We start from the raw sequence: 72,089 nt of genomic DNA, 5'->3' as shown, positions 1-72,089 counted from the left end.
ATTGTCTTTGAGACACCTTGAATAGCAAGCTCCTCATCCAGTACATCTCAACCTTTGAAGAGAACATCCTACTGTCTTTGATACACCTTGAATAGCTAGCTCCTCATCCAGCATATCTCACCCTTTGAAGAGAACATCCTACTGTCTTTGAGACACCTTGAATAGCTAGCTCCTCATCCAGCATATCTCACCTTTTGAAGAGAACATCCTACTGTCTTTGAGACACCTTGAATAGCTAGCTCCTCATCCAGTACATCTCACCCTTTGAAGAGAACATCCTACTGTCTTTGAGACACCTTGAATAGCTAGCTCCTCATCCAGCATATCTCAGCCTTTGAAGAGAACAACCTATTGTCATTGATACACCTTGAATAGCTAGCTCCTTATCAAGTACACCTCACCCTTTGAAGAGAACATCCTACTGTCTTTGATACACCGAATAGCAAGCTCCTCATCCAGTACATCTCACCCTTTGAAGAGGACATCCTACTGTCTTTGAGACACCTTGAATAGCTAGCTCCTCATCCAGTACATCTCACCTTTTGAAGAGAACATCCTACTGTCTTTGAGACACCTTGAATAGCTAGCTCCTCATCCAGTACATCTCACCCTTTGAAGAGAACAACCTACTGTCTTTGAGACACCTTGAATAGCTAGCTCCTCATCCAGTACATCTCGCCCTTTGAAGAGAACATCCTACTGTCTTTGAGACACCTTGAATAGCTAGCTCCTCATCCAGTACATCTCACCTTTTGAAGAGAACATCCTACTGTCTTTGAGACACCTTGAATAGCTAGCTCCTCATCCAGTACATCTCACCCTTTGAAGAGAACAACCTACTGTCTTTGAGACACCATGAATAGCTAGCTCCTCATCCAGTACATCTCGCCCTTTGAAGAGAACATCCTACTGTCTTTGTGACACCTTGAATAGCTAGCTCCTCATCCAGCATATCTCACCCTTTGAAGAGAACATCCTACTGTCTTTGAGACACCTTGAATAGCTAGCTCCTCATCCAGCATATCTCACCCTTTGAAGAGAACAACCTATTGTCTTTGAGACACCATGAATAGCTAGCTCCTCATCCAGTACATCTCACCCTTTGAAGAGAACATCCTACTGTCTTTGAGACACCTTGAATAGCTAGCTCCTCATCCAGCATATCTCAGCCTTTGAAGAGAACAACCTATTGTCTTTGAGACACCATGAATAGCTAGCTCCTCATCCAGTACATCTCACCCTTTGAAGAGAACATCCTACTGTCTTTGAGACACCTTGAATAGCTAGCTCCTCATCCAGCATATCTCACCCTTTGAAGAGAACAACCTATTGTCTTTGATACACCTTGAATAGCTAGCTCCTCATCCAGCACATCTCACCCTTTGAAGAGAACAACCTACTGTCTTTGAGACACCTTGAATAGCAAGCTCCTCATCCAGTACATCTCACCCTTTGAAGAGGACACCCTACTGTCTTTGAGACACCTTGAATAGCTAGCTCCTCATCCAGTACATCTCACCTTTTGAAGAGAACATCCTACTGTCTTTGAGACACCTTGAATAGCTAGCTCCTCATCCAGTACATCTCACCCTTTGAAGAGAACATCCTACTGTCTTTGAGACACCTTGAATAGCTAGCTCCTCATCCAGCATATCTCAGCCTTTGAAGAGAACAACCTATTGTCTTTGAGACACCATGAATAGCTAGCTCCTCATCCAGTACATCTCACCCTTTGAAGAGAACATCCTACTGTCTTTGAGACACCTTGAATAGCTAGCTCCTCATCCAGCATATCTCTGCCTTTGAAGAGAACAACCTATTGTCTTTGAGACACCATGAATAGCTAGCTCCTCATCCAGTACATCTCACCCTTTGAAGAGAACATCCTACTGTCTTTGAGACACCTTGAATAGCTAGCTCCTCATCCAGCATATCTCAGCCTTTGAAGAGAACAACTTATTGTCTTTGATACACCTTGAATAGCTAGCTCCTCATCCAGCATATCTCAGCCTTTGAAGAGAACATCCTACTGTCTTTGAGACACCTTGAATAGCAAGATCCTCATCCAGTACATCTCACCCTTTGAAGAGAACATCCTACTGTCTTTGAGACACCTTGAATAGCTAGCTCCTCATCCAGTATATCTCACCCTTTGAAGAGAACAACCTACTGTCTTTGAGACACCTTGAATAGCAAGCTCCTCATCCAGTACATCTCACCCTTTGAAGAGAACATCCTACTGTCTTTGAGACACCTTGAATAGCTAACTCCTCATCCAGCATATCTCACCCTTTGAAGAGAACAACCTATTGTCTTTGAGACACCTTGAATAGCAATCTCCTCATCAAGTACATCTCACCCTTTGAAGAGAACAACCTACTGTCTTTGAGACACCTTGAATAGCAAGATCCTCATCCAGTACATCTCACCCTTTGAAGAGAACAACCTATTGTCTTTGATACACCTTGAATAGCTAGCTCCTCATCCAGCATATCTCACCCTTTGAAGAGAACATCCTACTCTCTTTGAGACACCTTGAATAGCTAGCTCCTCATCCAACATATCTCACCCTTTGAAGAGAACAACCTATTGTCTTTGAGACACCTTGAATAGCAAGCTCCTCATCCAGTACATCTCACCCTTTGAAGAGAACATCCTACTGTCTTTGAGACACCTTGAATAGCTAGCTCCTCATCCAGCATATCTCACCCTTTGAAGAGGACAACCTATTGTCTTTGAGACACCTTGAATAGCAAGCTCCTCATCCAGTACATCTCACCCTTTGAAGAGAACATCCTACTGTCTTTGATACACCTTGAATAGCTAGCTCCTCATCCAGCATATCTCACCCTTTGAAGAGAACATCCTACTGTCTTTGAGACACCTTGAATAGCTAGCTCCTCATCCAGCATATCTCACCTTTTGAAGAGAACATCCTACTGTCTTTGAGACACCTTGAATAGCTAGCTCCTCATCCAGTACATCTCACCCTTTGAAGAGAACATCCTACTGTCTTTGAGACACCATGAATAGCAAGCTCCTCATCCAGCATATCTCAGCCTTTGAAGAGAACATCCTACTCTCTTTGAGACACCATGAATAGCTAGCTCCTCATCCAGCATATCTCACCCTTTGAAGAGAACAACCTATTGTCTTTGAGACACCTTGAATAGCAAGATCCTCATCCAGCACATCTCACCCTTTGAAGAGAACAACCTACTGTCTTTGAGACACCTTGAATAGCTAGCTCCTCATCCAGCATATCTCAGCCTTTGAAGAGAACAACCTATTGTCTTTGAGACACCATGAATAGCTAGCTCCTCATCCAGTATATCTCACCCTTTGAAGAGAACATCCTACTGTCTTAGAGACACCTTGAATAGCTAGCTCCTCATCCAGCATATCTCAGCCTTTGAAGAGAACAACCTATTGTCTTTGAGACACCATGAATAGCTAGCTCCTCATCCAGTACATCTCACCCTTTGAAGAGAACATCCTACTGTCTTTGAGACACCTTGAATAGCTAGCTCCTCATCCAGCATATCTCACCCTTTGAAGAGAACAACCTATTGTCTTTGATACACCTTGAATAGCTAGCTCCTCATCCAGCATATCTCACCCTTTGAAGAGAACAACCTACTGTCTTTGAGACACCTTGAATAGCAAGCTCCTCATCCAGTACATCTCACCCTTTGAAGAGAACATCCTACTGTCTTTGAGACACCTTGAATAGCTAGCTCCTCATCCAGCATATCTCAGCCTTTGAAGAGAACAACCTATTGTCTTTGAGACACCTTGAATAGCAAGATCCTCATCCAGTACATCTCACCCTTTGAAGAGAACATCCTACTGTCTTTGAGACACCTTGAATAGCTAGCTCCTCATCCAGTTGATCTCACCCTTTGAAGAGAACATCCTACTGTCTTTGAGACACCTTGAATGGCAAGATCCTCATCCAGCATATCTCACCCTTTGAAGAGAACAACCTATTGTCTTTGAGACACCTTGAACAGCAAGATCCTCATCAAGTACATCTCACCCTTTGAAGAGAACATCCTACTGTCTTTGAGACACCTTGAATAGCTAGCTCCTCATCCAGCATATCTCACCCTTTGAAGAGAACAACCTACTATCTTTGAGACACCTTTAATAGCTAGCTCCTCATCCAGCATATCTCACCCTTTGAAGAGAATATCCTACTGTCTTTGAGACACCTTGAATAGCTAGCTCCTCATCCAGTACATCTCACCCTTTGAAGAGAACAACCTACTGTCTTTGAGACACCATGAATAGCTAGCTCCTCATCCAGCATATCTCACCCTTTGAAGAGAACAACCTACTGTCTTTGAGACACCTTGAATAGCAAGCTCCTCATCCAGTACATCTCACCCTTTGAAGAGAACATCCTACTGTCTTTGAGACACCTTGAATAGCTAGCTCCTCATCCAGCATATCTCACCCTTTGAAGAGAACAACCTATTGTCTTTGAGACACCTTGAATAGCAATCTCCTCATCAAGTACATCTCACCCTTTGAAGAGAACAACCTACTGTCTTTGAGACACCTTGAATAGCAAGATCCTCATCCAGTACATCTCACCCTTTGAAGAGAACAACCTATTGTCTTTGATACACCTTGAATAGCTAGCTCCTCATCCAACATATCTCACCCTTTGAAGAGAACAACCTATTGTCTTTGAGACACCTTGAATAGCAAGCTCCTCATCCAGTACATCTCACCCTTTGAAGAGAACATCCTACTGTCTTTGATACACCTTGAATAGCAAGCTCCTCATCCAGCATATCTCACCCTTTGAAGAGAACATCCTACTGTCTTTGAGACACCTTGAATAGCTAGCTCCTCATCCAGCATATCTCACCTTTTGAAGAGAACATCCTACTGTCTTTGAAACACCTTGAATAGCTAGATCCTCATCCAGTACATCTCACCCTTTGAACAGAACATCCTACTGTCTTTGAGACACCTTGAATAGCTAGCTCCTCATCAAGCATATCTCTGCCTTTGAAGAGAACAACCTATTGTCTTTGAGACACCATGAATAGCTAGCTCCTCATCCAGTACATCTCACCCTTTGAAGAGAACATCCTACTGTCTTTGAGACACCTTGAATAGCTAGCTCCTCATCCAGCATATCTCACCCTTTGAAGAGAACAACCTATTGTCTTTGATACACCATGAATAGCTAGCTCCTCATCCAGCATATCTCAGCCTTTGAAGAGAATATCCTACTGTCTTTGAGTCACCTTGAATAGCAAGATCCTCATCCAGTACATCTCACCCTTTGAAGAGAACATCCTACTGTCTTTGAGACACCTTGAATAGCTAGCTCCTCATCCAGTTTATCTCACCCTTTGAAGAGAACATCCTACTGTCTTTGAGACACCTTGAATGGCAAGATCCTCATCCAGCATATCTTACCCTTTGAAGAGAACAACCTATTGTCTTTGAGACACCTTGAACAGCAAGATCCTCATCAAGTACATCTCACCCTTTGAAGAGAACATCCTACTGTCTTTGAGACACCTTGAATAGCTAGCTCCTCATCCAGCATATCTCACCCTTTGAAGAGAACAACCTACTATCTTTGAGACACCTTTAATAGCTAGCTCCTCATCCAGCATATCTCACCCTTTGAAGAGAATATCCTACTGTCTTTGAGACACCTTGAATAGCTAGCTCCTCATCCAGTACATCTCACCCTTTGAAGAGAACAACCTACTGTCTTTAAGACACCATGAATAGCTAGCTCCTCATCCAGCATATCTCACCCTTTGAAGAGAACAACCTACTGTCTTTGAGACACCTTGAATAGCTAGCTCCTCATCCAGCATATCTCACCCTTTGAAGAGAACATCCTACTGTCTTTGAGACACCTTGAATAGCTAGCTCCTCATCCAGCATATCTCACCCTTTGAAGAGAACAACCTACTATCTTTGAGACACCTTTAATAGCTAGCTCCTCATCCAGCATATCTCACCCTTTGAAGAGAATATCCTACTGTCTTTGAGACACCTTGAATAGCTAGCTCCTCATCCAGTACATCTCACCCTTTGAAGAGAACAACCTACTGTCTTTAAGACACCATGAATAGCTAGCTCCTCATCCAGCATATCTCACCCTTTGAAGAGAATATCCTACTGTCTTTGAGACACCTTGAATGGCAAGATCCTCATCCAGCATATCTTACCCTTTGAAGAGAACAACCTATTGTCTTTGAGACACCTTGAACAGCAAGATCCTCATCAAGTACATCTCACCCTTTGAAGAGAACATCCTACTGTCTTTGAGACACCTTGAATAGCTAGCTCCTCATCCAGCATATCTCACCCTTTGAAGAGAACAACCTACTATCTTTGAGACACCTTTAATAGCTAGCTCCTCATCCAGCATATCTCACCCTTTGAAGAGAATATCCTACTGTCTTTGAGACACCTTGAATAGCTAGCTCCTCATCCAGTACATCTCACCCTTTGAAGAGAACAACCTACTGTCTTTAAGACACCATGAATAGCTAGCTCCTCATCCAGCATATCTCACCCTTTGAAGAGAACAACCTACTGTCTTTGAGACACCTTGAATAGCAAGCTCCTCATCCAGTACATCTCACTCTTTGAAGAGAACATCCTACTGTCTTTGAGACACCATGAATAGCTAGCTCCTCATCCAGCATATCTCACCCTTTGAAGAGAACAACCTACTGTCTTTGAGACACCTTGAATAGCTAGCTCCTCATCCAGCATATCTCACCCTTTGAAGAGAACAACCTACTGTCTTTGAGACACCTTGAATAGCTAGCTCCTCATCCAGCATATCTCACCCTTTGAAGAGAACAACCTATTGTCTTTGATACACCTTGAATAGCTAGCTCCTCATCCAGCATATCTCACCCTTTGAAGAGAACATCCTACTGTCTTTGAGACACCTTGAATAGCTAGCTCCTCATCCAGTTTATCTCACCCTTTGAAGAGAACATCCTACTGTCTTTGAGACACCTTGAATGGCAAGATCCTCATCCAGCATATCTTACCCTTTGAAGAGAACAACCTATTGTCTTTGAGACACCTTGAACAGCAAGATCCTCATCAAGTACATCTCACCCTTTGAAGAGAACATCCTACTGTCTTTGAGACACCTTGAATAGCTAGCTCCTCATCCAGCATATCTCACCCTTTGAAGAGAACAACCTACTATCTTTGAGACACCTTTAATAGCTAGCTCCTCATCCAGCATATCTCACCCTTTGAAGAGAATATCCTACTGTCTTTGAGACACCTTGAATAGCTAGCTCCTCATCCAGTACATCTCACCCTTTGAAGAGAACAACCTACTGTCTTTAAGACACCATGAATAGCTAGCTCCTCATCCAGCATATCTCACCCTTTGAAGAGAACAACTTACTGTCTTTGAGACACCTTGAATAGCAAGCTCCTCATCCAGTACATCTCACCCTTTGAAGAGAACATCCTACTGTCTTTGAGACACCTTGAATAGCTAGCTCCTCATCCAGCATATCTCACCCTTTGAAGAGAACAACCTATTGTCTTTGAGACACCTTGAATAGCAATCTCCTCATCAAGTACATCTCACCCTTTGAAGAGAACAACCTACTGTCTTTGAGACACCTTGAATAGCAAGATCCTCATCCAGTACATCTCACCCTTTGAAGAGAACAACCTATTGTCTTTGATACACCTTGAATAGCTAGCTCCTCATCCAACATATCTCACCCTTTGAAGAGAACAACCTATTGTCTTTGAGACACCTTGAATAGCAAGCTCCTCATCCAGTACATCTCAACCTTTGAAGAGAACATCCTACTGTCTTTGATACACCTTGAATAGCTAGCTCCTCATCCAGCATATCTCACCCTTTGAAGAGAACATCCTACTGTCTTTGAGACACCTTGAATAGCTAGCTCCTCATCCAGCATATCTCACCTTTTGAAGAGAACATCCTACTGTCTTTGAGACACCTTGAATAGCTAGCTCCTCATCCAGTACATCTCACCCTTTGAAGAGAACATCCTACTGTCTTTGAGACACCTTGAATAGCTAGCTCCTCATCCAGCATATCTCAGCCTTTGAAGAGAACAACCTATTGTCTTTGATACACCTTGAATAGCTAGCTCCTTATCCAGTACACCTCACCCTTTGAAGAGAACATCCTACTGTCTTTGATACACCGAATAGCAAGCTCCTCATCCAGTACATCTCACCCTTTGAAGAGGACATCCTACTGTCTTTGAGACACCTTGAATAGCTAGCTCCTCATCCAGTACATCTCACCTTTTGAAGAGAACATCCTACTGTCTTTGAGACACCTTGAATAGCTAGCTCCTCATCCAGTACATCTCACCCTTTGAAGAGAACAACCTACTGTCTTTGAGACACCTTGAATAGCTAGCTCCTCATCCAGTACATCTCGCCCTTTGAAGAGAACATCCTACTGTCTTTGATACACCTTGAATAGCAAGCTCCTCATCCAGTACATCTCACCTTTTGAAGAGAACATCCTACTGTCTTTGAGACACCTTCAATAGCTAGCTCCTCATCGAGTACATCTCACCCTTTGAAGAGAACAACCTACTGTCTTTGAGACACCTTGAATAGCTAGCTCCTCATCCAGTACATCTCGCCCTTTGAAGAGAACATCCTACTGTCTTTGTGACACCTTGAATAGCTAGCTCCTCATCCAGCATATCTCACCCTTTGAAGAGAACATCCTACTGTCTTTGAGACACCTTGAATAGCTAGCTCCTCATCCAGCATATCTCACCCTTTGAAGAGAACAACCTATTGTCTTTGAGACACCATGAATAGCTAGCTCCTCATCCAGTACATCTCACCCTTTGAAGAGAACATCCTACTGTCTTTGAGACACCTTGAATAGCTAGCTCCTCATCCAGCATATCTCAGCCTTTGAAGAGAACAACCTATTGTCTTTGAGACACCATGAATAGCTAGCTCCTCATCCAGTACATCTCACCCTTTGAAGAGAACATCCTACTGTCTTTGAGACACCTTGAATAGCTAGCTCCTCATCCAGCATATCTCACCCTTTGAAGAGAACAACCTATTGTCTTTGATACACCTTGAATAGCTAGCTCCTCATCCAGCACATCTCACCCTTTGAAGAGAACAACCTACTGTCTTTGAGACACATTGAATAGCAAGCTCCTCATCCAGTACATCTCACCCTTTGAAGAGGACACCCTACTGTCTTTGAGACACCTTGAATAGCTAGCTCCTCATCCAGTACATCTCACCTTTTGAAGAGAACATCCTACTGTCTTTGAGACACCTTGAATAGCTAGCTCCTCATCCAGTACATCTCACCCTTTGAAGAGAACATCCTACTGTCTTTGAGACACCTTGAATAGCTAGCTCCTCATCCAGCATATCTCAGCCTTTGAAGAGAACAACCTATTGTCTTTGAGACACCATGAATAGCTAGCTCCTCATCCAGTACATCTCACCCTTTGAAGAGAACATCCTACTGTCTTTGAGACACCTTGAATAGCTAGCTCCTCATCCAGCATATCTCTGCCTTTGAAGAGAACAACCTATTGTCTTTGAGACACCATGAATAGCTAGCTCCTCATCCAGTACATCTCACCCTTTGAAGAGAACATCCTACTGTCTTTGAGACACCTTGAATAGCTAGCTCCTCATCCAGCATATCTCAGCCTTTGAAGAGAACAACTTATTGTCTTTGATACACCTTGAATAGCTAGCTCCTCATCCAGCATATCTCAGCCTTTGAAGAGAACATCCTACTGTCTTTGAGACACCTTGAATAGCAAGATCCTCATCCAGTACATCTCACCCTTTGAAGAGAACATCCTACTGTCTTTGAGACACCTTGAATAGCTAGCTCCTCATCCAGTATATCTCACCCTTTGAAGAGAACATCCTACTGTCTTTGAGACACCTTGAATAGCAAGATCCTCATCCAGCATATCTCACCCTTTGAAGAGAACAACTTATTGTCTTTGAGACACCTTGAACAGCAAGATCCTCATCAAGTACATCTCACCCTTTGAAGAGAACATCCTACTGTCTTTGAGACACCTTGAATAGCTATCTCCTCATCCAGCATATCTCACCCTTTGAAGAGAACAACCTACTATCTTTGAGACACCTTTAATAGCTAGCTCCTCATCCAGCATATCTCACCCTTTGAAGAGAACATCCTACTGTCTTTGAGACACCTTGAATAGCTAGCTCCTCATCCAGTACATCTCACCCTTTGAAGAGAACAACCTACTGTCTTTAAGACACCATGAATAGCTAGCTCCTCATCCAGCATATCTCACCCTTTGAAGAGAACAACCTACTGTCTTTGAGACACCTTGAATAGCAAGCTCCTCATCCAGTACATCTCACCCTTTGAAGAGAACATCCTACTGTCTTTGAGACACCTTGAATAGCTAACTCCTCATCCAGCATATCTCACCCTTTGAAGAGAACAACCTATTGTCTTTGAGACACCTTGAATAGCAATCTCCTCATCAAGTACATCTCACCCTTTGAAGAGAACAACCTACTGTCTTTGAGACACCTTGAATAGCAAGATCCTCATCCAGTACATCTCACCCTTTGAAGAGAACAACCTATTGTCTTTGATACACCTTGAATAGCTAGCTCCTCATCCAGCATATCTCACCCTTTGAAGAGAACATCCTACTCTCTTTGAGACACCTTGAATAGCTAGCTCCTCATCCAACATATCTCACCCTTTGAAGAGAACAACCTATTGTCTTTGAGACACCTTGAATAGCAAGCTCCTCATCCAGTACATCTCACCCTTTGAAGAGAACATCCTACTGTCTTTGAGACACCTTGAATAGCTAGCTCCTCATCCAGCATATCTCACCCTTTGAAGAGGACAACCTATTGTCTTTTAGACACCTTGAATAGCAAGCTCCTCATCCAGTACATCTCACCCTTTGAAGAGAACATCCTACTGTCTTTGATACACCTTGAATAGCTAGCTCCTCATCCAGCATATCTCACCCTTTGAAGAGAACATCCTACTGTCTTTGAGACACCTTGAATAGCTAGCTCCTCATCCAGCATATCTCACCCTTTGAAGAGAACATCCTACTGTCTTTGAGACACCTTGAATAGCTAGCTCCTCATCCAGTACATCTCACCCTTTGAAGAGAACATCCTACTGTCTTTGAGACACCATGAATAGCAAGCTCCTCATCCAGCATATCTCAGCCTTTGAAGAGAACATCCTACTCTCTTTGAGACACCATGAATAGCTAGCTCCTCATCCAGCATATCTCACCCTTTGAAGAGAACAACCTATTGTCTTTGAGACACCTTGAATAGCAAGATCCTCATCCAGCACATCTCACCCTTTGAAGAGAACAACCTACTGTCTTTGAGACACCTTGAATAGCTAGCTCCTCATCCAGCATATCTCAGCCTTTGAAGAGAACAACCTATTGTCTTTGAGACACCATGAATAGCTAGCTCCTCATCCAGTATATCTCACCCTTTGAAGAGAACATCCTACTGTCTTTGAGACACCTTGAATAGCTAGCTCCTCATCCAGCATATCTCAGCCTTTGAAGAGAACAACCTATTGTCTTTGAGACACCATGAATAGCTAGCTCCTCATCCAGTACATCTCACCCTTTGAAGAGAACATCCTACTGTCTTTGAGACACCTTGAATAGCTAGCTCCTCATCCAGCATATCTCACCCTTTGAAGAGAACAACCTATTGTCTTTGATACACCTTGAATAGCTAGCTCCTCATCCAGCATATCTCACCCTTTGAAGAGAACAACCTACTGTCTTTGAGACACCTTGAATAGCAAGCTCCTCATCCAGTACATCTCACCCTTTGAAGAGAACATCCTACTGTCTTTGAGACACCTTGAATAGCTAGCTCCTCATCCAGCATATCTCAGCCTTTGAAGAGAACAACCTATTGTCTTTGAGACACCTTGAATAGCAAGATCCTCATCCAGTACATCTCACCCTTTGAAGAGAACATCCTACTGTCTTTGAGACACCATGAATAGCTAGCTCCTCATCCAGCATATCTCACCCTTTGAAGAGAACATCCTACTGTCTTTGAGACACCTTGAATAGCTAGCTCCTCATCCAGCATATCTCACCCTTTGAAGAGAACATCCTACTGTCTTTGAGACACCTTGAATAGCTAGCTCCTCATCCAGCATATCTCACCCTTTGAAGAGAACAACCTACTATCTTTGAGACACCTTTAATAGCTAGCTCCTCATCCAGTACATCTCACCCTTTGAAGAGAACATCCTACTGTCTTTGAGACACCATGAATAGCTAGCTCCTCATCCAGCATATCTCACCCTTTGAAGAGAACATCCTACTGTCTTTGAGACACCATGAATAGCTAGCTCCTCATCCAGCATATCTCACCCTTTGAAGAGAACAACCTACTGTCTTTGAGACACCTTGAATAGCTAGCTCCTCATCCAGCATATCTCACCCTTTGAAGAGAACATCCTACTGTCTTTGAGACACCTTGAATAGCTAGCTCCTCATCCAGCATATCTCACCCTTTGAAGAGAACAACCTACTATCTTTGAGACACCTTTAATAGCTAGCTCCTCATCCAGCATATCTCACCCTTTGAAGAGAATATCCTACTGTCTTTGAGACACCTTGAATAGCTAGCTCCTCATCCAGTACATCTCACCCTTTGAAGAGAACAACCTACTGTCTTTAAGACACCATGAATAGCTAGCTCCTCATCCAGCATATCTCACCCTTTGAAGAGAATATCCTACTGTCTTTGAGACACCTTGAATGGCAAGATCCTCATCCAGCATATCTTACCCTTTGAAGAGAACAACCTATTGTCTTTGAGACACCTTGAACAGCAAGATCCTCATCAAGTACATCTCACCCTTTGAAGAGAACATCCTACTGTCTTTGAGACACCTTGAATAGCTAGCTCCTCATCCAGCATATCTCACCCTTTGAAGAGAACAACCTACTATCTTTGAGACACCTTTAATAGCTAGCTCCTCATCCAGCATATCTCACCCTTTGAAGAGAATATCCTACTGTCTTTGAGACACCTTGAATAGCTAGCTCCTCATCCAGTACATCTCACCCTTTGAAGAGAACAACCTACTGTCTTTAAGACACCATGAATAGCTAGCTCCTCATCCAGCATATCTCACCCTTTGAAGAGAACAACCTACTGTCTTTGAGACACCTTGAATAGCTAGCTCCTCATCCAGCATATCTCACCCTTTGAAGAGAACATCCTACTGTCTTTGAGACACCTTGAATAGCTAGCTCCTCATCCAGTTTATCTCACCCTTTGAAGAGAACATCCTACTGTCTTTGAGACACCTTGAATGGCAAGATCCTCATCCAGCATATCTTACCCTTTGAAGAGAACAACCTATTGTCTTTGAGACACCTTGAACAGCAAGATCCTCATCAAGTACATCTCACCCTTTGAAGAGAACATCCTACTGTCTTTGAGACACCTTGAATAGCTAGCTCCTCATCCAGCATATCTCACCCTTTGAAGAGAACAACCTACTATCTTTGAGACACCTTTAATAGCTAGCTCCTCATCCAGCATATCTCACCCTTTGAAGAGAATATCCTACTGTCTTTGAGACACCTTGAATAGCTAGCTCCTCATCCAGTACATCTCACCCTTTGAAGAGAACAACCTACTGTCTTTAAGACACCATGAATAGCTAGCTCCTCATCCAGCATATCTCACCCTTTGAAGAGAACAACCTACTGTCTTTGAGACACCTTGAATAGCAAGCTCCTCATCCAGTACATCTCACCCTTTGAAGAGAACATCCTACTGTCTTTGAGACACCTTGAATAGCTAGCTCCTCATCCAGCATATCTCACCCTTTGAAGAGAACAACCTATTGTCTTTGAGACACCTTGAATAGCAATCTCCTCATCAAGTACATCTCACCCTTTGAAGAGAACAACCTACTGTCTTTGAGACACCTTGAATAGCAAGATCCTCATCCAGTACATCTCACCCTTTGAAGAGAACAACCTATTGTCTTTGATACACCTTGAATAGCTAGCTCCTCATCCAACATATCTCACCCTTTGAAGAGAACAACCTATTGTCTTTGAGACACCTTGAATAGCAAGCTCCTCATCCAGTACATCTCAACCTTTGAAGAGAACATCCTACTGTCTTTGATACACCTTGAATAGCTAGCTCCTCATCCAGCATATCTCACCCTTTGAAGAGAACATCCTACTGTCTTTGAGACACCTTGAATAGCTAGCTCCTCATCCAGCATATCTCACCTTTTGAAGAGAACATCCTACTGTCTTTGAGACACCTTGAATAGCTAGCTCCTCATCCAGTACATCTCACCCTTTGAAGAGAACATCCTACTGTCTTTGAGACACCTTGAATAGCTAGCTCCTCATCCAGCATATCTCAGCCTTTGAAGAGAACAACCTATTGTCTTTGATACACCTTGAATAGCTAGCTCCTTATCCAGTACACCTCACCCTTTGAAGAGAACATCCTACTGTCTTTGATACACCGAATAGCAAGCTCCTCATCCAGTACATCTCACCCTTTGAAGAGGACATCCTACTGTCTTTGAGACACCTTGAATAGCTAGCTCCTCATCCAGTACATCTCACCTTTTGAAGAGAACATCCTACTGTCTTTGAGACACCTTGAATAGCTAGCTCCTCATCCAGTACATCTCACCCTTTGAAGAGAACAACCTACTGTCTTTGAGACACCTTGAATAGCTAGCTCCTCATCCAGTACATCTCACCCTTTGAAGAGAACATCCTACTGTCTTTGATACACCTTGAATAGCTAGCTCCTCATCCAGTACATCTCACCTTTTGAAGAGAACATCCTACTGTCTTTGAGACACCTTGAATAGCTAGCTCCTCATCCAGTACATCTCACCCTTTGAAGAGAACAACCTACTGTCTTTGAGACACCTTGAATAGCTAGCTCCTCATCCAGTACATCTCACCCTTTGAAGAGAACATCCTACTGTCTTTGTGACACCTTGAATAGCTAGCTCCTCATCCAGCATATCTCACCCTTTGAAGAGAACATCCTACTGTCTTTGAGACACCTTGAATAGCTAGCTCCTCATCCAGCATATCTCACCCTTTGAAGAGAACAACCTATTGTCTTTGAGACACCATGAATAGCTAGCTCCTCATCCAGTACATCTCACCCTTTGAAGAGAACATCCTACTGTCTTTGAGACACCTTGAATAGCTAGCTCCTCATCCAGCATATCTCAGCCTTTGAAGAGAACAACCTATTGTCTTTGAGACACCATGAATAGCTAGCTCCTCATCCAGTACATCTCACCCTTTGAAGAGAACATCCTACTGTCTTTGAGACACCTTGAAAAGCTAGCTCCTCATCCAGCATATCTCACCCTTTGAAGAGAACAACCTATTGTCTTTGATACACCTTGAATAGCTAGCTCCTCATCCAGCACATCTCACCCTTTGAAGAGAACAACCTACTGTCTTTGAGACACATTGAATAGCAAGCTCCTCATCCAGTACATCTCACCCTTTGAAGAGGACACCCTACTGTCTTTGAGACACCTTGAATAGCTAGCTCCTCATCCAGTACATCTCACCTTTTGAAGAGAACATCCTACTGTCTTTGAGACACCTTGAATAGCTAGCTCCTCATCCAGTACATCTCACCCTTTGAAGAGAACATCCTACTGTCTTTGAGACACCTTGAATAGCTAGCTCCTCATCCAGCATATCTCAGCCTTTGAAGAGAACAACCTATTGTCTTTGAGACACCATGAATAGCTAGCTCCTCATCCAGTACATCTCACCCTTTGAAGAGAACATCCTACTGTCTTTGAGACACCTTGAATAGCTAGCTCCTCATCCAGCATATCTCTGCCTTTGAAGAGAACAACCTATTGTCTTTGAGACACCATGAATAGCTAGCTCCTCATCCAGTACATCTCACCCTTTGAAGAGAACATCCTACTGTCTTTGAGACACCTTGAATAGCTAGCTCCTCATCCAGCATATCTCAGCCTTTGAAGAGAACAACTTATTGTCTTTGATACACCTTGAATAGCTAGCTCCTCATCCAGCATATCTCAGCCTTTGAAGAGAACATCCTACTGTCTTTGAGACACCTTGAATAGCAAGATCCTCATCCAGTACATCTCACCCTTTGAAGAGAACATCCTACTGTCTTTGAGACACCTTGAATAGCTAGCTCCTCATCCAGTATATCTCACCCTTTGAAGAGAACATCCTACTGTCTTTGAGACACCTTGAATAGCAAGATCCTCATCCAGCATATCTCACCCTTTGAAGAGAACAACTTATTGTCTTTGAGACACCTTGAACAGCAAGATCCTCATCAAGTACATCTCACCCTTTGAAGAGAACATCCTACTGTCTTTGAGACACCTTGAATAGCTATCTCCTCATCCAGCATATCTCACCCTTTGAAGAGAACAACCTACTATCTTTGAGACACCTTTAATAGCTAGCTCCTCATCCAGCATATCTCACCCTTTGAAGAGAACATCCTACTGTCTTTGAGACACCTTGAATAGCTAGCTCCTCATCCAGTACATCTCACCCTTTGAAGAGAACAACCTACTGTCTTTAAGACACCATGAATAGCTAGCTCCTCATCCAGCATATCTCACCCTTTGAAGAGAACAACCTACTGTCTTTGAGACACCTTGAATAGCAAGCTCCTCATCCAGTACATCTCACCCTTTGAAGAGAACATCCTACTGTCTTTGAGACACCTTGAATAGCTAACTCCTCATCCAGCATATCTCACCCTTTGAAGAGAACAACCTATTGTCTTTGAGACACCTTGAATAGCAATCTCCTCATCAAGTACATCTCACCCTTTGAAGAGAACAACCTACTGTCTTTGAGACACCTTGAATAGCAAGATCCTCATCCAGTACATCTCACCCTTTGAAGAGAACAACCTATTGTCTTTGATACACCTTGAATAGCTAGCTCCTCATCCAGCATATCTCACCCTTTGAAGAGAACATCCTACTCTCTTTGAGACACCTTGAATAGCTAGCTCCTCATCCAGTACATCTCACCCTTTGAAGAGAACAACCTACTGTCTTTGAGACACCTTGAATAGCAAGCTCCTCATCCAGTACATCTCACCCTTTGAAGAGAACATCCTACTGTCTTTGAGACACCTTGAATAGCTAGCTCCTCATCCAGCATATCTCACCCTTTGAAGAGGACAACCTATTGTCTTTTAGACACCTTGAATAGCAAGCTCCTCATCCAGTACATCTCACCCTTTGAAGAGAACATCCTACTGTCTTTGATACACCTTGAATAGCTAGCTCCTCATCCAGCATATCTCACCCTTTGAAGAGAACATCCTACTGTCTTTGAGACACCTTGAATAGCTAGCTCCTCATCCAGCATATCTCACCTTTTGAAGAGAACATCCTACTGTCTTTGAGACACCTTGAATAGCTAGCTCCTCATCCAGTACATCTCACCCTTTGAAGAGAACATCCTACTGTCTTTGAGACACCATGAATAGCAAGCTCCTCATCCAGCATATCTCAGCCTTTGAAGAGAACATCCTACTCTCTTTGAGACACCATGAATAGCTAGCTCCTCATCCAGCATATCTCACCCTTTGAAGAGAACAACCTATTGTCTTTGAGACACCTTGAATAGCAAGATCCTCATCCAGTACATCTCACCCTTTGAAGAGAACAACCTACTGTCTTTGAGACACCTTGAATAGCTAGCTCCTCATCCAGCATATCTCAGCCTTTGAAGAGAACAACCTATTGTCTTTGAGACACCATGAATAGCTAGCTCCTCATCCAGTATATCTCACCCTTTGAAGAGAACATCCTACTGTCTTTGAGACACCTTGAATAGCTAGCTCCTCATCCAGCATATCTCAGCCTTTGAAGAGAACAACCTATTGTCTTTGAGACACCATGAATAGCTAGCTCCTCATCCAGTACATCTCACCCTTTGAAGAGAACATCCTACTGTCTTTGAGACACCTTGAATAGCTAGCTCCTCATCCAGCATATCTCACCCTTTGAAGAGAACAACCTATTGTCTTTGAGACACCTTGAATAGCTAGCTCCTCATCCAGCATATCTCACCCTTTGAAGAGAACAACCTACTGTCTTTGAGACACCTTGAATAGCAAGCTCCTCATCCAGTACATCTCACCCTTTGAAGAGAACATCCTACTGTCTTTGAGACACCTTGAATAGCTAGCTCCTCATCCAGCATATCTCAGCCTTTGAAGAGAACAACCTATTGTCTTTGAGACACCTTGAATAGCAAGATCCTCATCCAGTACATCTCACCCTTTGAAGAGAACATCCTACTGTCTTTGAGACACCATGAATAGCTAGCTCCTCATCCAGCATATCTCACCCTTTGAAGAGAACATCCTACTGTCTTTGAGACACCATGAATAGCTAGCTCCTCATCCAGCATATCTCACCCTTTGAAGAGAACAACCTATTGTCTTTGAGACACCTTGAATAGCAAGATCCTCATCCAGCACATCTCACCCTTTGAAGAGAACAACCTACTGTCTTTGATACACCGAATAGCAAGCTCCTCATCCAGTACATCTCACCCATTGAAGAGGACATCCTACTGTCTTTGAGACACCTTGAATAGCTAGCTCCTCATCCAGCATATCTCAGCCTTTGAAGAGAACAACCTATTGTCTTTGAGACACCTTGAATAGCAAGATCCTCATCCAGTACATCTCACCCTTTGAAGAGAACAACCTACTGTCTTTGAGACACCATGAATAGCTAGCTCCTCATCCAGCATATCTCAGCCTTTGAAGAGAACATCCCACTGTCTTTGAGACACCATGAATAGCTAGCTCCTCATCCTGCATATCTCACCCTTTGAAGAGAACAACCTATTGTCTTTGAGACACCTTGAATAGCAAGATCCTCATCCAGCACATCTCACCCTTTGAAGAGAACAACCTACTGTCTTTGATACACCGAATAGCAAGCTCCTCATCCAGTACATCTCACCCTTTGAAGAGGACATCCTACTGTCTTTGAGACACCTTGAATAGCTAGCTCCTCATCCAGTACATCTCACCTTTTGAAGAGAACATCCTACTGTCTTTGAGACACCTTGAATAGCTAGCTCCTCATCCAGTACATCTCACCCTTTGAAGAGAACATCCTACTGTCTTTGAGACACCTTGAATAGCTAGCTCCTCATCCAGCATATCTCAGCCTTTGAAGAGAACAACCTATTGTCTTTGAGACACCATGAATAGCTAGCTCCTCATCCAGTACATCTCACCCTTTGAAGAGAACATACTACTGTCTTTGAGACACCTTGAATAGCTAGCTCCTCATCCAGCATATCTCTGCCTTTGAAGAGAACAACCTATTGTCTTTGAGACACCATGAATAGCTAGCTCCTCATCCAGTACATCTCACCCTTTGAAGAGAACATCCTACTGTCTTTGAGACACCTTGAATAGCTAGCTCCTCATCCAGCATATCTCACCCTTTGAAGAGAACAACCTATTGTCTTTGATACACCATGAATAGCTAGCTCCTCATCCAGCATATCTCAGCCTTTGAAGAGAACATCCTACTGTCTTTGAGTCACCTTGAATAGCAAGATCCTCATCCAGTACATCTCACCCTTTGAAGAGAACATCCTAATGTCTTTGAGACACCTTGAATAGCTAGCTCCTCATCCAGTTTATCTCACCCTTTGAAGAGAACATCCTACTGTCTTTGAGACACCTTGAATGGCAAGATCCTCATTCAGCATATCTCACCCTTTGAAGAGAACAACCTATTGTCTTTGAGACACCTTGAACAGCAAGATCCTCATCAAGTACATCTCACCCTTTGAAGAGAACATCCTACTGTCTTTGAGACACCTTGAATAGCTAGCTCCTCATCCAGCATATCTCACCCTTTGAAGAGAACAACCTACTATCTTTGAGACACCTTTAATAGCTAGCTCCTCATCCAGCATATCTCACCCTTTGAAGAGAATATCCTACTGTCTTTGAGACACCTTGAATAGCTAGCTCCTCATCCAGTACATCTCACCCTTTGAAGAGAACATCCTACTGTCTTTGAGACACCTTGAATAGCTAGCTCCTCATCCAGTACATCTCACCTTTTGAAGAGAACATCCTACTGTCTTTGATACACCGAATAGCAAGCTCCTCATCCAGTACATCTCACCCTTTGAAGAGGACATCCTACTGTCTTTGAGACACCTTGAATAGCTAGCTCCTCATCCAGTACATCTCACCTTTTGAAGAGAACATCCTACTGTCTTTGAGACACCTTGAATAGCTAGCTCCTCATCCAGTACATCTCACCCTTTGAAGAGAACATCCTACTGTCTTTGAGACACCTTGAATAGCTAGCTCCTCATCCAGCATATCTCAGCCTTTGAAGAGAACAACCTATTGTCTTTGAGACACCATGAATAGCTAGCTCCTCATCCAGTACATCTCACCCTTTGAAGAGAACATCCTACTCTCTTTGAGACACCTTGAATAGCTAGCTCCTCATCCAGCATATCTCACCCTTTGAAGAGAACAACCTATTGTCTTTGATACACCATGAATAGCTAGCTCCTCATCCAGCATATCTCACCCTTTGAAGAGAACAACCTACTGTCTTTGAGACACCTTTAATAGCAAGCTCCTCATCCAGTACATCTCACCCTTTGAAGAGAACATCCTACTGTCTTTGAGACACCTTGAATAGCTAGCTCCTCATCCAGCATATCTCATCCTTTGAAGAGAACATCCTACTGTCTTTGAGACACCTTGAATAGCTAGCTCCTCATCCAGCATATCTCACCCTTTGAAGAGAACAACCTATTGTCTTTGAGACACCTTGAATAGCAATCTCCTCATCAAGTACATCTCACCCTTTGAAGAGAACAACCTACTGTCTTTGAGGCACCTTGAATAGCAAGATCCTCATCCAGTACATCTCACCCTTTGAAGAGAACAACCTATTGTCTTTGATACACCTTGAATAGCTAGCTCCTCATCCAACATATCTCACCCTTTGAAGAGAACAACCTATTGTCTTTGAGACACCTTGAATAGCAAGCTCCTCATCCAGTACATCTCACCCTTTGAAGAGAACATCCTACTGTCTTTGATACACCTTGAATAGCTAGCTCCTCATCCAGCATATCTCACCCTTTGAAGAGAACATCCTACTGTCTTTGAGACACCTTGAATAGCTAGCTCCTCATCCAGCATATCTCACCTTTTGAAGAGAACATCCTACTGTCTTTGAAACACCTTGAATAGCTAGCTCCTCATCCAGTACATCTCACCCTTTGAAGAGAACATCCTACTGTCTTTGAGACACCTTGAATAGCTAGCTCCTCATCCAGCATATCTCTGCCTTTGAAGAGAACAACCTATTGTCTTTGAGACACCATGAATAGCTAGCTCCTCATCCAGTACATCTCACCCTTTGAAGAGAACATCCTACTGTCTTTGAGACACCTTGAATAGCTAGCTCCTCATCCAGCATATCTCACCCTTTGAAGAGAACAACCTATTGTCTTTGATACACCATGAATAGCTAGCTCCTCATCCAGCATATCTCAGCCTTTGAAGAGAATATCCTACTGTCTTTGAGTCACCTTGAATAGCAAGATCCTCATCCAGTACATCTCACCCTTTGAAGAGAACATCCTACTGTCTTTGAGACTCCTTGAATAGCTAGCTCCTCATCCAGTTTATCTCACCCTTTGAAGAGAACATCCTACTGTCTTTGAGACACCTTGAATGGCAAGATCCTCATCCAGCATATCTCACCCTTTGAAGAGAACAACCTATTGTCTTTGAGACACCTTGAACAGCAAGATCCTCATCAAGTACATCTCACCCTTTGAAGAGAACATCCTACTGTCTTTGAGACACCTTGAATAGCTAGCTCCTCATCCAGCATATCTCACCCTTTGAAGAGAACAACCTACTATCTTTGAGACACCTTTAATAGCTAGCTCCTCATCCAGCATATCTCACCCTTTGAAGAGAATATCCTACTGTCTTTGAGACACCTTGAATAGCTAGCTCCTCATCCAGTACATCTCACCCTTTGAAGAGAACAACCTACTGTCTTTAAGACACCATGAATAGCTAGCTCCTCATCCAGCATATCTCACCCTTTGAAGAGAACATCCTACTGTCTTTGAGACACCTTGAATAGCTAGCTCCTCATCCAGCATATCTCACCCTTTGAAGAGAACAACCTATTGTCTTTGAGACACCTTGAATAGCAATCTCCTCATCAAGTACATCTCACCCTTTGAAGAGAACAACCTACTGTCTTTGAGACACCTTGAATAGCAAGATCCTCATCCAGTACATCTCACCCTTTGAAGAGAACAACCTATTGTCTTTGATACACCTTGAATAGCTAGCTCCTCATCCAACATATCTCACCCTTTGAAGAGAACAACCTATTGTCTTTGAGACACCTTGAATAGCAAGCTCCTCATCCAGTACATCTCAACCTTTGAAGAGAACATCCTACTGTCTTTGATACACCTTGAATAGCTAGCTCCTCATCCAGCATATCTCACCCTTTGAAGAGAACATCCTACTGTCTTTGAGACACCTTGAATAGCTAGCTCCTCATCCAGCATATCTCACCTTTTGAAGAGAACATCCTACTGTCTTTGAGACACCTTGAATAGCTAGCTCCTCATCCAGTACATCTCACCCTTTGAAGAGAACATCCTACTGTCTTTGAGACACCATGAATAGCAAGCTCCTCATCCAGCATATCTCAGCCTTTGAAGAGAACATCCTACTCTCTTTGAGACACCATGAATAGCTAGCTCCTCATCCAGCATATCTCACCCTTTGAAGAGAACAACCTATTGTCTTTGAGACACCTTGAATAGCAAGATCCTCATCCAGCACATCTCACCCTTTGAAGAGAACAACCTACTGTCTTTGAGACACCTTGAATAGCAAGATCCTCATCCAGTACATCTCACCCTTTGAAGAGAACAACCTATTGTCTTTGAGACACCTTGAATAGCAAGCTCCTCATCCAGTACATCTCACCCTTTGAAGAGAACATCCTACTGTCTTTGATACACCTTGAATAGCTAGCTCCTCATCCAGCATATCTCACCCTTTGAAGAGAACATCCTACTGTCTTTGAGACACCTTGAATAGCTAGCTCCTCATCCAGCATATCTCACCTTTTGAAGAGAACATCCTACTGTCTTTGAGACACCTTGAATAGCTAGCTCCTCATCCAGTACATCTCACCCTTTGAAGAGAACATCCTACTGTCTTTGAGACACCATGAATAGCAAGCTCCTCATCCAGCATATCTCAGCCTTTGAAGAGAACATCCTACTCTCTTTGAGACACCATGAATAGCTAGCTCCTCATCCAACATATCTCACCCTTTGAAGAGAACAACCTATTGTCTTTGAGACACCTTGAATAGCAAGATCCTCATCCAGCACATCTCACCCTTTGAAGAGAACAACCTACTGTCTTTGAGACACCTTGAATAGCTAGCTCCTCATCCAGCATATCTCAGCCTTTGAAGAGAACAACCTATTGTCTTTGAGACACCATGAATAGCTAGCTCCTCATCCAGTATATCTCACCCTTTGAAGAGAACATCCTACTGTCTTTGAGACACCTTGAATAGCTAGCTCCTCATCCAGCATATCTCAGCCTTTGAAGAGAACAACCTATTGTCTTTGAGACACCATGAATAGCTAGCTCCTCATCCAGTACATCTCACCCTTTGAAGAGAACATCCTACTGTCTTTGAGACACCTTGAATAGCTAGCTCCTCATCCAGCATATCTCACCCTTTGAAGAGAACAACCTATTGTCTTTGATACACCTTGAATAGCTAGCTCCTCATCCAGCATATCTCACCCTTTGAAGAGAACAAACTACTGTCTTTGAGACACCTTGAATAGCAAGCTCCTCATCCAGTACATCTCACCCTTTGAAGAGAACATCCTACTGTCTTTGAGACACCTTGAATAGCTAGCTCCTCATCCAGCATATCTCAGCCTTTGAAGAGAACAACCTATTGTCTTTGAGACACCTTGAATAGCAAGATCCTCATCCAGTACATCTCACCCTTTGAAGAGAACATCCTACTGTCTTTGAGACACCATGAATAGCTAGCTCCTCATCCAGCATATCTCAGCCTTTGAAGAGAACATCCTACTGTCTTTGAGACACCATGAATAGCTAGCTCCTCATCCAGCATATCTCACCCTTTGAAGAGAACAACCTATTGTCTTTGAGACACCTTGAATAGCAAGATCCTCATCCAGCACATCTCACCCTTTGAAGAGAACAACCTACTGTCTTTGATACACCGAATAGCAAGCTCCTCATCCAGTACATCTCACCCATTGAAGTGGACATCCTACTGTCTTTGAGACACCTTGAATAGCTAGCTCCTCATCCAGTACATCTCACCTTTTGAAGAGAACATCCTACTGTCTTTGAGACACCTTGAATAGCTAGCTCCTCATCCAGTACATCTCACCCTTTGAAGAGAACATCCTACTGTCTTTGAGACACCTTGAATAGCTAGCTCCTCATCCAGTACATCTCACCCTTTGAAGAGAACATCCTACTGTCTTTGAGACACCTTGAATAGCTAGCTCCTCATCGAGCATATCTCTGCCTTTGAAGAGAACAACCTATTGTCTTTGAGTCACCATGAATAGCTAGCTCCTCATTCAGTACATCTCACCCTTTGAAGAGAACATCCTACTGTCTTTGAGACAACTTGAATAGCTAGCTCCTCATCCAGCATATCTCTGCCTTTGAAGAGAACAACCTATTGTCTTTGAGACACCATGAATAGCTAGCTCCTCATCCAGTACATCTCACCCTTTGAAGAGAACATCCTACTGTCTTTGAGACACCTTGAATAGCTAGCTCCTCATCCAGCATATCTCACCCTTTGAAGAGAACAACCTATTGTCTTTGATACACCTTGAATAGCTAGCTCCTCATCCAGCATATCTCACCCTTTGAAGAGAACAACCTACTGTCTTTGAGACACCTTGAATAGCAAGCTCCTCATCCAGTACATCTCACCCTTTGAAGAGAACATCCTACTGTCTTTGAGACACCTTGAATAGCTAGCTCCTCATCCAGCATATCTCACCCTTCGAAGAGAACAACCTATTGTCTTTGAGACACCTTGAATAGCAATCTCCTCATCAAGTACATCTCACCCTTTGAAGAGAACAACCTACTGTCTTTGAGACACCTTGAATAGCAAGATCCTCATCCAGTACATCTCACCCTTTGAAGAGAACAACCTATTGTCTTTGATACACCTTGAATAGCTAGCTCCTCATCCAGCATATCTCACCCTTTGAAGAGAACATCCTACTGTCTTTGAGACACCTTGAATAGCTAGCTCCTCATCCAACATATCTCACCCTTTGAAGAGAACAACCTATTGTCTTTGAGACACTTTGAATAGCAAGCTCCTCATCCAGTACATCTCACCCTTTGAAGAGAACATCCTACTGTCTTTGATACACCTTGAATAGCTAGCTCCTCATCCAGCATATCTCACCCTTTGAAGAGAACATCCTACTGTCTTTGAGACACCTTGAATAGCTAGCTCCTCATCCAGCATATCTCACCTTTTGAAGAGAACATCCTACTGTCTTTGAGACACCTTGAATAGCTAGCTCCTCATCCAGTACATCTCACCCTTTGAAGAGAACATCCTACTGTCTTTGAGACACCATGAATAGCAAGCTCCTCATCCAGCATATCTCAGCCTTTGAAGAGAACATCCTACTCTCTTTGAGACACCATGAATAGCTAGCTCCTCATCCAGCATATCTCACCCTTTGAAGAGAAAAACCTATTGTCTTTGAGACACCTTGAATAGCAAGATCCTCATCCAGCACATCTCACCCTTTGAAGAGAACAACCTACTGTCTTTGAGACACCTTGAATAGCTAGCTCCTCATCCAGCATATCTCAGCCTTTGAAGAGAACAACCTATTGTCTTTGAGACACCATGAATAGCTAGCTCCTCATCCAGTATATCTCACCCTTTGAAGAGAACATCCTACTGTCTTTGAGACACCTTGAATAGCTAGCTCCTCATCCAGCATATCTCAGCCTTTGAAGAGAACAACCTATTGTCTTTGAGACACCATGAATAGCTAGCTCCTCATCCAGTACATCTCACCCTTTGAAGAGAACATCCTACTGTCTTTGAGACACCTTGAATAGCTAGCTCCTCATCCAGCATATCTCACCCTTTGAAGAGAACAACCTATTGTCTTTGATACACCTTGAATAGCTAGCTCCTCATCCAGCATATCTCACCCTTTGAAGAGAACAACATACTGTCTTTGAGACACCATGAATAGCTAGCTCCTCATCCAGCATATCTCACCCTTTGAAGAGAACAACCTATTGTCTTTGAGACACCTTGAATAGCAAGATCCTCATCCAGCACATCTCACCCTTTGAAGAGAACAACCTACTGTCTTTGATACACCGAATAGCAAGCTCCTCATCCAGTACATCTCACCCATTGAAGAGGACATCCTACTGTCTTTGAGACACCTTGAATAGCTAGCTCCTCATCCAGTACATCTCACCTTTTGAAGAGAACATCCTACTGTCTTTGAGACACCTTGAATAGCTAGCTCCTCATCCAGTACATCTCACCCTTTGAAGAGAACATCCTACTGTCTTTGAGACACCTTGAATAGCTAGCTCCTCATCCAGCATATCTCAGCCTTTGAAGAGAACAACCTATTGTCTTTGAGACACCATGAATAGCTAGCTCCTCATCCAGTACATCTCACCCTTTGAAGAGAACATCCTACTGTCTTTGAGACACCTTGAATAGCTAGCTCCTCATCCAGCATATCTCTGCCTTTGAAGAGAACAACCTATTGTCTTTGAGACACCATGAATAGCTAGCTCCTCATCCAGTACATCTCACCCTTTGAAGAGAACATCCTACTGTCTTTGAGACACCTTGAATAGCTAGCTCCTCATCCAGCATATCTCACCCTTTGAAGAGAACAACCTATTGTCTTTGATACACCTTGAATAGCTAGCTCCTCATCCAGCATATCTCAGCCTTTGAAGAGAACATCCTACTGTCTTTGAGACACCTTGAATAGCAAGATCCTCATCCAGTACATCTCACCCTTTGAAGAGAACATCCTACTGTCTTGAGACACCTTGAATAGCTAGCTCCTCATCCAGTATATCTCACCCTTTGAAGAGAACATCCTACTGTCTTTGAGACACCTTGAATAGCAAGATCCTTATCCAGCATATCTCACCCTTTGAAGAGAACAACCTATTGTCTTTAAGACACCTTAAATAGCAAGATCCTCATCAAGTACATCTCACCCTTTGAAGAGAACATCCTACTGTCTTTGAGACACCTTGAATAGCTAGCTCCTCATCCAGCATATCTCACCCTTTGAAGAGAACAACCTACTATCTTTGAGACACCTTTAATAGCTAGCTCCTCATCCAGCATATCTCACCCTTTGAAGAGAACATCCTACTGTCTTTGAGACACCTTGAATTGCTAGCTCCTCATCCAGTACATCTCACCCTTTGAAGAGAACAACCTACTGTCTTTAAGACACCATGAATAGCTAGCTCCTCATCCAGGATATCTCACCCTTTGAAGAGAACAACCTACTGTCTTTGAGACACCTTGAATAGCAAGCTCCTCATCCAGTACATCTCACCCTTTGAAGAGAACATCCTACTGTCTTTGAGACACCTTGAATAGCTAGCTCCTCATCCAGCATATCTCACCCTTTGAAGAGAACAACCTATTGTCTTTGAAACACCTTGAATAGCAAGCTCCTCATCAAGTACATCTCACCCTTTGAAGAGAACAACCTACTGTCTTTGAGACACCTTGAATAGCAAGCTCCTCATCCAGTACATCTCACCCTTTGAAGAGAACAACCTAGTGTCTTTGATACACCTTGAATAGCTAGCTCCTCATCCAGCATATCTCACCCTTTGAAGAGAACATCCTACTGTCTTTGAGACACCATGAATAGCTAGCTCCTCATCCAGTACATCTCACCCTTTGAAGAGAACATCCTACTGTCTTTGATACACCTTGAATAGCTAGCTCCTCATCCAGCATATCTCACCCTTTGAAGAGAACATCCTACTGTCTTTGAGACACCTTGAATAGCTAGCTCCTCATCCAGCATATCTCACCCTTTGAAGAGAACAACCTACTATCTTTGAGACACCATGAATAGCTAGCTCCTCATCCAGTACATCTCACCCTTTGAAGAGAACAACCTATTGTCTTTGATACACCTTGAATAGCTAGCTCCTCATCCAGCATATCTCACCCTTTGAAGAGAACAACCTACTATCTTTGAGACACCATGAATAGCTAGCTCCTCATCCAGTACATCTCACCCTTTGAAGAGAACAACCTATTGTCTTTGATACACCTTGAATAGCTAGCTCCTCATCCAGCATATCTCAGCCTTTGAAGAGAACATCCTACTGTCTTTAAGACACCTTGAATAGCTAGCTCCTCATTCAGCTTATCTCACCCTTTGAAGAGAACATCCTATTGTCTTTGAGACACCTTGAATAGCTAGCTCCTCATCCAGTACATCTCACCCTTTGAAGAGAACAACCTATTGTCTTTGGGACACCTTGAATAGCAAGATCCTCATCCAGTACATCTCACCCTTTGAAGAGAACATCCTACTGTCTTTGAGACACCTTGAATAGCTAGCTCCTCATCCAGCATATCTCACCCTTTGAAGAGAACAACCTATTGTCTTTGAGACACCTTGAAAAGCTGGCTCCTCATCCAGTACATCTCACCTTTTGAAGAGAACATCCTACTGTCTTTGAGACACCTTGAATAGCAAGCTCCTCATCCAGTACATCTCACCCTTTGAAGAGAACATCCTACTGTCTTTGAGACACCTTGAATAGCTAGCTCCTCATCCAGCATATCTCAGCCTTTGAAGAGAACAACCTATTGTCTTTGAGACACCATGAATAGCTAGCTCCTCATCCAGTACATCTCACCCTTTGAAGAGAACAACCTACTGTCTTTGATACACCTTGAATAGCTAGCTCCTCATCCAGCATATCTCACCCTTTGAAGAGAACAACCTATTGTCTTTGAGACACCTTGAATAGCAAGCTCCTCATCCAGTACATCTCACCCTTTGAAGAGAACATCCTACTGTCTTTGAGACACCTTGAATAGCTAGCTCCTCATCCAGCATATCTCACCCTTTGAAGAGAACAACCTATTGTCTTTGAGACACCTTGAATAGCAAGCTCCTCATCCAGTACATCTCACACTTTGAAGAGAACAACCTATTGTCTTTGAGACACCTTGAATAGCTAGCTCCTCATCCAGCACACCTCACCCTTTGAAGAGAACAACCTATTGTCTTTGAGACACCTTGAATAGCTAGCTCCTCATCCAGCACATCTCACCCTTTGAAGAGAACAACCTATTGTCTTTGAGACAACTTGAATAGCAAGATCCTCATCCAGTACATCTCACCCTTTGAAGAGAACAAGCTATTGTCTTTGAGACACCTTGAATAGCAAGCTCCTCATCCAGTACATCTCACCCTTTGAAGAGAACAACCTAGTGTCTTTGATACACCTTGAATAGCTAGCTCCTCATCCAGCATATCTCACCCTTTGAAGAGAACATCCTACTGTCTTTGAGACACCATGAATAGCTAGCTCCTCATCCAGTACATCTCACCCTTTGAAGAGAACATCCTACTGTCTTTGATACACCTTGAATAGCTAGCTCCTCATCCAGCATATCTCACCCTTTGAAGAGAACATCCTACTGTCTTTGAGACACCTTGAATAGCTAGCTCCTCATCCAGCATATCTCACCCTTTGAAGAGAACAACCTACTATCTTTGAGACACCATGAATAGCTAGCTCCTCATCCAGTACATCTCACCCTTTGAAGAGAACAACCTATTGTCTTTGATACACCTTGAATAGCTAGCTCCTCATCCAGCATATCTCACCCTTTGAAGAGAACAACCTACTATCTTTGAGACACCATGAATAGCTAGCTCCTCATCCAGTACATCTCACCCTTTGAAGAGAACAACCTATTGTCTTTGATACACCTTGAATAGCTAGCTCCTCATCCAGCATATCTCAGCCTTTGAAGAGAACATCCTACTGTCTTTAAGACACCTTGAATAGCTAGCTCCTCATTCAGCTTATCTCACCCTTTGAAGAGAACAACCTACTGTCTTTGATACACCTTGAATAGCTAGCTCCTCATCCAGCATATCTCACCCTTTGAAGAGAACAACCTATTGTCTTTGAGACACCTTGAATAGCAAGCTCCTCATCCAGTACATCTCACCCTTTGAAGAGAACATCCTACTGTCTTTGAGACACCTTGAATAGCTAGCTCCTCATCCAGTACATCTCACCCTTTGAAGAGAACATCCTACTGTCTTTGAGACACCTTGAATAGCTAGCTCCTCATCCAGCATATCTCACCCTTTGAAGAGAACAACCTATTGTCTTTGAGACACCTTGAATAGCAAGCTCCTCATCCAGTACATCTCACCCTTTGAAGAGAACAAGCTATTGTCTTTGAGACACCTTGAATAGCAAGCTCCTCATCCAGTACATCTCACCCTTTGAAGAGAACATCCTACTGTCATTGAGACACCATGAATAGCTAGCTCCTCATCCAGTACATCTCACCCTTTGAAGAGAACAACCTACTCTCTTTGATACACCTTGAATAGCAAGATCCTCATCCAGTACATCTCACCCTTTGAAGAGAACATCCTACTGTCTTTGAGACAGCTTGAATAGCAAGATCCTCATCCAGTACATCTCACCCTTTGAAGAGAACATCCTACTGTCTTTGAGACACCATGAATAGCTAGCTCCTCATCCAGCATATCTCACCCTTTGAAGAGAACATCCTATTGTCTTTGAGACACCTTGAAAAGCAAGCTCCTCATCCAGTACATCTCACCCTTTGAAGAGAACATCCTATTGTCTTTGAGACACCTTGAATAGCTAGCTCCTCATCCAGTACATCTCACCCTTTGAAGAGAACAACCTATTGTCTTTGGGACACCTTGAATAGCAAGATCCTCATCCAGTACATCTCACCCTTTGAAGAGAACATCCTACTGTCTTTGAGACACCTTGAATAGCTAGCTCCTCATCCAGCATATCTCACCCTTTGAAGAGAACAACCTATTGTCTTTGAGACACCTTGAATAGCAAGCTCCTCATCCAGTACATCTCACCCTTTGAAGAGAACATCCTACTGTCTTTGATACACCTTGAATAGCTAGCTCCTCATCCAGCATATCTCACCCTTTGAAGAGAACATCCTACTGTCTTTGAGACACCTTGAATAGCTAGCTCCTCATCCAGCATATCTCACCTTTTGAAGAGAACATCCTACTGTCTTTGAGACACCTTGAATAGCTAGCTCCTCATCCAGTACATCTCACCCTTTGAAGAGAACATCCTACTGTCTTTGAGACACCATGAATAGCAAGCTCCTCATCCAGCATATCTCAGCCTTTGAAGAGAACATCCTACTCTCTTTGAGACACCATGAATAGCTAGCTCCTCATCCAGCATATCTCACCCTTTGAAGAGAACAACCTATTGTCTTTGAGACACCTTGAATAGCAAGATCCTCATCCAGCACATATCACCCTTTGAAGAGAACAACCTACTGTCTTTGATACACCGAATAGCAAGATCCTCATCCAGTACATCTCACCCTTTGAAGAGGACATCCTACTGTCTTTGAGACACCTTGAATAGCTAGCTCCTCATCCAGTACATCTCACCTTTTGAAGAGAACATCCTACTGTCTTTGAGACACCTTGAATAGCTAGCTCCTCATCCAGTAAATCTCACCTTTTGAAGAGAACATCCTACTGTCTTTGAGACACCTTGAATAGCTAGCTCCTCATCCAGCATATCTCAGCCTTTGAAGAGAACCACCTATTGTCTTTGAGACACCATGAATAGCTAGCTCCTCATCCAGTACATCTCACCCTTTGAAGAGAACATCCTACTGTCTTTGAGACACCTTGAATAGCTAGCTCCTCATCCAGCATATCTCAGCCTTTGAAGAGAACAACCTACTGTCTTTGATACACCTTGAATAGCTAGCTCCTCATCCAGCATATCTCACCCTTTGAAGAGAACATCCTACTGTCTTTGAGACACCTTGAATAGCTAGCTCCTCATCCAGCATATCTCACCCTTTGAAGAGAACAACCTATTGTCTTTGATACACCTTGAATAGCTAGCTCCTCATCCAGCATATCTCACCCTTTGAAGAGAACATCCTACTGTCTTTGAGACACCTTGAATAGCTAGCTCCTCATCCAGCATATCTCACCCTTTGAAGAGAACAACCTATTGTCTTTGAGACACCTTGAATAGCAAGCTCCTCATCCAGTACATCTCACCCTTTGAAGAGAACATCCTACTGTCTTTGATACACCTTGAATAGCTAGCTCCTCATCCAGCATATCTCACCCATTGAAGAGAACATCCTACTGTCTTTGAGACACCTTGAATAGCTAGCTCCTCATCCAGCATATCTCACCTTTTGAAGAGAACATCCTACTGTCTTTGAGACACCTTGAATAGCTAGCTCCTCATCCAGTACATCTCACCCTTTGAAGAGAACATCCTACTGTCTTTGAGACACCATGAATAGCAAGCTCCTCATCCAGCATATCTCAGCCTTTGAAGAGAACATCCTACTCTCTTTGAGACACCATGAATAGCTAGCTCCTCATCCAGCATATCTCACCCTTTGAAGAGAACAACCTATTGTCTTTGAGACACCTTGAATAGCAAGATCCTCATCCAGCACATCTCACCCTTTGAAGAGAACAACCTACTGTCTTTGATACAACGAATAGCAAGATCCTCATCCAGTACATCTCACCCTTTTAAGAGGACATCCTACTGTCTTTGAGACACCTTGAATAGCTAGCTCCTCATCCAGTACATCTCACCTTTTGAAGAGAACATCCTACTGTCATTGAGACACCTTGAATAGCTAGCTCCTCATCCAGTACATCTCACCCTTTGAAGAGAACATCCTACTGTCTTTGAGACACCTTGAATAGCTAGCTCCTCATTGTTCTGTAGCTACTTAAGTTTGGAGTAAGTGGGAAATACAGGGCGACATTCGGCTGTGTTCTGTAGGGACTGTATATTTATTAAGGATTCTAAAATACAAATTCATCGCACGTGCTCTCATATCTCGCCATTGCTCGTTGTTGTCGTTACACATAAAACCGTCTCAACCAAATACACAACACTCCCCCCTGAAAATCGAGGAGGCAAGATTTTCAATAACACAATGAACCTAACCCGCCGTAAGGCTTAATTCTGAGAAATGTATGCTGAACACAATAGCTCCAAAATGCAAGACCTAGCATACATAAGTAAACAACTACACCTAATTCTATACCCTATAGAATATACCGTCAAATAACTCAAATACACATAATGACAAATCTAATGCTAAGAGTATTCCCCCCATTTACCAACCTGGGAAATGTAAATTACAACCTTCTGGTAAGAAACTCTGATGATGATATACCTAGTAATAGTAATAATAGTATACTAATACATGTAATCAAAATGTTAAGAATTTTGACCCCTTGATAGAGATTTGGCAATCAGTTGACATGCATGTATCTGACAACTACGACTGAGTTACCAAAACTCAACTCCAATTCTTGTATGTCACTCTGGATTAAATGTCTATTCTGCGGGTTCCAACAAACGCAACTTCTGAATAGGCCTTCTCATCAATCCTCTCTTGGTTTTCACTGTGACTGACCTAACCAACCCGTCTCTTCCTGGGTGTGTGGCCATCACACGTCCTAGTGCCCAATCTAGTTTTCTGATGTTGTCCTCCGCCACTAGAACGATGTCTCCCTCTTGCAGATTATCTCGTATCTCTGTCCATTTTGAACGGCGCTGTAATTCCACAAGGTATTCACTTGTCCACCTTTTCCAAAACTGTTTGGATATACTCTGTTGATAGGCCCATCTCCTTTCAAGTGACAACTCTGGCTTGTATACAGATGGCAGCAACTGCAGATTTCTTCCTATGATCAAGTGACCAGGGGTTAATGGAAGAGGATCCTCCTTGTCAGCCGAGATATCCGATAAGGGTCGAGAATTGATTTGAGCTTCTGCATCAGTGAGCACGGTCTGAAGCTCAGTAAATGTCAGGCTGGCCTTTCTGAGAATCTTTGAGAGAGCTCGTTTTACACTTCCAACAAGTCGTTCATAAAATCCTCCATGCCATGGAGCCCTAGGAGTTATGAACTTCCACTCGATTCCTTCCAGTCTGAGTTTATCCTTGATTCTCGCATTGTTGTGGAACAAACGGTAAAGCAATGAAGCTGCACTCTCAAATGTTTTTGCATTATCGGAGTAGATGGTACAACACTTTCCACGCCGATTCATCATGCGTCTCAATGCTTGTAGGAACTCCTCTGTTGTCAAATTTGCTGTCAGCTCTAAATGCACTGCCCTGGTGGCCATACATGTGAATATGAGGATGTAAGCCTTGTTGCTTCCAGCTCCATGTTTTCCACTGACATGTACTTCTCTAACATAGAGTGGTCCAGCATAGTCCACTCCAATGTTGGTAAATGGTGGCGATACATTAACCCTTTCCTCTGGCAACGGCGCCATTTTCTGCTCTAATTTTCTGGCACTTCTACATATCTTACATGGTAGGACTCTGCGAACTTCCTGCCGGCCACATACTAACCAGTATTTGCTTCTCAAGTTAGACAAGGTTTGAACAACTCCTGTGTGTCCAAAGATGATGTGATAGTGGATTATCAACATTTCCACAAATCTATTGTGATTAGGCAATATGATGGGGTTTCTAAGCTCATCTGGCAGTAGTGCTTTGTGTAGTCTCCCCCCAACACGGAGTAACTTCAGTTTCTCATCCCATATCGGATCAAGCTGTTTCAAGCGGCTATTTGCAGGAATCGAAAGGTTATTCTGTACTGCATGAATTTCCACTGAAAATGCTTGTTCTTGAGCCCAACGTAACCAATACAACTCCTCTTCTCTTTGATCAGTGAGATTCAAGATTGCATTTTCTTCTCGAACATGTTGCCCATCTCCTGTCCTCACTCGGTACTTTAAGCTTCGGACTCTATTCATCACTCTCAGAAACTTGTGGTAACTCTCATATTTCTCCACTAGTTTCAGCTGCTCACTTTTGGTTTGGTCAGTTGTTTTCTCTTTGACTTGCAGTGCTGAGAAAGTCTTGGGTTTTTTCTTCTGTTCAGCCAATTCCAGTTCAGCTGTGTCAATTCGCTGTTTTGGCCAACTTTCTTCTTCTTTTCTTAGGAAGTCTGGCCCTTCCCACCAGAGTTGCGAGTTAACTAAGCTTTCAGCAGAACATCCTCTCGAGCATAGATCAGCGGGGTTAATTTTCCCTGGCAAATGACTCCACTTCCTAGGTGGTACTAGATTCTGTATCTCACTCACGCGATTGGCAACGAACGTCTGCCAAGTGTAGGCAGGTTTGCTAATCCAGGCAAGTACTACTTGTGAGTCAGTCCAGCAGTGTACATCCTCTATTTCCAACTTGATTTCACGTTGAACGTAGTTTACCAAGCGTGCTGTGATTAGCGCAGCCATGAGCTCTAGCTCTGGTAAGCTTCTCTTCTTTCCAAGTGGTGACACTCTAGTTTTAGAGCACAGTACAGCTGTGTGCACTCTCCCTGTTGGCAAGTCCTCAACCCTGACGTAAACTACTCCTCCATATGCTGCTACACACGCATCACCGAAACCATGCAGTGTGAATCTAGGTTGAGTGAAGCTCTCAGGAACTATACATCGCTGGACCTTTATCTGATCCAGATCAGAAACTTGCTCCTTCCAACGTACCCAGTTCTGATGAAGTTCATCAGATAACTTCTCATCCCAGTCAGTACGATCCATCCAGGACTGTTGGAATAGCCGCTTGGCTACCAAAGTGAACGGTGCTAACAAACCCATCGGGTCGTAAATTCGATGAAGTTGTTGTAAAACAGTCCTACGAGTTTCACAGGGTACATTTTCCATCCTCTCGCAAAAGGAAAACATTAGTACGTCCTCTTTAGGAATGTACTTGATCCCCAACGTTTTTGTAGTAAATTGTTCCTCAGTGACGACTACTATACCATAGGCAAGATCTGACTCCTCTAATCCAGCCAAAGCTTCTGGTTTGTTGGACACAAATTTCCTGAGTGGGAATCCTCCAGATTTCAAGACTGTTTTCATGTCTACTGCTAAGATTGCTGCTGCTGTGGTATTGTCTTCTCCAGACAGTACATCATCCACGAAAATATTTTCTGTTATTTCCTCAGTAGCCTTTGGGTATTCCTTTGTCTGTGTGAGTGCATGGTCCACTACAGTTTTGATACTCGAAAATGGAGATGATTTCAGACCAAATGTTACTGTTTTCAGCCTGTAAACATCAGGTTTTTTACTAGTGTCCATGTCACGCCATAAGAATCTCTGTAGATCTTGATCTCCAGTTTGCATGCCGATTTGAAGAAACATTTTCTCTATATCTGCTACAAGCGCTACTTTATGTTTTCTGAAACGCAAAAGTATGGCAAGTGGGTCGGGCTGCAGTGCTGGTCCACTCAACAATGTGTCATTTAGTGACACCCCCTCTGGTCCTTTGGCGGAGCCGTCAAACACAACACGCACCTTTGTGGTTGATTTATCCATTCTAACAACAGGGTGATGAGGCAAGTACCATATTGCTTGCGCTTGTTTCTCCAATTCCTCAACTTTCTCGGCACGCCCTTTATCAACTAACTCTTGGATCTGTTCTTGGTAGGCCTTTCCCAAGTCTGGGTCCCTCTGTAATCTTCTTTCCAACCCCTCGAGACGTTTCTCTGCTAAGGTTCGATTTGATTCTAAAGACTTGTCCTTCCAGTCCGGATGGCGAATCAAACCTGTGACGTAATGACCATCTACGAGTTTGGTATTATCAAGATGCTGCTGCAATGCATCAGTCTCCAATTCTGTGGCTTGGTGCTTGACCTCATTAGGTAATATTCCCAAGTGTTCTAGGTCCCAATGTCTGGCTGCAAAATCAGTTTCATTCTCCAAGGAAACTCTATGACACGTGTTTACCATACCAATCTTTCCATGTCGTTGGTTTGGCTCCTCTACTGGGCAGATACCTGAAAGTACCCATCCAAAATGACTCTTTGTGGCAGTTGGCATTCCTGGTGGTCCAGTTTTTCTAACAGGCAGTAAGATGTTTGTGGTATCCTCTAGCCCCAACATAACATCAATTTCAGCCGATTCACGGGGGTATGTGTCTGCTATCTGCAATCCCTGTAAGTGTTGCAGCTTTGACAAATCTACTCTCACGCAGTTGAGGTCCATGCTAGGCTGATGAACTGTGTAGGCCTCTATCTCAAATTCCTCACCTTTCCAATTAGGAATAGCGCTTGATAGATGAAACTTAACTCTCTCTGTTTTCAATCTCATCTGGTTACCACCGGCTAGTGAAAATTCTGCCTCAACCTTGGGTCCTCGCAAGTCCAGTTTTCTTGCCATCTTGTTACTTATGAATGATACACCGCTGCCTGTATCAAATAAGATTCTCGCCACTGAAATTGCTCCTCGTGATTCGATTCTTGCTAGAGTGGATTGCATCAATATCTCCTTTGGACCTCTAATGGCCTTGACAAGTCCTACACTCTTGGGAACCTCCGTTTTTTGACGTAGACCTTGTACTTGCTCTTCTTCCGGTAGCTCTGGCTCACGATCATAATGGATCAAGGTATGATGTTTCTTCCCACATCTCTGACAGTGTCTTGAATTACAGTCTTTGACATAATGCGAAGCAAAGCAGTTAAAACAAAGTTTTAAACTCTTGACCTTGTCTATGCGATCACTGACACTCATGGCTTTGAAGGTCTGGCACTGATAAAGTAGATGTGCTTCTTGGCATACAGGGCACTTGGGAGTTCGACTCTGCGTCTTCTGTTTTGATTGTCCAGCTTTAGGGTTACTTGTAGCATTGACATTCAATGCATATGCACTTGGCTTGCCATAACTAGTACTAGTATGTTTTTTCTCTGGTTTCTGTGAGTGTGAAGTACTACTACTTGTGGTTGGTCGCTTTCCCCCCTCCATTTCCGTCCTTCGGGTAACTTGCAGGGTGTCGAGTAGCCTTTCCAGTAAGTCGGGAAATTTCAGAGGCAAAGTCGACTTTGTTTTTGCCTTCAGCTTTTCGCCATCCCACTTTCGCAACAGTGTTTTGGGAATTTTGGGCCTGACCAATGCCGTGAAAATCCAACTTGTTTCGTCTAGTTCACATAGAGCCTCGGTTTTCTTTAAAATATAATTCCATGCTGACACAAGCTTATGGCAGAATGGCTCCATGTCTTTTAGTGCAAGGGAGCTCGGTGCCTCCATGTTGGCTATCTCGATTACAGCCTTCTGCACACAACTCTCCACGTCACCATACTTGCTTTCTAAAACTTGGAGGATGTCTTGGTAATCAGGATCTTTCATACCCGCTACTAACTTTCTACACTCGCCCTCTAGTAATGTAATGGTAAAGTGCGTCTTTTCCACCTCCGAATAACCTGGCTTCGCCAACTCCGCTTCTAACAGCTCTCGCCATTGATCGAAGAAATGCGGGTCGCCGCTAAATTTTGGTATGGGTAGCTCTCTCTTCTTCTTGGTCAAAGTTGACAAGATGGTTGTGAGCTGCTCTCCTGATATTCCATTGTTCATGGATTTAAAAGCCTCTGCTAAACCCTTTGTTAACACTTCAATGTTGCTCTGGCTACTATGATGGGATCCTTTGCCTTCACTCTCACTCCTCTCCTTTGTCGGCCTGAACCAGTCTTTCTCCAACCTCTGGATCTTGGCATCACAGTTGAAGTACCTCTCTCTATAGTCTTGCTCATCTTTATCTTCTCTTCTCCTCTGGTCGTCAGACATAGCGTTCAGCCTCTCCTCGTTATCTCTGTGATAATCCACTTGGTCTTGAGTATCTTGCAAGTCCATGTAGGCTGACTTCAACTGTTCTCTGGCAGACATGGCTGCCCTCACTTTAATCTCATTCTCGGGTGAACGGTCATCATCGTCTAATGCTGGAAGAACATCATCATAATATCGGAACAAGGATTTCTCCAACTTGGTGTATCTCTGCCGATTGATGCGCCTCCTTTCCAATAGGAATTCAAGCGTTGCTGGCTCAGCAGCCACACTTTTACCCTTAGTAGTCGCCATTACATGTATGTCAGTGATTTTAGGACAGATGAAGCAGTATTGATAATTTTTAAAACAATTATTACGTTAACGTAACCCACTTGAGAACTTAACCCTCACTATTTGTGACCTGGTAAAACTTTGAGACTTATAATAAATTGGTATACCGAGGAATGATAAACCTTGTAGTAATTACCATAAAAAGACCATTGCATATTGCACCAAAATCACTATCTACTCATGAAAACCAGTGAGATTTGAACTGAATGGCAATCTCAAGACTCATATAAACACTTTGACTATTAAAGTACAATGTATAAACACACGATAACTCAACACTATACAAACATGGTCACCTCTTAAGTATTGTGACAGCGTCACTTTATCTTAAGGTCAATAATTAGTCACAGTATTTACTATGATTATTCTATGAAATACAAATGTAGTAAGACCAAACTGTAACTCAAACACTCTTGAGAATCACTACCGGTAACCGTTTTAAATAAAATGCAACTCTAATCTACATGTAATCCATATTAAAATTGAATACCTGTATCATGTATGCCTCAACATGGCAGATGCCAGATTCAGTAAATACCAATAAACACAACGTGGCACTTATACTCTTGACACTCACTGAAAGAAACTCTGATGGCTCACACTCAACTCAGATTAGGCTGACTAAATCCTTACTTTTAGATTTATCAAACCGTTACCTGTTAAAGATTACCAAACATACACTAACAGTAATACCTCTGTAAAATGCAAACTCAGTATTTGGCATAAATTTAACACATGGTAAGACAGGACACTTATACTGAAAGTGAAACAAGAAGTCAAAGACTTAAAACTCAGGGTAAGAAAGAATCACCTTTTTGGATTCATACGTGGTTGAACTCATACACACTGCAGTAAGTTTGACATCTTTTAGTCAAAGCATAAACTCATAATTCTAGGGGAAAGCTAGAAAACACTCAGATACGAATTTAGTCAAAGTACACGCAGATGTCCTCCACAACTCAGTCTTAACTCAGCGACAAGACGTATCTGCATAACTCGGCGATGTCTGGAACAGCGACGATTCTCACTCATGTAGTCGTCAAGATTCCTGGTCCTCATAGATGATGCATCTGTGCTGGGAGCTGCTCAGCAATGTACGACAACTAACGGATGCTCGAAAAGCACGTGCACGTGGAACTCAGGAACTCGGGTTTTCCACAAACTACACGCTAAAGACAGTCCGACTCACTCTGCTCAGGCCATGCACGAATTGTCATTGCATGGGTTGGGTGAATCCTCGAAAGACAGAAGAGAAAGTCACACCCTGCACCTCTGTCAAGGCTCAACTCAAAATTCGTTTTTTCGGATGCACAACTCTCACAATGTCAAATTACTCATTTGTATTGAGTACTGTTGATCACAGTGTCCCACCTCAGGTCCACCGTACTACTCGACTGCACACCGCACAACTCCGGAGTGCATGAAAGACAACATTTTGCAACCACGTGCATTGGATGCCTGTATATGCTTAGTGCATCAATAGTGCATCACTGCGATCACTGCCACTGCCGCGCCGGCACATCGGATCGATTGGCGACTGTCCTGATCCGGTCGGAGAGACCATAATGTTCTGTAGCTACTTAAGTTTGGAGTAAGTGGGAAATACAGGGCGACATTCGGCTGTGTTCTGTAGGGACTGTATATTTATTAAGGATTCTAAAATACAAATTCATCGCACGTGCTCTCATATCTCGCCATTGCTCGTTGTTGTCGTTACACATAAAACCGTCTCAACCAAATACACAACACTCATCCAGCATATCTCAGCCTTTGAAGAGAACCACCTATTGTCTTTGAGACACCATGAATAGCTAGCTCCTCATCCAGTACATCTCACCCTTTGAAGAGAACATCCTACTGTCTTTGAGACACCTTGAATAGCTAGCTCCTCATCCAGCATATCTCAGCCTTTGAAGAGAACAACCTACTGTCTTTGAGACACCTTGAATAGCAAGCTCCTCATCCAGCATATCTCAGCCTTTGAAGAGAACATCCTACTGTCTTTGAGACACCATGAATAGCTAGCTCCTCATCCAGCATATCTCACCCTTTGAAGAGAACAACCTATTGTCTTTGAGACACCATGAATAGCTAGCTCCTCATCCAGTACATCTCACCCTTTGAAGAGAACATCCTACTGTCTTTGAGACACCTTGAATAGCTAGCTCCTCATCCAGCATATCTCACCCTTTGAAGAGAACAACCTATTGTCTTTGAGACACCTTGAATAGCAAGATCCTCATCCAGTACATCTCACCCTTTGAAGAGAACATCCTACTGTCTTTGAGACACCTTGAATAGCTAGCTCCTCATCCAGCATATCTCACCCTTTGAAGAGAACATCCTACTGTCTTTGATACACCTTCAATAGCTAGCTCCTCATCCAGTACATCTCACCCTTTGGAGAGAACAACCTATTGTCTTTGAGACAACCTGAATAGGGAGCTCCACATCCATTGCATCTCGGCCTTCGAAGAGAACATCCTACTGTCTTTGAGACGCCTTGAATAGCTAGATCCTCATCCAGTACATTTCATTCTTTCATGAGAAAATCCTACTGTCTTTGATACACCTTGAATAGCAGGCTCTTCATTCAGTACATCTCATCCTTTGAAGAGGACAACCTATTGTTTTTGAGACGCCTTGAATAGCTAGCTCCTCATCCAGTACATTTCATTCTTTCATGAGAACATCCTACTGTCTTTGATACACCTTGAATAGCTAGCTCCTCATCCAGCACATCTCACCCTTTGAAGAGAACATCCTACTGTCGTTAAGACACCATGAATAGCTAGCTCCTCATCCAGCATATCTCATCCTTTGAAGAGAACAACCTACTGTCTTTGAGACACCATGAATAGCTAGCTCCTTATCCAGTACACCTCACCCTTTGAAGAGAGCATCCTACTGTCTTTGATACACCGAATAGCAAGCTCCTCATCCAGTACATCTCACCCTTTGAAGAGGACATCCTACTCTCTTTGAGACACCTTGAATAGCTGGCTCCTCATCCAGTACATCTCACCTTTTGAAGAGAACATCCTACTGTCTTTGAGACACCTTGAATAGCAAGCTCCTCATCCAGTACATCTCACCCTTTGAAGAGAACATCCTACTGTCTTTGAGACACCTTGAATAGCTAGCTCCTCATCCAGCATATCTCAGCCTTTGAAGAGAACAACCTATTGTCTTTGAGACACCATGAATAGCTAGCTCCTCATCCAGTACATCTCACCCTTTGAAGAGAACAACCTACTGTCTTTGATACACCTTGAATAGCTAGCTCCTCATCCAGCATATCTCACCCTTTGAAGAGAACAACCTATTGTCTTTGAGACACCTTGAATAGCAAGCTCCTCATCCAGTACATCTCACCCTTTGAAGAGAACATCCTACTGTCTTTGAGACACCTTGAATAGCTAGCTCCTCATCCAGCATATCTCACCCTTTGAAAAGAACAACCTATTGTCTTTGAGACACCTTGAATAGCAAGCTCCTCATCCAGTACATCTCACACTTTGAAGAGAACAACCTATTGTCTTTGAGACACCTTGAATAGCTAGCTCCTCATCCAGCACATCTCACCCTTTGAAGAGAACAACCTATTGTCTTTGAGACACCTTGAATAGCAAGCTCCTCATCCAGTACATCTCACCCTTTGAAGAGAACAACCTATTGTCTTTGAGACACCTTGAATAGCTAGCTCCTCATCCAGCACATCTCACCCTTTGAAGAGAACAACCTATTGTCTTTGAGACAACTTGAATAGCAAGATCCTCATCCAGTACATCTCACCCTTTGAAGAGAACAAGCTATTGTCTTTGAGACACCTTGAATAGCAAGCTCCTCATCCAGTACATCTCACCCTTTGAAGAGAACAACCTAGTGTCTTTGATACACCTTAAATAGCTAGCTCCTCATCCAGCATATCTCACCCTTTGAAGAGAACATCCTACTGTCTTTGAGACACCATGAATAGCTAGCTCCTCATCCAGTACATCTCACCCTTTGAAGAGAACATCCTACTGTCTTTGATACACCTTGAATAGCTAGCTCCTCATCCAGCATATCTCACCCTTTGAAGAGAACATCCTACTGTCTTTGAGACACCTTGAATAGCTAGCTCCTCATCCAGCATATCTCACCCTTTGAAGAGAACAACCTACTATCTTTGAGACACCATGAATAGCTAGCTCCTCATCCAGTACATCTCACCCTTTGAAGAGAACAACCTATTGTCTTTGATACACCTTGAATAGCTAGCTCCTCATCCAGCATATCTCACCCTTTGAAGAGAACAACCTACTATCTTTGAGACACCATGAATAGCTAGCTCCTCATCCAGTACATCTCACCCTTTGAAGAGAACAACCTATTGTCTTTGATACACCTTGAATAGCTAGCTCCTCATCCAGCAAATCTCAGCCTTTGAAGAGAACATCCTACTGTCTTTAAGACACCTTGAATAGCTAGCTCCTCATTCAGCTTATCTCACCCTTTGAAGAGAACAACCTACTGTCTTTGATACACCTTGAATAGCTAGCTCCTCATCCAGCATATCTCACCCTTTGAAGAGAACAACCTATTGTCTTTGAGACACCTTGAATAGCAAGCTCCTCATCCAGTACATCTCACCCTTTGAAGAGAACATCCTACTGTCTTTGAGACACCTTGAATAGCTAGCTCCTCATCCAGTACATCTCACCCTTTGAAGAGAACATCCTACTGTCTTTGAGACACCTTGAATAGCTAGCTCCTCATCCAGCATATCTCACCCTTTGAAGAGAACAACCTATTGTCTTTGAGACACCTTGAATAGCAAGCTCCTCATCCAGTACATCTCACCCTTTGAAGAGAGCAAGCTATTGTCTTTGAGACACCTTGAATAGCAAGCTCCTCATCCAGTACATCTCACCCTTTGAAGAGAACATCCTACTGTCATTGAGACACCATGAATAGCTAGCTCCTCATCCAGTACATCTCACCCTTTGAAGAGAACAACCTACTCTCTTTGATACACCTTGAATAGCAAGATCCTCATCCAGTACATCTCACCCTTTGAAGAGAACATCCTACTGTCTTTGAGACAGCTTGAATAGCAAGATCCTCATCCAGTACATCTCACCCTTTGAAGAGAACATCCTACTGTCTTTGAGACACCATGAATAGCTAGCTCCTCATCCAGCATATCTCACCCTTTGAAGAGAACATCCTATTGTCTTTGAGACACCTTGAAAAGCAAGCTCCTCATCCAGTACATCTCACCCTTTGAAGAGAACATCCTATTGTCTTTGAGACACCTTGAATAGCTAGCTCCTCATCCAGTACATCTCACCCTTTGAAGAGAACAACCTATTGTCTTTGAGACACCTTGAATAGCAAGATCCTCATCCAGTACATCTCACCCTTTGAAGAGAACATCCTACTGTCTTTGAGACACCTTGAATAGCTAGCTCCTCATCCAGCATATCTCACCCTTTGAAGAAAACAACCTATTGTCTTTGAGACACCTTGAATAGCAAGCTCCTCATCCAGTACATCTCACCCTTTGAAGAGAACATCCTACTGTCTTTGATACACCTTGAATAGCTAGCTCCTCATCCAGCATATCTCACCCTTTGAAGAGAACATCCTACTGTCTTTGAGACACCTTGAATAGCTAGCTCCTCATCCAGCATATCTCACCTTTTGAAGAGAACATCCTACTGTCTTTGAGACACCTTGAATAGCTAGCTCCTCATCCAGTACATCTCACCCTTTGAAGAGAACATCCTACTGTCTTTGAGACACCATGAATAGCAAGCTCCTCATCCAGCATATCTCAGCCTTTGAAGAGAACATCCTACTCTCTTTGAGACACCATGAATAGCTAGCTCCTCATCCAGCATATCTCACCCTTTGAAGAGAACAACCTATTGTCTTTGAGACACCTTGAATAGCAAGATCCTCATCCAGCACATATCACCCTTTGAAGAGAACAACCTACTGTCTTTGATACACCGAATAGCAAGATCCTCATCCAGTACATCTCACCCTTTGAAGAGGACATCCTACTGTCTTTGAGACACCTTGAATAGCTAGCTCCTCATCCAGTACATCTCACCTTTTGAAGAGAACATCCTACTGTCTTTGAGACACCTTGAATAGCTAGCTCCTCATCCAGTACATCTCACCTTTTGAAGAGAACATCCTACTGTCTTTGAGACACCTTGAATAGCTAGCTCCTCATCCAGCATATCTCAGCCTTTGAAGAGAACCACCTATTGTCTTTGAGACACCATGAATAGCTAGCTCCTCATCCAGTACATCTCACCCTTTGAAGAGAACATCCTACTGTCTTTGAGACACCTTGAATAGCTAGCTCCTCATCCAGCATATCTCAGCCTTTGAAGAGAACAACCTACTGTCTTTGAGACACCTTGAAATGCAAGCTCCTCATCCAGCATATCTCAGCCTTTGAAGAGAACATCCTACTGTCTTTGAGACACCATGAATAGCTAGCTCCTCATCCAGCATATCTCACCCTTTGAAGAGAACAACCTATTGTCTTTGAGACACCTTGAATAGCAAGATCCTCATCCAGTACATCTCACCCTTTGAAGAGAACATCCTACTGTCTTTGAGACACTTTGAATAGCTAGCTCCTCATCCAGCATATCTCACCCTTTGAAGAGAACATCCTACTGTCTTTGATACACCTTCAATAGCTAGCTCCTCATCCAGTACATCTCACCCTTTGGAGAGAACAACCTATTGTCTTTGAGACAACCTGAATAGGGAGCTCCACATCCATTGCATCTCGGCCTTCGAAGAGAACATCCTACTGTCTTTGAGACGCCTTGAATAGCTAGATCCTCATCCAGTACATTTCATTCTTTCATGAGAAAATCCTACTGTCTTTGATACACCTTGAATAGCAGGCTCTTCATTCAGTACATCTCATCCTTTGAAGAGGACAACCTTTTGTTTTTGAGACGCCTTGAATAGCTAGCTCCTCATCCAGTACATTTCATTCTTTCATGAGAACATCCTACTGTCTTTGATACACCTTCAATAGCTAGCTCCTCATCCAGTACATCTCACCCTTTGAAGAGAACATCCTACTGTCTTTGTGACACCTTAAATAGCTAGCTCCTCATCCAGGACATCTCACCCTTTGAAGAGAACATCCTACTGTCTTTAAGACACCATGAATAGCTAGCTCCTCATCCAGCATATCTCATCCTTTGAAGAGAACAACCTACTGTCATTGAGACACCATGAATAGCTAGCTCCTCCTCCAGTACATCTCACCTTTTGAAGAGAACAACCTATTGTCTTTGAGACACCTTGAATAGCTAGCTCCTTATCCAGTACACCTCACCCTTTGAAGAGAGCATCCTACTGTCTTTGATACACCGAATAGCAAGCTCCTCATCCAGTACATTTCACCCTTTGAAGAGGACATCCTACTGTCTTTGAGACACCTTGAATAGCTGGCTCCTCATCCAGTACATCTCACCTTTTGAAGAGAACATCCTACTGTCTTTGAGACACCTTGAATAGCAAGCTCCTCATCCAGTACATCTCACCCTTTGAAGAGAACATCCTACTGTCTTTGAGACACCTTGAATAGCTAGCTCCTCATCCAGCATATCTCAGCCTTTGAAGAGAACAACCTATTGTCTTTGAGACACCATGAATAGCTAGCTCCTCATCCAGTACATCTCACCCTTTGAAGAGAACATCCTACTGTCTTTGAGACACCTTGAATAGCTAGCTCCTCATCCAGCATATCTCAGCCTTTGAAGAGAACAACCTACTGTCTTTGATACACCTTGAATAGCTAGCTCCTCATCCAGCATATCTCACCCTTTGAAGAGAACAACCTATTGTCTTTGAGACACCTTGAATAGCAAGCTCCTCATCCAGTACATCTCACCCTTTGAAGAGAACATCCTACTCTCTTTGAGACACCTTGAATAGCTAGCTCCTCATCCTGCATATCTCACCCTTTGAAGAGAACAACCTATTGTCTTTGAGACACCTTGAATAGCTAGCTCCTCATCCAGCACATCTCACCCTTTGAAGAGAACAACCTATTGTCTTTGAGACACCTTGAATAGCAAGCTCCTCATCCAGTACATCTCACCCTTTGAAGAGAACAACCTATTGTCTTTGAGACACCTTGAATAGCAAGCTCCTCATCCGGTACATCTCACCCTTTGAAGAGAACAACCTATTGTCTTTGAGACACCTTGAATAGCTAGCTCCTCATCCAGCACATCTCACCCTTTGAAGAGAACAACCTATTGTCTTTGAGACACCTTGAATAGCTAGCTCCTCATCCAGCACATCTCACCCTTTGAAGAGAACAAGCTATTGTCTTTGAGACACCTTGAACAGCAAGCTCCTCATCCAGTACATCTCACCCTTTGAAGAGAACAACCTATTGTCTTTGATACACCTTGAATAGCTAGCTCCTCATCCAGCATATCTCACCCTTTGAAGAGAACATCCTACTGTCTTTGAGACACCTTGAATAGCTAGCTCCTCATCCAGTACATCTCACCCTTTTAAGAGAACATCCTACTGTCTTTGAGACACCTTGAATAGCTAGCTCCTCATTCAACATATCTCACCCTTTGAAGAGAACAACCTATTGTCTTTGAGACACCTTGAATAGCAAGCTCCTCATCCAGTACATCTCACTCTTTGAAGAGAACATCCTACTGTCTTTGAGACACCTTGAATAGCTAGCTGCTCATCCAGCATATCTCACCCTTTGAAGAGAACAACCTACTATCTTTGAGACACCATGAATAGCTAGCTCCTCATCCAGTACATCTCACCCTTTGAAGAGAACAACCTATTGTCTTTGATACACCTTGAATAGCTAGCTCCTCATCCAGCATATCTCACCCTTTGAAGAGAACAACCTACTATCTTTGAGACACCATGAATAGCTAGCTCCTCATCCAGCATATCTCAGCCTTTGAAGAGAACATCCTACTGTCTTTAAGACACCCTGAATAGCTAGCTCCTCATCCAGCATATCTCACCCTTTGAAGAGAACAACCTACTGTCTTTGATACACCTTGAATAGCTAGCTCCTCATCCAGCATATCTCACCCTTTGAAGAGAACAACCTATTGTCTTTGAGACACCTTGAATAGCAAGCTCCTCATCCAGTACATCTCACCCTTTGAAGAGAACATCCTACCGTCTTTGAGACACCTTGAATAGCTAGCTCCTCATCCAGTACATCTCACCCTTTGAAGAGAACATCCTACTGTCTTTGAGACACCTTGAATAGCTAGCTCCTCATCCAGCATATCTCACCCTTTGAAGAGAACAACCTATTGTCTTTGAGACACCTTGAATAGCTAGCTCCTCATCCAGCACATCTCACCCTTTGAAGAGAACAACCTATTGTCTTTGAGACACCTTGAATAGCAAGATCCTCATCCAGTACATCTCACCCTTTGAAGAGAACAACCTATTGTCTTTGAGACACCTTGAATAGCAAGCTCCTCATCCAGTACATCTCACCCTTTGAAGAGAACATCCTACTGTCTTTGAGACACCATGAATAGCTAGCTCCTCATCCAGTACATCTCACCCTTTGAAGAGAACAACCTACTCTCTTTGATACACCTTGAATAGCAAGATCCTCATCCAGTACATCTCACCCTTTGAAGAGAACATCCTACTGTCTTTGAGACACCTTGAATAGCAAGATCCTCATCCAGTACATCTCACCCTTTGAAGAGAACATCCTACTGTCTTTGAGACACCTTGAATAGCAAGATCCTCATCCAGTACATCTCACCCTTTGAATAGAACAACCTATTGTCTTTGAGACACCTTGAATAGCATGCTCCTCATCCAGTACATCTCACCCTTTGAAGAGAACATCCTATTGTCTTTGAGACACCTTGAATAGCTAGCTCCTCATCCAGTACATCTCACCCTTTGAAGAGAACAACCTATTGTCTTTGAGACACCTTGAATAGCAAGCTCCTCATCCAGCATATCTCAGCCTTTGAAGAGAACATCCTACTGTCTTTAAGACACCTTGAATAGCAAGATCCTCATCCAGTACATCTCGCCCTTTGAAGAGAACATCCTACTGTCTTTGAGACACCTTGAATAGCAAGATCCTCATCCAGTACATCTCACCCTTTGAAGAGAACATCCTACTGTCTTTGAGACACCTTGAATAGCTAGCTCCTCATCCAGTACATCTCACCCTTTGAAGAGAACATCCTACTGTCTTTGAGACACCTTGAATAGCAAGATCCTCATCTAGTACATCTCGCCCTTTGAAGAGAACATCCTACTGTCTTTGAGACACCTTGAATAGCAAGATCCTCATCCAGTACATCTCACCCTTTGAAGAGAACATCCTACTGTCTTTGAGACACCTTGAATAGCTAGCTCCTCATCCAGGACATCTCACCCTTTGAAGAGAACATCCTATTGTCTTTGAGACACCTTGAATAGCTAGCTCCTCATCCAGTACATTTCACCCTTTGAAGAGAACAACCTATTGTCTTTGAGACACCTTGAATAACTAGCTCCTCATCCAGTACATCTCACCCTTTGAAGAGAACATCCTAGTGTCTTTGATACATCTTGAATAACTAGCTCCTCATCCAGTACATCTCACCCTTTGAAGAGAACAACCTATTGTCTTTGAAACACCTTGAATAGCTAGCTCCTCATCCAGTACATCTCACCCTTTGAAGAGAACATCCTATTGTCTTTGAGACACCTTGAATAGCTAGCTCCTCATCCAGTACATCTCACCCTTTGAAGAGAACAACCTATTGTCTTTGAGACACCTTGAATAGCAAGATCCTCATCCAGTACATCTCACCCTTTGAAGAGAACATCCTACTGTCTTTGAGACACCTTGAATAGCAAGATCCTCATCCAGCATATCTCACCCTTTGAAGAGAACATCCTACTGTCTTTGAGACACCTTGAATAGCAAGATCCTCATCCAGTACATCTCACCCTTTGAAGAGAACAACCTACTGTCTTTGAGACACCTTGAATAGCTAGCTCCTCATCCAGCATATCTCACCCTTTGAAGAGAACATCCTACTGTCTTTGAGACACCTTGAATAGCTAGCTCCTCATCCAGCATATCTCACCCTTTGAAGAATACAACCTATTGTCTTTGAGACACCTTGAATAGCTAGCTCCTCATCCAGCATATCTCACCCTTTGAAGAGAACATCCTACTGTCTTTGAGAAACCTTGAATAGCAAGCTCCTCATCCAGTACATCTCACCCTTTGAAGAGAACATCCTAATATTATGTACAGTGCTTAGAAAATGTATGCACCATTATTTTAGCACTTTAAATCAAATAAATTATTATTATTATTATTATTACTGTCTTTGAGACACCTTGAATAGCTAGCTCCTCATCCAGCATATCTCACCCTTTGAAGAGAACAACCTATTGTCTTTGAGACACCTTGAATAGCAAGCTCCTCATCCAGTACATCTCACCCTTTGAAGAGAACATCCTACTGTCTTTGATACACCTTGAATAGCTAGCTCCTCATCCAGCATATCTCACCCTTTGAAGAGAACATCCTACTGTCTTTGAGACACCTTGAATAGCTAGCTCCTCATCCAGCATATCTCACCCTTTGAAGAGAACAACCTACTGTCTTTGAGACACCATGAATAGCTAGCTCCTCATCCAGTACATCTCACCCTTTGAAGAGAACAACCTATTGTCTTTGATACACCTTGAATAGCTAGCTCCTCATCCAGCATATCTCACCCTTTGAAGAGAACAACCTACTATCTTTGAGACACCATGAATAGGTAGCTCCTCATCCAGTACATCTCACCCTTTGAAGAGAACAACCTATTGTCTTTGAGACACCATGAATAGCTAGCTCCTCATCCAGTACATCTCACCCTTTGAAGAGAACATCCTATTGTCTTTGAGACACCTTGAATAGCTAGCTCCTCATCCAGTACATCTCACCCTTTGAAGAGAACAACCTATTGTCTTTGAGACACCTTGAACAGCAAGCTCCTCATCCAGTACATCTCACCCTTTGAAGAGAACAACCTATTGTCTTTGATACACCTTGAATAGCTAGCTCCTCATCCAGCATATCTCACCCTTTGAAGAGAACATCCTACTGTCTTTGAGACACCTTGAATAGCTAGCTCCTCATCCAGTACATCTTACCCTTTGAAGAGAACATCCTACTGTCTTTGAGACACCTTGAATAGCTAGCTCCTCATTCAACATATCTCACCCTTTGAAGAGAACAACCTATTGTCTTTGAGACACCTTGAATAGCAAGCTCCTCATCCAGTACATCTCACTCTTTGAAGAGAACATCCTACTGTCTTTGAGACACCTTGAATAGCTAGCTGCTCATCCAGCATATCTCACCCTTTGAAGAGAACAACCTACTATCTTTGAAACACCATGAATAGCTAGCTCCTCATCCAGTACATCTCACCCTTTGAAGAGAACAACCTATTGTCTTTGATACACCTTGAATAGCTAGCTCCTCATCCAGCATATCTCACCCTTTGAAGAGAACAACCTACTATCTTTGAGACACCATGAATAGCTAGCTCCTCATCCAGTACATCTCACCCTTTGAAGAGAACAACCTATTGTCTTTGATACACCTTGAGTAGCAAGCTCCTCATCCAGCATATCTCAGCCTTTGAAGAGAACATCCTACTGTCTTTAAGACACCCTGAATAGCTAGCTCCTCATCCAGCATATCTCACCCTTTGAAGAGAACAACCTACTGTCTTTGATACACCTTGAATAGCTAGCTCCTCATCCAGCATATCTCACCCTTTGAAGAGAACAACCTATTGTCTTTGAGACACTGTTCTGTAGCTACTTAAGTTTGGAGTAAGTGGGAAATACAGGGCGACATTCGGCTGTGTTCTGTAGGGACTGTATATTTATTATGGATTCTAAAATACAAATTCATCGCACGTGCTCTCATATCTCGCCATTGCTCGTTGTTGTCGTTACACATAAACCGTCTCAACCAAATACACAACACTCCCCCCTGAAAATCGAGGAGGCGAGATTTTCAATAACACAATGAACCTAACCCGCCGTAAGGCTTAATTCTGAGAAATGTATGCTGAACACAATAGCTCCAAAATGCAAGACCTAGCATACATAAGTAAACAACTACACCTAATTCTATACCCTATAGAATATACCGTCAAATAACTCAAATACACATAGACAAATCTAATGCTAAGAGTATTCCCCCCATTTACCAACCTGGGAAATGTAAATTACAACCTTCTGGTAAGAAACTCTGATGATGATATACCTAGTAATAGTAATAATAGTATACTAATACATGTAATCAAAATGTTAAGAATTTTGACCCCTTGATAGAGATTTGGCAATCAGTTGACATGCATGTATCTGACAACTACGACTGAGTAACCAAAACTCAACTCCAATTCTTGTATGTCACTCTGGATTAAATGTCTATTCTGCGGGTTCCAACAAACGCAACTTCTGAATAGGCCTTCTCATCAATCCTCTCTTGGTTTTCACTGTGACTGACCTAACCAACCCGTCTCTTCCTGGGTGTGTGGCCATCACACGTCCTAGTGCCCAATCTAGTTTTCTGATGTTGTCCTCCGCCACTAGAACGATGTCTCCCTCTTGCAGATTATCTCGTATCTCTGTCCATTTTGAACGGCGCTGTAATTCCACAAGGTATTCACTTGTCCACCTTTTCCAAAACTGTTTGGATATCCTCTGTTGATAGGCCCATCTCCTTTCAAGTGACAACTCTGGCTTGTATACAGATGGCAGCAACTGCAGATTTCTTCCTATGATCAAGTGACCAGGGGTTAATGGAAGAGGATCCTCCTTGTCAGCCGAGATATCCGATAAGGGTCGAGAATTGATTTGAGCTTCTGCATCAGTGAGCACGGTCTGAAGCTCGGTAAATGTCAGGCTGGCCTTTCTGAGAATCTTTGAGAGAGCTCGTTTTACACTTCCAACAAGTCGTTCATAAAATCCTCCATGCCATGGAGCCCTAGGAGTTATGAACTTCCACTCGATTCCTTCCAGTCTGAGTTTATCCTTGATTCTCGCATTGTTGTGGAACAAACGGTAAAGCAATGAAGCTGCACTCTCAAATGTTTTTGCATTATCGGAGTAGATGGTACAACACTTTCCACGCCGATTCATCATTCGTCTCAATGCTTGTAGGAACTCCTCTGTTGTCAAATTTGCTGTCAGCTCTAAATGCACTGCCCTGGTGGCCATACATGTGAATATGAGGATGTAAGCCTTGTTGCTTCCAGCTCCATGTTTTCCACTGACATGTACTTCTCTAACATAGAGTGGTCCAGCATAGTTCACTCCAATGTTGGTAAATGGTGGCGATATATTAACCCTTTCCTCTGGCAACGGCGCCATTTTCTGCTCTAATTTTCTGGCACTTCTACATTTCTTACATGGTAGGACTCTGCGAACTTCCTGCCGGCCACATACTAACCAGTATTTGCTTCTCAAGTTAGACAAGGTTTGAACAACTCCTGTGTGTCCAAAGATGATGTGATAGTGGATTATCAACATTTCCACAAATCTATTGTGATTAGGCAATATGATGGGGTTTTTAAGCTCATCTGGCAGTAGTGCTTTGTGTAGTCTCCCCCCAACACGGAGTAACTTCAGTTTCTCATCCCATATCGGATCAAGCTGTTTCAAGCGGCTATTTGCAGGAATCGAAAGATTATTCTGTACTGCATGAATTTCCACTGAAAATGCTTGTTCTTGAGCCCAACGTAACCAATACAACTCCTCTTCTCTTTGATCAGTGAGAGTCAAGATTGCATTTTCTTCTCGAACATGTTGCCCATCTCCTGTCCTCACTCGGTACTTTAAGCTTCGGACTCTATTCATCACTCTCAGAAACTTGTGGTAACTCTCATATTTCTCCACTAGTTTCAGCTGCTCACTTTTGGTTTGGTCAGTTGTTTTCTCTTTGACTTGCAGTGCTGAGAAAGTCTTGGGTTTTTTCTTCTGTTCAGCCAATTCCAGTTCAGCTGTGTCAATTCGCTGTTTTGGCCAACTTTCTTCTTCTTTTCTTAGGAAGTCTGGCCCTTCCCACCAGAGTTGCGAGTTAACTAAGCTTTCAGCAGAACATCCTCTCGAGCATAGATCAGCGGGGTTAATTTTCCCTGGCAAATGACTCCACTTCCTAGGTGGTACTAGATTCTGTATCTCACTCACGCGATTGGCAACGAACGTCTGCCAAGTGTAGGCAGGTTTGCTAATCCAGGCAAGTACTACTTGTGAGTCAGTCCAGCAGTGTACATCCTCTATTTCCAACTTGATTTCACGTTGAACGTAGTTTACCAAGCGTGCTGTGATTAGCGCAGCCATGAGCTCTAGCTCTGGTAAGCTTCTCTTCTTTCCAAGTGGTGACACTCTAGTTTTAGAGCACAGTACAGCTGTGTGCACTCTCCCTGTTGGCAAGTCCTCAACCCTGACGTAAACTACTCCTCCATATGCTGCTACACACGCATCACCGAAACCATGCAGTGTGAATCTAGGTTGAGTGAAGCTCTCAGGAACTATACATCGCTGGACCTTTATCTGATCCAGATCAGAAACTTGCTCCTTCCAACGTACCCAGTTCTGATTAAGTTCATCAGATAACTTCTCATCCCAGTCAGTACGATCCATCCAGGACTGTTGGAATAGCCGCTTGGCTACCAAAGTGAACGGTGCTAACAAACCCATCGGGTCGTAAATTCGATGAAGTTGTTGTAACACAGTCCTACGAGTTTCACAGGGTACATTTTCCATCCTCTCGCAAAAGGAAAACATTAGTACGTCCTCTTTAGGAATGTACTTGATCCCCAACGTTTTTGTAGTAAATTGTTCCTCAGTGACGACTACTATACCACAGGCAAGATCTGACTCCTCTAATCCAGCCAAAGCTTCTGGTTTGTTGGACACAAATTTCCTGAGTGGGAATCCTCCAGATTTCAAGACTGTTTTCATGTCTACTGCTAAGCTTGCTGCTGCTGTGGTATTGTCTTCTCCAGACAGTACATCATCCACGAAAATATTTTCTGTTATTTCCTCAGTAGCCTTTGGGTATTCCTTTGTCTGTGTGAGTGCATGGTCCACTACAGTTTTGATACTCGAAAATGGAGATGATTTCAGACCAAATGTTACTGTTTTCAGCCTGTAAACATCAGGTCTTTTACTAGTGTCCATGTCACGCCATAAGAATCTCTGTAGATCTTGATCTCCAGTTTGCATGCCGATTTGAAGAAACATTTTCTCTATATCTGCTACAAGCGCTACTTTATGTTTTCTGAAACGCAAAAGTATGGCAAGTGGGTCGGGCTGCAGTGCTGGTCCACTCAACAATGTGTCATTTAGTGACACCCCCTCTGGTCCTTTGGCGGAGCCGTCAAACACAACACGCACCTTTGTGGTTGATTTATCCATTCTAACAACAGGGTGATGAGGCAAGTACCATATTGCTTGCGCTTGTTTCTCCAATTCCTCAACTTTCTCGGCACGCCCTTTATCAACTAACTCTTGGATCTGTTCTTGGTAGGCCTTTCCCAAGTCTGGGTCCCTCTGTAATCTTCTTTCCAACCCCTCGAGACGTTTCTCTGCTAAGGTTCGATTTGATTCTAAAGACTTGTCCTTCCAGTCCGGATGGCGAATCAAACCTGTGACGTAATGACCATCTACGAGTTTGGTATTATCAAGATGCTGCTGCAATGCATCAGTCTCCAATTCTGTGGCTTGGTGCTTGACCTCATTAGGTAATATTCCCAAGTGTTCTAGGTCCCAATGTCTGGCTGCAAAGTCAGTTTCATTCTCCAAGGAAACTCTATGACACGTGTTTACCATACCAATCTTTCCATGTCGTTGGTTTGGCTCCTCTACTGGGCAGATACCTGAAAGTACCCATCCAAAATGACTCTTTGTGGCAGTTGGCATTCCTGGTGGTCCAGTTTTTCTAACAGGCAGTAAGATGTTTGTGGTATCCTCTAGCCCCAACATAACATCAATTTCAGCCGATTCACGGGGGTATGTGTCTGCTATCTGCAATCCCTGTAAGTGTTGCAGCTTTGACAAATCTACTCTCACGCAGTTGAGGTCCATGCTAGGCTGATGAACTGTGTAGGCCTCTATCTCAAATTCCTCACCTTTCCAATTAGGAATAGCGCTTGATAGATGAAACTTAACTCTCTCTGTTTTCAATCTCATCTGGTTACCACCGGCTAGTGAAAATTCTGCCTCAACCTTGGGTCCTCGCAAGTCCAGTTTTCTTGCCATCTTGTTACTTATGAATGATACACCGCTGCCTGTATCAAATAAGATTCTCGCTACTGAAATTGCTCCTCGTGATTCGATTCTTGCTAGAGTGGATTGCATCAATATCTCCTTTGGACCTGTAATGGCCTTGACAAGTCCTACACTCTTGGGAAATTCCGTTTTTTGACGTAGACCTTGTACTTGCTCTTCTTCCGGTAGCTCTGGCTCACGATCATAATGGATCAAGGTATGATGTTTCTTCCCACATCTCTGACAGTGTCTTGAATTACAGTCTTTGACATAATGCGAAGCAAAGCAGTTAAAACAAAGTTTTAAACTCTTGACCTTGTCTATGCGATCACTGACACTCATGGCTTTGAAGGTCTGGCACTGATAAAGTAGATGTGCTTCTTGGCATACAGGGCACTTGGGAGTTCGACTCTGCGTCTTCTGTTTTGATTGTCCAGCTTTAGGGTTACTTGTAGCATTGACATTCAATGCATATGCACTTGGCTTGCCATAACTAGTACTAGTATGTTTTTTCTCTGGTTTCTGTGAGTGTGAAGTACTACTACTTGTGGTTGGTCGCTTTCCCCCCTCCATTTCCGTCCTTCGGGTAACTTGCAGGGCGTCGAGTAGCCTTTCCAGTAAGTCGGGAAATTTCAGAGGCAAAGTCGACTTTGTTTTTGCCTTCAGCTTTTCGCCATCCCACTTTCGCAACAGTGTTTTGGGAATTTTGGGCCTGACCAATGCCGTGAAAATCCAACTTGTTTCGTCTAGTTCACATAGAGCCTCGGTTTTCTTTAAAATATAATTCCATGCTGACACAAGCTTATGGCAGAATGGCTCCATGTCTTTTAGTGCAAGGGAGCTCGGTGCCTCCATGTTGGCTATCTCGATTACAGCCTTCTGCACACAACTCTCAACGTCACCATACTTGCTTTCTAAAACTTGGAGGATGTCTTGGTAATCAGGATCTTTCATACCCGCTACTAACTTTCTACACTCGCCCTCTAGTAATGTAATGGTAAAGTGCGTCTTTTCCACCTCCGAATAACCTGGCTTCGCCAACTCCGCTTCTAACAGCTCTCGCCATTGATCGAAGAAATGCGGGTCGCCGCTAAATTTTGGTATGGGTAGCTCTCTCTTCTTCTTGGTCAAAGTTGACAAGATGGTTGTGAGCTGCTCTCCTGATATTCCATTGTTCATGGATTTAAAAGCCTCTGCTAAACCCTTTGTTAACACTTCAATGTTGCTCTGGCTACTATGATGGGATCCTTTGCCTTCACTCTCACTCCTCTCCTTTGTCGGCCTGAACCAGTCTTTCTCCAACCTCTGGATCTTGGCATCACAGTTGAAGTACCTCTCTCTATAGTCTTGCTCATCTTTATCTTCTCTTCTCCTCTGGTCGTCAGACATAGCGTTCAGCCTCTCCTCGTTATCTCTGTGATAATCCACTTGGTCTTGAGTATCTTGCAAGTCCATGTAGGCTGACTTCAACTGTTCTCTGGCAGACATGGCTGCCCTCACTTTAATCTCATTCTCGGGTGAACGGTCATCATCGTCTAATGCTGGAAGAACATCATCATAATATCGGAACAAGGATTTCTCCAACTTGGTGTATCTCTGCCGATTGATGCGCCTCCTTTCCAATAGGAATTCAAGCGTTGCTGGCTCAGCAGCCACACTTTTACCCTTAGTAGTCGCCATTACATGTATGTCAGTGATTTTAGGACAGATGAAGCAGTATTGATAATTTTTAAAACAATTATTACGTTAACGTAACCCACTTGAGAACTTAACCCTCACTATTTGTGACCTGGTAAAACTTTGAGACTTATAATAAATTGGTATACCGAGGAATGATAAACCTTGTAGTAATTACCATAAAAAGACCATTGCATATTGCACCAAAATCACTATCTACTCATGAAAACCACTGAGATTTGAACTGAATGGCAATCTCAAGACTCATATAAACACTTTGACTATAAAAGTACAATGTATAAACACACGATAACTCAACACTATACAAACATGGTCACCTCTTAAGTATTGTGACAGCGTCACTTTTTCTTAAGGTCAATAATTAGTCACAGTATTTACTATGATTATTCTATGAAATACAAATGTAGTAAGACCAAACTGTAACTCAAACACTCTTGAGAATCACTACCGGTAACCGTTTTAAATAAAATGCAACTCTAATCTACATGTAATCCATATTAAAATTGAATACCTGTATCATGTATGCCTCAACATGGCAGATGCCAGATTCAGTAAATACCAATAAACACAACGTGGCACTTATACTCTTGACACTCACTGAAAGAAACTCTTATGGCTCACACTCAACTCAGATTAGGCTGACTAAATCCTTACTTTTAGATTTATCAAACCGTTACCTGTTAAAGATTACCAAACATACACTCAGTAATACCTCTGTAAAATGCAAACTCAGTATTTGGCATAAATTTAACACATGGTAAGACAGGACACTTATACTGAAAGTGAAACAAGAAGTCAAAGACTTAAAACTCAGGGTAAGAAAGAATCACCTTTTTGGATTCATACGTGGTTGAACTCATACACACTGCAGTAAGTTTGACATCTTTTAGTCAAAGCATAAACTCATAATTCTAGGGGAAAGCTAGAAAACACTCAGATACGAATTTAGTCAAAGTACACGCAGATGTCCTCCACAACTCAGTCTTAACTCAGCGACAAGATGTATCTGCATAACTCGGCGATGTCTGGAACAGCGACGATTCTCACTCATGTAGTCGTCAAGATTCCTGGTCCTCATAGATGATGCATCTGTGCTGGGAGCTGCTCAGCAATGTACGACAACTAACGGATGCTCGAAAAGCATGTGCACGTGGAACTCAGGAACTCGGGTTTTCCACAAACTACACGCTAAAGACAGTCCGACTCACTCTGCTCAGGCCATGCACGAATTGTCATTGCATGGGTCACGGGTGAATCCTCGAAAGACAGAAGAGAAAGTCACACCCTGCACCTCTGTCAAGGCTCAACTCAAAATTCGTTTTTTCGGATGCACAACTCTCACAATGTCAAATTACTCATTTGTATTGAGTACTGTTGATCACAGTGTCCCACGTCAGGTCCACCGTACTACTCGACTGCACACCGCACAACTCCGGAGTGCATGAAAGACAACATTTTGCAACCACGTGCATTGGATGCCTGTATATGCTTAGTGCATCAATAGTGCATCACTGCGATCACTGCCACTGCCGCGCCGGCACATCGGATCGATTGGCGACTGTCCTGATCCGGTCGGAGAGACCATAATGTTCTGTAGCTACTTAAGTTTGGAGTAAGTGGGAAATACAGGGCGACATTCGGCTGTGTTCTGTAGGGACTGTATATTTATTATGGATTCTAAAATACAAATTCATCGCACGTGCTCTCATATCTCGCCATTGCTCGTTGTTGTCGTTACACATAAACCGTCTCAACCAAATACACAACAGACACCTTGAATAGCAAGCTCCTCATCCAGTACATCTCACCCTTTGAAGAGAACATCCTACCGTCTTTGAGACACCTTGAATAGCTAGCTCCTCATCCAGTACATCTCACCCTTTGAAGAGAACATCCTACTGTCTTTGAGACACCTTGAATAGCTAGCTCCTCATCCAGCATATCTCACCCTTTGAAGAGAACAACCTATTGTCTTTGAGACACCTTGAATAGCTAGCTCCTCATCCAGCACATCTCACCCTTTGAAGAGAACAACCTATTGTCTTTGAGACACCTTGAATAGCAAGATCCTCATCCAGTACATCTCACCCTTTGAAGAGAACAACCTATTGTCTTTGAGACACCTTGAATAGCAAGCTCCTCATCCAGTACATCTCACCCTTTGAAGAGAACATCCTACTGTCTTTGAGACACCATGAATAGCTAGCTCCTCATCCAGTACATCTCACCCTTTGAAGAGAACAACCTACTCTCTTTGATACACCTTGAATAGCAAGATCCTCATCCAGTACATCTCACCCTTTGAAGAGAACATCCTACTGTCTTTGAGACACCTTGAATAGCAAGATCCTCATCCAGTACATCTCACCCTTTGAAGAGAACATCCTACTGTCTTTGAGACACCTTGAATAGCAAGATCCTCATCCAGTACATCTCACCCTTTGAATAGAACAACCTATTGTCTTTGAGACACCTTGAATAGCAAGCTCCTCATCCAGTACATCTCACCCTTTGAAGAGAACATCCTATTGTCTTTGAGACACCTTGAATAGCTAGCTCCTCATCCAGTACATCTCACCCTTTGAAGAGAACATCCTACTGTCTTTGAGACACCTTGAATAGCAAGATCCTCATCCAGTACATCTCACCCTTTGAAGAGAACATCCTACTGTCTTTGAGACACCTTGAATAGCAAGATCCTCATCCAGTACATCTCACCCTTTGAAGAGAACATCCTATTGTCTTTGAGACACCTTGAATAGCAAGCTCCTCATCCAGTACATCTCACCCTTTGAAGAGAACATCCTATTGTCTTTGAGACACCTTGAATAGCTAGCTCCTCATCCAGTACATCTCACCCTTTGAAGAGAACAACCTATTGTCTTTGAGACACCTTGAATAGCAAGCTCCTCATCCAGTACATCTCACCCTTTGAAGAGAACATCCTATTGTCTTTGAGACACCTTGAATAGCTAGCTCCTCATCCAGTACATCTCACCCTTTGAAGAGAACAACCTATTGTCTTTGAGACACCTTGAATAGCAAGCTCCTCATCCAGCATATCTCAGCCTTTGAAGAGAACATCCTACTGTCTTTGAGACACCTTGAATAGCAAGATCCTCATCCAGTACATCTCGCCCTTTGAAGAGAACATCCTACTGTCTTTGAGACACCTTGAATAGCTAGCTCCTCATCCAGTACATCTCACCCTTTGAAGAGAACATCCTACTGTCTTTGAGACACCTTGAATAGCAAGATCCTCATCCAGTACATCTCGCCCTTTGAAGAGAACATCCTACTGTCTTTGAGACACCTTGAATAGCAAGATCCTCATCCAGTACATCTCACCCTTTGAAGAGAACATCCTACTGTCTTTGAGACACCTTGAATAGCTAGCTCCTCATCCAGGACATCTCACCCTTTGAAGAGAACATCCTATTGTCTTTGAGACACCTTGAATAGCTAGCTCCTCATCCAGTACATCTCACCCTTTGAAGAGAACAACCTATTGTCTTTGAGACACCTTGAATAACTAGCTCCTCATCCAGTACATCTCACCCTTTGAAGAGAACATCCTATTGTCTTTGATACACCTTGAATAGCTAGCTCCTCATCCAGTACATCTCACCCTTTGAAGAGAACATCCTACTGTCTTTGAGACACCTTGAATAGCAAGATCCTCATCCAGTACATCTCACCCTTTGAAGAGAACAACCTACTGTCTTTGAGACACCTTGAATAGCTAGCTCCTCATCCAGCATATCTCACCCTTTGAAGAGAACATCCTATTGTCTTTGAGACACCTTGAATAGCTAGCTCCTCATCCAGTACATCTCACCCTTTGAAGAGAACAACCTATTGTCTTTGAGACACCTTGAACAGCAAGCTCCTCATCCAGTACATCTCACCCTTTGAAGAGAACAACCTATTGTCTTTGATACACCTTGAATAGCTAGCTCCTCATCCAGCATATCTCACCCTTTGAAGAGAACATCCTACTGTCTTTGAGACACCTTGAATAGCTAGCTCCTCATCCAGTACATCTCACCCTTTGAAGAGAACATCCTACTGTCTTTGAGACACCTTGAATAGCTAGCTCCTCATTCAACATATCTCACCCTTTGAAGAGAACAACCTATTGTCTTTGAGACACCTTGAATAGCAAGCTCCTCATCCAGTACATCTCACTCTTTGAAGAGAACATCCTACTGTCTTTGAGACACCTTGAATAGCTAGCTGCTCATCCAGCATATCTCACCCTTTGAAGAGAACAACCTACTATCTTTGAAACACCATGAATAGCTAGCTCCTCATCCAGTACATCTCACCCTTTGAAGAGAACAACCTATTGTCTTTGATACACCTTGAATAGCTAGCTCCTCATCCAGCATATCTCACCCTTTGAAGAGAACAACCTACTATCTTTGAGACACCATGAATAGCTAGCTCCTCATCCAGTACATCTCACCCTTTGAAGAGAACAACCTACTGTCTTTGATACACCTTGAGTAGCAAGCTCCTCATCCAGCATATCTCAGCCTTTGAAGAGAACATCCTACTGTCTTTAAGACACCCTGAATAGCTAGCTCCTCATCCAGCATATCTCACCCTTTGAAGAGAACAACCTACTGTCTTTGATACACCTTGAATAGCTAGCTCCTCATCCAGCATATCTCACCCTTTGAAGAGAACAACCTATTGTCTTTGAGACACCTTGAATAGCAAGCTCCTCATCCAGTACATCTCACCCTTTGAAGAGAACATCCTACCGTCTTTGAGACACCTTGAATAGCTAGCTCCTCATCCAGTACATCTCACCCTTTGAAGAGAACATCCTACTGTCTTTGAGACACCTTGAATAGCTAGCTCCTCATCCAGCATATCTCACCCTTTGAAGAGAACAACCTATTGTCTTTGAGACACCTTGAATAGCTAGCTCCTCATCCAGCACATCTCACCCTTTGAAGAGAACAACCTATTGTCTTTGAGACACCTTGAATAGCAAGATCCTCATCCAGTACATCTCACCCTTTGAAGAGAACAACCTATTGTCTTTGAGACACCTTGAATAGCAAGCTCCTCATCCAGTACATCTCACCCTTTGAAGAGAACATCCTACTGTCTTTGAGACACCATGAATAGCTAGCTCCTCATCCAGTACATCTCACCCTTTGAAGAGAACAACCTACTCTCTTTGATACACCTTGAATAGCAAGATCCTCATCCAGTACATCTCACCCTTTGAAGAGAACATCCTACTGTCTTTGAGACACCTTGAATAGCAAGATCCTCATCCAGTACATCTCACCCTTTGAAGAGAACATCCTACTGTCTTTGAGACACCTTGAATAGCAAGATCCTCATCCAGTACATCTCACCCTTTGAATAGAACAACCTATTGTCTTTGAGACACCTTGAATAGCAAGCTCCTCATCCAGTACATCTCACCCTTTGAAGAGAACATCCTATTGTCTTTGAGACACCTTGAATAGCTAGCTCCTCATCCAGTACATCTCACCCTTTGAAGAGAACAACCTATTGTCTTTGAGACACCTTGAATAGCAAGCTCCTCATCCAGTACATCTCACCCTTTGAAGAGAACATCCTATTGTCTTTGAGACACCTTGAATAGCTAGCTCCTCATCCAGTACATCTCACCCTTTGAAGAGAACAACCTATTGTCTTTGAGACACCTTGAATAGCAAGCTCCTCATCCAGCATATCTCAGCCTTTGAAGAGAACATCCTACTGTCTTTGAGACACCTTGAATAGCAAGATCCTCATCCAGTACATCTCGCCCTTTGAAGAGAACATCCTACTGTCTTTGAGACACCTTGAATAGCTAGCTCCTCATGCAGTACATCTCACCCTTTGAAGAGAACATCCTACTGTCTTTGAGACACCTTGAATAGCAAGATCCTCATCCAGTACATCTCGCCCTTTGAAGAGAACATCCTACTGTCTTTGAGACACCTTGAATAGCAAGATCCTCATCCAGTACATCTCACCCTTTGAAGAGAACATCCTACTGTCTTTGAGACACCTTGAATAGCTAGCTCCTCATCCAGGACATCTCACCCTTTGAAGAGAACATCCTATTGTCTTTGAGACACCTTGAATAGCTAGCTCCTCATCCAGTACATCTCACCCTTTGAAGAGAACAACCTATTGTCTTTGAGACACCTTGAATAACTAGCTCCTCATCCAGTACATCTCACCCTTTGAAGAGAACATCCTATTGTCTTTGATACACCTTGAATAGCTAGCTCCTCATCCAGTACATCTCACTCTTTGAAGAGAACAACCTATTGTCTTTGAGACACCTTGAATAGCTAGCTCCTCATCCAGTACATCTCACCCTTTGAAGAGAACATCCTATTGTCTTTGAGACACCTTGAATAGCTAGCTCCTCATCCAGTACATCTCACCCTTTGAAGAGAACAACCTATTGTCTTTGAGACACCTTGAATAGCAAGATCCTCATCCAGTACATCTCACCCTTTGAAGAGAACAACCTACTGTCTTTGAGACACCTTGAATAGCTAGCTCCTCATCCAGCATATCTCACCCTTTGAAGAGAACATCCTACTGTCTTTGAGACACCTTGAATAGCTAGCTCCTCATCCAGCAAATCTCACCCTTTGAAGAGAACAACCTATTGTCTTTGAGAAACCTTGAATAGCAAGCTCCTCATCCAGTGCATCTCACCCTTTGAAGAGAACATCCTACTGTCTTTGAGACACCTTGAATAGCTAGCTCCTCATCCAGCATATCTCACCCTTTGAAGAGAACAACCTATTGTCTTTGAGACACCTTGAATAGCAAGCTCCTCATCCAGTACATCTCACCCTTTGAAGAGAACATCCTACTGTCTTTGATACACCTTGAATAGCTAGCTCCTCATCCAGCATATCTCACCCTTTGAAGAGAACATCCTACTGTCTTTGAGACACCTTGAATAGCTAGCTCCTCATCCAGCATATCTCACCCTTTGAAGAGAACAACCTACTGTCTTTGAGACACCATGAATAGCTAGCTCCTCATCCAGTACATCTCACCCTTTGAAGAGAACAACCTATTGTCTTTGATACACCTTGAATAGCTAGCTCCTCATCCAGCATATCTCACCCTTTGAAGAGAACAACCTACTATCTTTGAGACACCATGAATAGGTAGCTCCTCATCCAGTACATCTCACCCTTTGAAGAGAACAACCTATTGTCTTTGAGACACCATGAATAGCTAGCTCCTCATCCAGTACATCTCACCCTTTGAAGAGAACATCCTATTGTCTTTGAGACACCTTGAATAGCTAGCTCCTCATCCAGTACATCTCACCCTTTGAAGAGAACAACCTATTGTCTTTGAGACACCTTGAATAGCAAGATCCTCATCCAGTACATCTCACCCTTTGAAGAGAACAACCTACTGTCTTTGAGACACCTTGAATAGCTAGCTCCTCATCCAGCATATCTCACCCTTTGAAGAGAACATCCTACTGTCTTTGAGACACCTTGAATAGCTAGCTCCTCATCCAGCATATCTCACCCTTTGAAGAGAACAACCTATTGTCTTTGAGAAACCTTGAATAGCAAGCTCCTCATCCAGTGCATCTCACCCTTTGAAGAGAACATCCTACTGTCTTTGAGACACCTTGAATAGCTAGCTCCTCATCCAGCATATCTCACCCTTTGAAGAGAACAACCTATTGTCTTTGAGACACCTTGAATAGCAAGCTCCTCATCCAGTACATCTCACCCTTTGAAGAGAACATCCTACTGTCTTTGATACACCTTGAATAGCTAGCTCCTCATCCAGCATATCTCACCCTTTGAAGAGAACATCCTACTGTCTTTGAGACACCTTGAATAGCTAGCTGCTCATCCAGCATATCTCACCCTTTGAAGAGAACAACCTACTATCTTTGAAACACCATGAATAGCTAGCTCCTCATCCAGTACATCTCACCCTTTGAAGAGAACAACCTATTGTCTTTGATACACCTTGAATAGCTAGCTCCTCATCCAGCATATCTCACCCTTTGAGGAGAACAACCTACTATCTTTGAGACACCATGAATAGCTAGCTCCTCATCCAGTACATCTCACCCTTTGAAGAGAACAACCTATTGTCTTTGAGACACCATGAATAGCTAGCTCCTCATCCAGTACATCACACCCTATGAAGAGAACATCCTACTGTATTTGAGACACCATGAATAGCTAGCTCCTCATCCAGTACATCTCACCCTTTGAAGAGAACATCCTACCGCTTTGAGACACCATGAATAGCTAGCTCCTCATCCAGTACATCTCACCCGTTGAAGAGAACATCCTACTGTCTTTGAGACACCATGAATAGCTAGCTCCTCATCCAGTACATCTCACCCTTTGAAGAGAACATCCTACTGTCTTTGAGACACCATGAATAGCTAGCTCCTCATCCAGTACATCTCACCCTTTGAAGAGAACATCCTACTGTCTTTGAGACACCTTGAATAGCAAGATCCTCATCCAGTACATCTCACCCTTTGAAGAGAACAACCTATTGTCTTTGATACACCTTGAATAGCTAGCTCCTCATCCAGTACATCTCACCCTTTGAAGAGAACATCCTACTGTCTTTGAGACACCTTGAATAGCAAGATCCTCATCCAGTACATCTCACCCTTTGAAGAGAACAACCTATTGTCTTTGACACACCTTGAATAGCTAGCTCCTCATCCAGTATATCTCACCCTTTGAAGAGAACATCCTACTGTCTTTGAGACACCTTGAATAGCAAGATCCTCATCCAGTACATCTCACCCTTTGAAGAGAACAACCTACTGTCTTTGAGACACCTTGAATAGCTAGCTCCTCATCCAGCATATCTCACCCTTTGAAGAGAACATCCTACTGTCTTTGAGACACCTTGAATAGCTAGCTCTTCATCCAGTATATCTCACCCTTTGAAGAGAACATCCTACTGTCTTTGAGACACCTTGAATAGCTAGCTCCTCATCCAGCATATCTCACCCTTTGAAGAGAACATCCTACTGTCTTTGAGACACCGTGAATAGCAAGATCCTCATCCAGTACATCTCACCCTTTGAAGAGAACAACCTACTGTCTTTGATACACCTTGAATAGCTAGCTCCTTATCCAGTACACCTCACCCTTTGAAGAGAACATCCTACTGTCTTTGAGACACCTTGAATAGCAAGATCCTCATCCAGTACATCTCACCCTTTGAAGAGAACATCCTACTGTCTTTGAGACACCTTGAATAGCTAGCTCCTCATCCAGTACATCTCACCCTTTGAAGAGAACATCCTATTGTCTTTAATACACCTTGAATAGCTAGCTCCTCATCCAGTACATCTCACCCTTTGAAGAGAACAACCTATTGTCTTTGAGACACCTTGAATAGCTAGCTCCTCATCCAGTACATCTCACCCTTTGAAGAGAACATCCTATTGTCTTTGAGACACCTTGAATAGCAAGCTCCTCATCCAGTACATCTCACCCTTTGAAGAGAACAACCTATTGTCTTTGAGACACCTTGAATAGCAAGATCCTCATCCAGTACATCTCACCCTTTGAAGAGAACAACCTACTGTCTTTGAGACACCTTGAATAGCTAGCTCCTCATCCTGCATATCTCACCCTTTGAAGAGAACATCCTACTGTCTTTGAGACACCTTGAATAGCTAGCTCCTCATCCAGCATATCTCACCCTTTGAAGAGAACAACCTATTGTCTTTGAGACACCTTGAATAGCAAGCTCCTCATCCAGTACATCTCACCCTTTGAAGAGAACATCCTACTGTCTTTGATACACCTTGAATAGCTAGCTCCTCATCCAGCATATCTCACCCTTTGAAGAGAACATCCTACTGTCTTTGAGACACCTTGAATAGCTAGCTCCTCATCCAGCATATCTCACCCTTTAAAGAGAACAACCTACTATCTTTGAGACACCATGAATAGCTAGCTCCTCATCCAGTACATCTCACCCTTTGAAGAGAACAACCTATTGTCTTTGATACACCTTGAATAGCTAGCTCCTCATCCAGCACATCTCACCCTTTGAAGAGAACAAGCTATTGTCTTTGAGACACCTTGAACAGCAAGCTCCTCATCCAGTACATCTCACCCTTTGAAGAGAACAACCTATTGTCTTTGATACACCTTGAATAGCTAGCTCCTCATCCAGCATATCTCACCCTTTGAAGAGAACATCCTACTGTCTTTGAGACACCTTGAATAGCTAGCTCTTCATCCAGTATATCTCACCCTTTGAAGAGAACATCCTACTGTCTTTGAGACACCTTGAATAGCTAGCTCCTCATCCAGCATATCTCACCCTTTGAAGATAACATCCTACTGTCTTTGAGACACCTTGAATAGCAAGATCCTCATCCAGTACATCTCACCCTTTGAAGAGAACAACCTACTGTCTTTGATACACCTTGAATAGCTAGCTCCTTATCCAGTACACCTCACCCTTTGAAGAGAACATCCTACTGTCTTTGAGACACCTTGAATAGCAAGATCCTCATCCAGTACATCTCACCCTTTGAAGAGAACATCCTACTGTCTTTGAGACACCTTGAATAGCTAGCTCCTCATCCAGTACATCTCACCCTTTGAAGAGAACATCCTACTGTCTTTGATACACCTTGAATAGCTAGCTCCTCATCCAGTACATCTCACCCTTTGAAGAGAACAACCTATTGTCTTTGAGACACCTTGAATAGCTAGCTCCTCATCCAGTACATCTCACCCTTTGAAGAGAACATCCTATTGTCTTTGAGACACCTTGAATAGCAAGCTCCTCATCCAGTACATCTCACCCTTTGAAGAGAACAACCTATTGTCTTTGAGACACCTTGAATAGCAAGATCCTCATCCAGTACATCTCACCCTTTGAAGAGAACAACCTACTGTCTTTGAGACACCTTGAATAGCTAGCTCCTCATCCTGCATATCTCACCCTTTGAAGAGAACATCCTACTGTCTTTGAGACACCTTGAATAGCTAGCTCCTCATCCAGCATATCTCACCCTTTGAAGAGAACAACCTATTGTCTTTGAGACACCTTGAATAGCAAGCTCCTCATCCAGTACATCTCACCCTTTGAAGAGAACATCCTACTGTCTTTGATACACCTTGAATAGCTAGCTCCTCATCCAGCACATCTCACCCTTTGAAGAGAACAACCTATTGTCTTTGATACACCTTGAATAGCTAGCTCCTCATCCAGCACATCTCACCCTTTGAAGAGAACAAGCTATTGTCTTTGAGACACCTTGAACAGCAAGCTCCTCATCCAGTACATCTCACCCTTTGAAGAGAACAACCTATTGTCTTTGATACACCTTGAATAGCTAGCTCCTCATCCAGCATATCTCACCCTTTGAAGAGAACAACCTATTGTCTTTGATACACCTTGAATAGCTAGCTCCTCATCCAGCACATCTCACCCTTTGAAGAGAACAAGCTATTGTCTTTGAGACACCTTGAACAGCAAGCTCCTCATCCAGTACATCTCACCCTTTGAAGAGAACAACCTATTGTCTTTGATACACCTTGAATAGCTAGCTCCTCATCCAGTACATCTCACCCTTTGAAGAGAACAACCTATTGTCTTTGATACACCTTGAATAGCTAGCTCCTCATCCAGCACATCTCACCCTTTGAAGAGAACAAGCTATTGTCTTTGAGACACCTTGAACAGCAAGCTCCTCATCCAGTACATCTCACCCTTTGAAGAGAACAACCTATTGTCTTTGATACACCTTGAATAGCTAGCTCCTCATCCAGCATATCTCACCCTTTGAAGAGAACATCCTACTGTCTTTGAGACACCTTGAATAGCTAGCTCCTCATCCAGTACATCTCACCCTTTGAAGAGAACATCCTACTGTCTTTGAGACACCTTGAATAGCTAGCTCCTCATTCAACATATCTCACCCTTTGAAGAGAACAACCTATTGTCTTTGAGACACCTTGAATAGCAAGCTCCTCATCCAGTACATCTCACTCTTTGAAGAGAACATCCTACTGTCTTTGAGACACCTTGAATAGCTAGCTGCTCATCCAGCATATCTCACCCTTTGAAGAGAACAACCTACTATCTTTGAGACACCATGAATAGCTAGCTCCTCATCCAGTACATCTCACCCTTTGAAGAGAACAACCTATTGTCTTTGATACACCTTGAATAGCTAGCTCCTCATCCAGCATATCTCACCCTTTGAAGAGAACAACCTACTATCTTTGAGACACCATGAATAGCTAGCTCCTCATCCAGTACATCTCACCCTTTGAAGAGAACAACCTATTGTCTTTGATACACCTTGAGTAGCTAGCTCCTCATCCAGCATATCTCACCCTTTGAAGAGAACATCCTACTGTCTTTAAGACACCCTGAATAGCTAGCTCCTCATCCAGCATATCTCACCCTTTGAAGAGAACAACCTACTGTCTTTGATACACCTTGAATAGCTAGCTCCTCATCCAGCATATCTCAGCCTTTGAAGAGAACATCCTACTGTCTTTAAGACACCCTGAATAGCTAGCTCCTCATCCAGCATATCTCACCTTTTGAAGAGAACAACCTACTATCTTTGAGACACCATGAATAGCTAGCTCCTCATCCAGTACATCTCACCCTTTGAAGAGAACAACCTATTGTCTTTGATACACCTTGAGTAGCTAGCTCCTCATCCAGCATATCTCACCCTTTGAAGAGAACATCCTACTGTCTTTAAGACACCCTGAATAGCTAGCTCCTCATCCAGCATATCTCACCCTTTGAAGAGAACAACCTACTGTCTTTGATACACCTTGAATAGCTAGCTCCTCATCCAGCATATCTCACCCTTTGAAGAGAACAACCTATTGTCTTTGAGACACCTTGAATAGCAAGCTCCTCATCCAGTACATCTCACCCTTTGAAGAGAACATCCTACCGTCTTTGAGACACCTTGAATAGCTAGCTCCTCATCCAGTACATCTCACCCTTTGAAGAGAACATCCTACTGTCTTTGAGACACCTTGAATAGCTAGCTCCTCATCCAGCATATCTCACCCTTTGAAGAGAACAACCTATTGTCTTTGAGACACCTTGAATAGCTAGCTCCTCATCCAGCACATCTCACCCTTTGAAGAGAACAACCTATTGTCTTTGAGGCACCTTGAATAGCAAGATCCTCATCCAGTACATCTCACCATTTGAAGAGAACAACCTATTGTCTTTGAGACACCTTGAATAGCAAGCTCCTCATCCAGTACATCTCACCCTTTGAAGAGAACATCCTACTGTCTTTGAGACACCATGAATAGCTAGCTCCTCATCCAGTACATCTCACCCTTTGAAGAGAACAACCTACTCTCTTTGATACACCTTGAATAGCAAGATCCTCATCCAGTACATCTCACCCTTTGAAGAGAACATCCTACTGTCTTTGAGACACCTTGAATAGCAAGATCCTCATCCAGTACATCTCACCCTTTGAAGAGAACATCCTACTGTCTTTGAGACACCTTGAATAGCAAGATCCTCATCCAGTACATCTCACCCTTTGAATAGAACAACCT

At 43.0% G+C, this 72,089-nt stretch overlaps 2 protein-coding genes across 2 annotated transcripts; both read right to left on the bottom strand.

Moving 5' to 3' along the window:
* Window positions 1-33,897: 33,897 nt before the first annotated feature.
* Window positions 33,898-39,423, bottom strand: LOC135497740 (uncharacterized). The gene has a single exon (XM_064787573.1). The coding sequence runs from the start codon at window positions 39,421-39,423 to the stop codon at window positions 33,898-33,900; it is 5,526 nt and encodes a 1,841-aa protein (XP_064643643.1).
* A 13,536-nt stretch (window positions 39,424-52,959) lies between these two features.
* On the bottom strand, window positions 52,960-58,485 carry LOC135497739 (uncharacterized). Its single transcript, XM_064787572.1, has one exon. The coding sequence runs from the start codon at window positions 58,483-58,485 to the stop codon at window positions 52,960-52,962; it is 5,526 nt and encodes a 1,841-aa protein (XP_064643642.1).
* Between the last annotated feature and the right edge of the window lie 13,604 nt (window positions 58,486-72,089).

The sequence above is a fragment of the Lineus longissimus genome, chromosome 13 (genome assembly GCF_910592395.1).
Source record: "Lineus longissimus chromosome 13, tnLinLong1.2, whole genome shotgun sequence".
NCBI classification, from domain to species: domain Eukaryota; kingdom Metazoa; phylum Nemertea; class Pilidiophora; order Heteronemertea; family Lineidae; genus Lineus; species Lineus longissimus.
The sequence above is the reverse complement of the archived record's forward strand: the minus strand, read 5'-3'. Positions and strand labels throughout refer to the sequence as shown.

Coding starts and splice junctions, on each gene's coding strand:
- LOC135497740 (XM_064787573.1), bottom strand. CDS start 39,423: ATGGCGACTACTAAGGGTAAAAGTGTGGCTGCTGAGCCAGCAACGCTT.
- LOC135497739 (XM_064787572.1), bottom strand. CDS start 58,485: ATGGCGACTACTAAGGGTAAAAGTGTGGCTGCTGAGCCAGCAACGCTT.